This window comes from Apium graveolens, chromosome 11 (assembly GCF_009905375.1).
Source record: "Apium graveolens cultivar Ventura chromosome 11, ASM990537v1, whole genome shotgun sequence".
NCBI classification, from domain to species: Eukaryota; Viridiplantae; Streptophyta; class Magnoliopsida; order Apiales; family Apiaceae; genus Apium; species Apium graveolens.
In genome coordinates, this window is record NC_133657.1 from 159,561,952 (window position 1) to 159,634,040 (window position 72,089).

General features: G+C 34.9%; 2 protein-coding genes and 1 pseudogene across 2 annotated transcripts; all 3 read right to left on the reverse strand.

The window, feature by feature from the left end:
• Positions 1 to 12,087: 12,087 nt before the first annotated feature.
• On the reverse strand, positions 12,088 to 23,409 carry LOC141696053 (uncharacterized; annotated as a pseudogene).
• Positions 23,410 to 31,800: 8,391 nt separating this feature from the next.
• LOC141696054 (protein FAR1-RELATED SEQUENCE 5-like) lies at positions 31,801 to 32,547 on the reverse strand. Its single transcript, XM_074500245.1, has 2 exons — positions 32,195 to 32,547; positions 31,801 to 32,050 (listed from the first exon to the last, which is right to left on the reverse strand). The coding sequence occupies exons 1-2, from the start codon at positions 32,545 to 32,547 to the stop codon at positions 31,801 to 31,803; spliced, it is 603 nt and encodes a 200-aa protein (XP_074356346.1).
• Positions 32,548 to 32,583: 36 nt separating this feature from the next.
• LOC141696055 (protein FAR1-RELATED SEQUENCE 5-like) lies at positions 32,584 to 33,066 on the reverse strand. The gene has a single exon (XM_074500246.1). The coding sequence runs from the start codon at positions 33,064 to 33,066 to the stop codon at positions 32,584 to 32,586; it is 483 nt and encodes a 160-aa protein (XP_074356347.1).
• Positions 33,067 to 72,089: the final 39,023 nt, after the last annotated feature.

The following is a 72,089-nucleotide window of genomic DNA, read 5'->3' on the forward strand; positions in this document are numbered from 1 at the left end:
AAGGGTAAATATATATACCTTCGAATAGACATTAACAAGATATGCTAGCTTTTTCATCTTAGATTCAATGAACTTTGTCCCTGCGTTGCTCAATTTGGAGTTCAATTTGTTGTCGCCTCTAGAGAGGAGTAAACCCTAATTAACATGTGTCTCTAAACCCAGCCCGCTTTATGTCCTGTATTTATATTTTTTACTTTTAAAATTAGAATATGATTTATATAATAATTTGTAGTTTACAATATAAGATATATGTAGTAATTTACAATACATATCAATACATAATTGTCAGGTCACACACACTGTAGAGGGGGTGAATACAGTGTATAATACAATCAAATCGAACTTTAATATCTTGAGTAACAGAAAACAAACTTTATTGAAACAATAAACTCTGTTACAGTATGGAACTGTTACCTCTCAGTGATGAACAAATTTCACGAGAGCTGCTAGGGTTACAATGAATAATCTTCTCGAATATATTAACACTTATAGTATAAACCCTATGTCTGTGTTTATATACTACACAGTTACAAGATAATCGCTAATTGATATGGAATATAATTCTGCTTCCTAAAATATATCAATCAGATATCTTTTCTTCCAAGTATTCCATTCTTCACGGAACTCCTTCTTCATGCATATCTCTTCTTATGTTTATCTCAATCTTCTTTCCTTTAACCAGCTACTTTCCTTATCTAATCGTCCTTCAACACTTAAGTTCTGATATCCAACTTCTGATGATTATCTCCTGATAATATAAGTACTGATATCCTTAAGTCCTGACTTCCAGTATAAGTACTGATTCCCAGTTAAGTACTGATTTGTCATGTTAAGTAAGATCTGAAAACTAAACATAAATCATATTAGCCATGACATTATCAAATATATCTAACAATCTCCCCCAACTTGTAAATTAGCATAATATACAAGTTTAACAGATATTTGATGATGTCAAAAACATTAAGTACAAATGCATGAGAATTAGACTAGATAACTACAACTTACAGTCCTTAAAGCTTTACCAATATTTAACTTCTGATAACAACTTCAGTCTGTACAAATATCAGAATTTAAGTAGTTGTAGATCTTTGACTTGGCTTCATCTTCTGATCTCTCTGATGTCAGGAGTTGTTCTGAGATAGTTCTTCAACAAACATCTCTCAACATATTTAAGTTCATCAATCATTCTCCTATTGGCATCTTTAAGCTCTGCAGTATCTTCACCAATTTGAAAGATTGCAGCCCTGAGATCATTAATCTTTGCTTTTCTTATATCCTGATCCAGTCTGATCAAATAAGCTTTATCAGACTCAAGATTGAATTCCACAGCCCAGTACCCTAGAAAGGTAGTTATAATTTGAGCAGAATTGGGCTTCATTTCAACTATATCACCCTTGTGATCTCTGTACTTTGGAACATATGTGCTGTCAGATTTAACAGAATAAAGCCTTTTCTGTCTCTGAATCTGATCCTTCAAATAGTTTGCAGCAGTTCCTGTCAATCTGTCATCCACTTGAAGTAAGAATAGTACATGCTCCAGTTCTTCAAAATACTTCAATGGAATGGCATTTTGCCTTATATGATAAACCCTACCATCTGTCATGAAATACAACAAGATGTATTCTTTCAAGTAGGTATGGTAAACCATTTGTACAGATTCCAGTTGATTCAATCTCTCAGGAGTTGCTCCAATACCTGGTTCACTCAAGGAAGTTGGATCATTGGTAGTGTTCTGTATTCTCCTTTCATCAGCACTTCCCAATCCAGTTTTATCTCTTGCTTCCTTTCCAGTAACTACTCTAGCTTGAAAACCACTTGCAGTAGTCTTCAAAGGTTGAGTCTGTTTTGCTTTAGTGAATCCTGGTAGGAGTGTCTTTGGTCTATCTTCTGATATCAAGTTAACTTGAGCTATGTCAGAGGTTACTTGCTTCTTCTGAATATCAGAACTTACAGTTTCTTGACTCTGAACAACTTGAGCCATGTCAGAGGTTGTTTTAAGAACTTTTCTTGAAGTCAGAGCAAGATCATCCTTTTCATCAGTAATTTCTTCATCCTCAGGAGGCACATAAACCTTGATATGTTCACCAACCTTTTCTTTACCCTTGGATCTTGGATCTATCTGCGGTTGTGATTTAGCCAATGTTGCTTCAGTATGTGTCCTTTCTTTGATCACAATGCCTTTGAGTTTTGGAAGTGGCTTTTTACCAGAAGCTTCAGATTTAGATGTGACTTTCTCTGATTTAAGTCTGGCTTCTTCTTCCATTAAACTCTCCAAGTCCATTCCTGGATTTTCCTGAAGAAATAACTATCTTGACATTTCCTCATCAAGATCTAAAAGTTCATCAGAACTTATCCTTTTACTAGTAGCAGAACTTATTCTTTTCGCAGTATCAGAACTTGTCCTGTGACTTGTGATTGCAGCTTTTCTTGATGTGAAACCTCTACCTTGACTATGAAATCTACCCATTCCAGAGTTTCCTAGATCATCCTTTTCATCATCCTTCCCTTTCAGTGTCTTGTCAGTCTTGCATTTGGACTTAATTACTTTCTCCCCCTTTTTGGCATCAGCAGGTAGTAGAAGAGAGACAAGCAATTCCACTGAGGCTTGGATTTCATTAAGTTGTGATTGCTGAGAAGCTTGATTTTTCAGAATATCATCAATCTGAGCTTGTTGAGTATCTTGAGTCTTCTCAATATAAGCAATCCTGTCAAAGGTAGGTTGGAAGAACTTTTTCTTGTCAATCTTTTGAACTTGTTCCTGTTTGATAAATTCTTCCTGAATCTTGTGTAGCTCTGCATGAGTAGTTGAATGAAGACCTTGTAGATGTTTAGTACTCAATGCAGTGACTCTAAGCTGGGTTTTGAAATCATCAGAATTTAACATTTCATCAGCTTTAGTCAAGTGCTCAGCAAGATGCTTTTCATTTAGAACACAGGAAACTGAGTTCCATTCCTTAGTCCACTCCTGTCCTGCAGGAGTTTCACTCCAAGGCACTGGTGCTTCTCTGGTAACAAACTTCTTAACAAGTTCAGACTTAAGAATAGTTTGTTGAGAAGCACGTCCTGAAGGACCTGCTTTATCAGCATCTGCAGTTAGAGCAGCATCACCAGTATCTCCAGCATTTGCAGCATCAAAACTTACAGAATCAGTATCCTCTGATAAAACAACAGTGTGAGTAGCAATGGAGGCTTCAACATCCTCTAATTGCTGATCTGGTTCTAAGTTCTGATCAACAGCCATATCCTGATGCTCACCTAAAGTCTGATCATCAGCATCTAGATGCAGAGAAGGTGTTGTAGATAACTCTGGAGTTTGAACAACATCAGTAACAGGTGTTGTTGAAGGATTAGTTGCTGTTGGAGCTTCTAAGAGAATTACTTCAGGCACAACCAAGTTTTGAACATCAATATCAGCACTTATGCCGTTTTTCAAGGAAAAACCGTTCCACTTACCCAGATATTCCATTAATCAAGGTGAAACAGTTTTAATTCAAGATTGAAACCGTTCCCACTTATTTAATTATTTTTCACTGCATCATTAATATTCTGAAAATAAATCAAGTGAAAATGACCAAGATAAATCAGATGAGTAAGTACTGATAATGGAAAATCAGAACTTAAAGTAAAACAGAAGTTATATGGTCATCAGAATATGACTATGTATCAGGATTTATCAATGCATTACAAAAGAACTTAGAGACAAAATCTTAAAACAAAAACAAATTTCATTAATATATCAAGTGAATACATTCATGAAATTGAAATTACATCAGAATTTATACAAGATTACCCTAAGCTACTAAACCTAACATCAACAGCCTTAGTCCTAGCTCAAGAAGCAGGGCAAGGCTGACGATGAAGAAAAACAAGAAGAAGAAAATAAATCATTTCTTCTTCCTACTCTCGACAAACAGAATGGCGAGTCGAATGATTCGCTCTTGCTGGCGGAGAGCTTCCAGCCTTTCCTCCTCCAATCGCTCCAGATGGCGATGGTAATTCATATAGAAGAACAGGAGGTGGGTGAGTACCTCCTGTGGGACAGAGTCCTATATCTCATCAGGAATGGCAGTGACGTGCCATTCCTGCTGCCAATCGGTACAGCTTAGCTCCATATTGAATGTTTCGTAGTTCAAAAACATGTTGTATCTGACCATGATGTTTTTGAAAGAAAAAGGATGAAAGTAAGATGAGTTTGTGAGAAAGGATTTGATGGGAAGGCTGATGTGAAGTGGTTGCTTATATAGGCAAGAGAATGCCAGGAGACGCAAAGAAATTTAATGCTGACAGGTAGAATTAATTCTACCTCGTCTCCCCAGAATTGGAAAAAGAAAAACATTCATTGGAAAGAGAAAACATGGTTTAATGCGCACAAGAAGCAAGTAAAAGTTGACTGTTCAAGTACGAATACCATTAACCCTATCCATAGTGACTATTAATCTTCCACTTCAACATATTCTAGTTTGAACCGAGACTGTTATCAAATTTTATCCACAGATAAGTTAAGTAAAGAATTAGACTGTAATATCAGAACTTAGACTTATATCAGAACTTAACAGGCATCAGAACATAATTTCTTAACTCGAAAAAGGAATGCCTATCTTAGTAAGTCATCATACAAGTTCTGAGTTATATTCTTCAGAACTTAATCATCAGAACATGTAACCAGAATTTGTCCTCAGAATTTGTGCAAAGTGACACAATGACTGTTTATCTAAAACAACATAGACCACCACAGTAATTTTCATCATTCATATGGAGTGATTAGTGGGTGCATTAAGCTAAATGTCAGACAAAGAGTAAAGTCTAATTCACTTCAGTACATCTTAGAAATAAGGCATAACTAAAACTTTGCTAAAGAGCTGTCATTATTCTGAAACCTACTGTTAAATAAGTTCATGCTTGAGTCCACCTCAACTATTTTGTGCTAATTTTATGCATCTTTTTAAATTCAATTTCACAGTGGTTTCTCAGTGTAAGTGAGTCACAACTGCTTATCAGAATTTATGCTATTATCAGAGTATTTCTCCAGTAATCATAGAGTGTAAAAAGTCACCAAGAAAATATTTTGCTTTTCTAATGCATATTTACTTAATACCAGCAATGCACTTGGGTCTTCCCTTCCACATTTTTACTCTAGATCTCAAATGAGTACCTGATTTTATTCTTTGATCCTTTTGCTTTTTCTTTTGATTAGTGAGGTTTATCAGCACTTAGTGCATTCAGCAGATTTACTAGTATCAGAACTTAACAGTTGAGTAGCATTATTCTAATTTGTGACTTAGTAATAAGATAAACAAAGTAAACTCAACTAAGCTCAATTATCAGAATTTGCTTGTGTTAATAGATTTCCACAGAAATAATTACTTCTTACATGGGATCATTTGTTTATTGAAGACTACTAGGTCAGCATCTAGCACAGTTGTCCTCATAGGATTGAATAGTTACTTAAACAGACATATCACTTATCAGAGTTTAGAAACATATATCAGACAACAGTCAGTACTTAAACACAATTTTTTTCAATGAAGCACAGAATACACAAAGAGATTAAATTCTGTAAATACTGATCATAAAGTATGATGCAACAGAACAAAACTAAGCTGATTTAGAAAAAGAACCTGAAACCATTCCAAGTTCATTTACCAATCTTGTAAAGGTAGCTTCACACAATGGTTTTGTGAAGATATCTTCCAGTTGTTGATATGTTGGAACAAAGTACAACTCCACTGTACTTTCATCTACATGTTCCCTGATGAAGTGGTACCTGATGCTGATGTGCTTTGTCATAGAGTGTTAAACTGGATTACCTGTCATAGCAATAACACTTTGATTATCACAGTAAATAGGGATTTTGAAATATGTTAACCCATAATCCAGTAACTGATTCTTCATCCAAAGAATCTGTGCACAACAGCTTCCTGCAGCAATATACTCTGCTTCTGCAGTTGATGTGGAAATTGACTTTTGTTTCTTGCTGAACCAAGAAACCAATCTGCCTCCAAGAAATTGGCAGCTTCCACTTGTGCTTTTCCTGTCAATTTTGCAACCTGCAAAATCTGCATCTGAGTAACCTATTAGTTTAAAATCTGATTCTCTAGGATACCACAATCCCAGATCAGCTGTTCCTTTAAGATACTTAAAAATTCTTTTCACAGCTGTTAAGTGAGGTTCTCTTGGATCTGCTTGAAATCTTGCACAAAGACAGGTAGCATACATGATATCAGATCTACTTGCAGTTAGATAGAGTAGAGATCCAATCATACCTCTGTAATCAGTAATATCTACTGATTTACCAGTATCCTTATCCAGTTTTGTTGCAGTGGCCATGGGAGTGGATGCACTTGAACAATCTTGCATTCCAAATTTCTTCAGCAAATTTCTGGTGTACTTAGTTTGATAAATAAAAGTGCCTTCTTCATTCTGCTTGACTTGAAGGCCAAGAAAATAGCTAATTTCCCCCATCATACTCATCCGATACCTTGACTGCATCAGTTTGGCAAACTTCTTGCAAAGTCTGTCATTTGTAGACCCAAAAATGATATCATCAACATAAATCTGGACCAGAAGTAAGTCCTTTCCATGGTTAAGGTAGAACAGTGTTTTGTCTATTGTTCCTCTATTGAATCCACTTTCCAGAAGAAACTGAGCTAAAGTCTCATACCATGCTCTAGGAGCTTGCTTAAGTCCATAAAGTGCTTTATCAAGCCTGTAGACATAATCTGGATGTTTGGAGTCTACAAAGCCTGGAGGTTGTTCAACATATACTTCCTCCTCCAATTCTCCATTGAGAAAAGCACTTTTCACATCCATTTGAAAGACAGTTATCTTTTTGTGAGCAGCATAAGCCAAAAATATCCTTATGGCTTCTAACCTAGCAACTGGTGCAAATGTTTCATCATAATCAATTCCCTCATGTTGAGAATATCCTTTTGCAACCAGCCTTGCCTTATTCCTTGTAATTATGCCATCACTGTCAGTTTTGTTTCTGAATACCCACTTTGTACCAACAACAGATCTATTATTTGGTCTTGGCACTAGGGTCCAAACTTTGTTTCTTTCAAATTCATTTAACTCTTCCTGCATTGCTTGCACCCAATAAGCATCTTGAAGAGCTTCTTGCACTTTCTTTGGCTCAGTCTGAGAGAGAAAAGAATTGTAAAGACATTCGTTTGAAGTACATGTTCTAGTTCTGACACCTGCATCAGGATTTCCAATTATCAAATCAGGTGTATGTGATTTTGTCCACTTCTATGCAGATGGAAGGTTTTCTCTAGAACTGGATGCTCCCCCATGATCCATGTTGTCTTCATTTTCATTTTCTGATGCTCCCCCTGAAACTATGCTCTCTGAGTTGGATTCTTCAGAATTTAGATTTTCAGCACTGTCAGAACTTGGCTTATCAGAACTTGACGAATCAGAACTTGAAGATTCAGACGTATGCTCTGAAGTTTCTTGAGGTGTGGTAAGATCTTGAGTATGCTCCCCCTGCACAGGTGCATCTTCCTTTGGCGTAGTCACCACAGTTTCAATAACATCAGAGTTTAATCCATCAGAATTTATAGTATCAGGACTTAGACTGTCAGGATTTTCAGCATCAGAATTTGAGTCTTCATTTTCAAATCTCAGCTGATCATGGTCAATAAAATCTTCAAGACCAGTAATCTTCTTGTCATCAAAGGAGACATTGATAGATTCCATGACCACTTTTGTTCTCAAATTATAGACTCTGAAGGCTTTTGTGGAAAGTGGATATCCTACAAAGATTCCTTCATCAGCTTTTAGTTCAAACTTTGATAGCTGTTCAGGATGAGTCTTGAGAACAAAACACTTGCATCCAAATACATGAAAGTACTTCAGATTTGGCTTCTTTTTCTTCACCATCTCATATGGTGTTTTTCCTTGCTTGTTAATGAGTGTTGCATTTTGAGTAAAATAAGCAGTCTGCACAGCTTCAGCCCAGAAATAGGTTGGAAGCTTTGCTTCTTCAAGCATTGTACGTGCAGCTTCAATGAGAGTTCTATTCTTCCTTTCAACAACTCCATTTTGCTGTGGAGTTCCAGGAGCAGAAAATTCCTGCTTTATTCCATGGTTTTTGCAGAACTCTTCCATTATCAAATTCTTGAACTCAGTGCCATTATCACTCCTTAAGGTTTTCACAGAATTTTTGACCAATTTATCCAGATGTTTGACATGATCAATCAAGATAGATGCAGTTTCACTTTTTGTGTGCGGGAAATACACCCATGTGTATCTAGTGAACTCATCCACTATGACCAATGCATATTTCTTCTTTGCAATAGACATTACATTTACTGGACCAAATAGATCAACATGTAGTAGATGATAAGGCTCAAGAATTGATGATTCAGTCTTGCTCTTGAATGAAGATTTTCTTTGTTTGGCCTTCTGACAAGAATCACAAAGGCCATCAGGAGCAAATACTGACTTTGGCAGTCCTCTCACAAGATCTTTCTTGACCAGTTCATTTATATTGTTGAAATTTAAATGAGAGAGTTTCTTGTGCCAATTCCAGCTTTCTTCAATTGATGCTCTACTCATCAGACAGATTGCAGAACCATCAGTACTTGTTGAAAGCTTAGCTTCATAAATGTTACCACGCCTGTATCCTTTCAGAACAACTTTGCCTTTAGATTTACTCACAACTTCACAGTGTTCTTCAAAGAAATCAATATGATAACCTCTGTCACAGATTTGACTTATACTCAGCAGATTATGTTTAAGTCCTAAGACCAGAGCTACTTTTTTAATGATGACATTCCCAAGATTGATATTGCCATATCCCAATGTTTTTCCAATGTTGCCATCTCCATAAGAAACACTTAGGCCAGCTTTCTCCACAAAGTCTGATAGCAGGGCCTTATTTCCAGTCATATGTCCTGAACATCCACTGTCCAGAACTAGAATATTTTTCCTGTTGCCGTGCAATCACAAAGACCACTAATTATTAGTTTTAAGGACCCGGACTTGCTTGGATCCTTTGGCCTTATTAAGTTTGTTAACATTTGCAGTGGATTTAGCATCAGAGTTTATGTTAACATTTTTCTTATCAGAACTTACACTATCAGACTTTGAATCAGAATTTACACTAGAAGGAATAATGGAAACTTTCTTCAAAGAAGGTTTTAATTGATAATAATCATAGTATAAACTATGATATTCCTTACAAGTATAAATGGAATGCCATAAACTACCACAATGAAAACAAGGATTTTGTGGTTTATATCTAACAGACTGACTCTTAAATCCTGATTTTGAAGGTAATGAGTTAATGTTCTTATTCTTCCTGCAAAAAGAAGCCAGATGGTTAGAACTTCCATAGTTATGACATATTTTCCTAGGAGTATTAGGAACAGGTTTATAATCATTGCTTTTATTCACACCTTCCATTCCATTCCTATTTTTCCTAGGTGATTTTACCTTGTTTGCATTCTTAACATCTTTCAGCTTATACTTAAGCTGCTTCTTAGTCATTAAGCCTATGTTTACTTCAGCTGTCTTTTCCTGTTTTAGTTTGTCAGAAGTTAATCCCTCTCTAACTTCTGATTTATCATTATCAGACTTTTCAGTTACAAAATTAACAGGTTTTAACTTTGGCTTTTGCTTAACAACAGGCTTAATTTCTACAGTTCCTTTATCATTCTTATCCTCTCCATAACCTGAGCCCTCTTTCCAATTTTCACTACTTAGCAAATTTTGAGTTGTTCTGCCGGAGTTAGTCCAAGTCCTGATTATTTCTCTTTCCTTTTCTAACTCAGTTTTTAGAGATTCATTCATTTTTAGCACTTCATCCCTAACATAAAGAGTATCATCTCTATCCTTCTGAGTTTGATGGAACATAACTAACTCTTTTTCTAAGAAATCATTTCTTTTCTTAAAAGCAAGATTTTCAGAAGTTAATCTTTCACATGTTAAAGTTTGATCTCTATAACTAACAAACATGTTTTTAAGATATCTTCTCAACTCATTAATATCATCAGTATGAAAAGCATAAGTAGTCTGAGGTACCTTTGTTTCAGCAGTTTCAGAACTGCTCTCAGTACTTTCTTTATCAGCATTTGCCATCAATGCATAGTTCTCCTCACTTTCAGAGTCTGAGGTGTCTGTCCAGTTTTTCTGCTTTGTGACAAGAGCCTTGCCTTTGTCACCCTTTACCTTCTTGCAGTCAGGAGATATGTGGCCTTCCTCACCACAGTTATAGCATTTGACATTGGTATAATCTCCTCTATCAGACTTTCCTCCTCTGCCTTCAGATCTTCTGAAATTCTTCTTATCAGAACTTATGCCTTTCCTGGAAAACTTCTTTCCCTTCCTGAACTTCCTATATGCAATCTTTGTGATCCCTTTCACCATAAGAGCACACAACTTCATCATCTCCTCATCAGCATCAGTCTCAGGCAAGCTTTCAGAATCTGAGTCATCATCACTTTCAGAACTTGATGACTCAGTATCAGACTTTGTTAAAAGAGCTTTACCCTTGTCTTTCCTTGAGGTAGCTGCCTTGGGGGATTCTTCTTCAGCCTTAAGAGCAACTGTTCTTGACTTTCCTCCTTTTCTCTTGCTTCTTTGTTCCATCTCAAGTTCATGAGTCTTGAGCATTCCATAAATTTCATCAAGAGTTGTTTCATCAAGATTGTAATTGTTTCTTATTGTTGTTGCCTTCAAATCCCAACATTCAGGAAGAGCTAACAGGAATTTAAGGTTTGAATCTTCAAGATCATACTCCTTATTAACCAGTGACAGATCATTCAAGAGTTTGACAAATCTATCATATAAATCAGTCAATGATTCATTAGCCTTTGAATCAAAGTGTTCATACTCTTGAGTGAGTATTGTCTTCCTGTTCTTTTTAATCGTATCAGTTCCCTGACACCTTGTTTCCAGAGCATCCCATATCTCTTTAGCAGTCTTGCAGTTAATTACCCTGTTTGACATTACATTATCAATGGCACTATGCAGTAAGTGTCGTACCTTAGCATCCTTAGCAATTGATGCGATATCTTCAGCAATATAATCACTATTTTCCTTTGGTACGGTTTTTGCTGCTTCACCTGTAACTGCAACAGCGAGCTTGGTTGGTTTGTGAGGCCCTTGCTTGATTCTATCAAGATATTCTGGATCTGTAGCTTCCAGAAACATGGTCATCCTCACCTTCCATATGGCATATTCAGATGGTCTCAGTATGGGAACTCTGATGGTTTCATACCGACTTTGAATTTGTGTCTTTGGAGGTTCTTCAGTTTTGGTAGGCTTAGTTGGAGTTTCTGTGTCAGACATGATTGTGTTTGGATCTTTAACTGTATGTGTGTTAACAGATAGGCTCTGATACCACTTGTTAGGTCACACACACTGTAGAGGGGGTGAATACAGTGTATAATACAATCAAATCGAACTTTAATATCTTGAGTAACAGAAAACAAACTTTATTGAAACAATAAACTCTGTTACAGTATGGAACTGTTACCTCTCAGTGATGAACAAATATCACGAGAGCTGCTAGGGTTACAATGAATAATCTTCTCGAATATATTAACACTTATAGTGTAAACCCTATGTCTGTGTTTATATACTACACAGTTATAAGATAATCGCTAATTGATATGGAATATAATTCTGCTTCCTAAAATATATCAATCAGATATCTTTTCTTCCAAGTATTCCATTCTTCACGGAACTCCTTCTTCATGCATATCTCTTCTTATGTTTATCTCAATCTTCTTTCCTTTAACCAGCTACTTTCCTTATCTAATCGACCTTCAGCACTTAAGTTCTGATATTCAACTTCTGATGATTATCTCCTGATAATATAAGTACTGATATCCTTAAGTCCTGACTTCCAGTATAAGTACTGATTCCCAGTTAAGTACTGATTTGTCCTGTTAAGTAAGATCTGAAAACTAAACATAAATCATATTAGCCATGACATTATCAAATATATCTAACAATAATTTTAAAATATTTTGTAACTTAATATTTCAATATTGTAATATATATTAAAATGTCTTTTATAATATATATATATATATGATCAGATAAAATAAAATTTACATACATGATGGAGAAGAAAGACTACTCGGAGGAATCATCATTATCTTCACAATTATTACTATCATCGGTTTGTGAAGATCCATCTTCTTTCGATTCATATTCCATTTCTTCATCCGGAGTTCCGTCATCATCATCTAAATCTATTTCAACTCCATTTTCATCATTTAAATGTGTGGGAATATCATTTGTACTAATATCATTTAGATGTGTAGGAATATCATCTTGGAATGGCTCTTGATATGACATTGGGGTTTGAGGAAGATCAACAAGTGGACGAGCCTTTACTTTGCATACAACTAACCAATCAACCTTGTCTTTTTTAAGACTTGGATAATTACAAAAGTAAACTTGCATGGCTTGCATTTCTAGTACAAATGGTTCGTAGATGCTCAATCTCTTTCTTTTATTGACCTCAACAATGTTATAGCATGGATGCATTCTTGTTCCGGTATTAAGTGTAGGATCAAACCATTCACACTTAAACAAAACTGTTTTCTTGACTGGAAAACGGGGATACTCGATAATCAAAATCTCTTCAACTATTCCAAAGTAATCATTCGATGCCTCACTGAAATTCGATCCCTTGATACATACTCCACTATTGAATGTTGAACTATTAGCCCCATATACTCGCGTGTGAAATTTGTATCCATTCACATAGTAAACCGGTACAGACTTAACCGAACGAAAAGGTCCAAATGATATATCTCGAATGTATTCATTCGGAACTTGTGATGGATTTTGAGTCTGAAATTATTAGTGGTGACTATTAAAATACGAAATAAATGGTTAATTATTATCTACTATATTGATTAGTGAAGTATCAAGTAACTTACATAATGTTTAAACCACATGGCGAAATCACTTTCTAAGCACCTGTCAACTTCAACACTAGTTATGTATGGATTGTGCTCCCGAAGTTGATTTATAAAAATCCTGATTAACCAAAAAAAATAGATAATAAGAACAATATTCATTAACCAGGACAAATAAGTATGTATTGTGATAAGAAAAACATACTCGGTATATGGTGCAACCTCCGGACAGTTAAATAAGATATAATTGTGAGCTGCCATATATTCTCGATCATCAAGATAACGAGTAATGACACTCCCATGTGAACGTCCAGGATGAGAAAATATAGAAATGTTACCCCCAAAACTCTCTCCACCTCCACTAGAATCATTCCTCGGAACTTTTCTATGTTTCGTCTGAACATGTTGTTTAAAGTAGTGTGAGCAAAAAGTGGAAGCTTCTTCAACCAAAAAAGCATTGCATATTGATCCTTCAACCCAAGCTTTATTTTTCACATTATTCTTCAAATGACGTAAAAACCTTTCGAAGGGATACATCCATCGATACTGTACAGGACCTGCAATGCGTGCTTCATGCGGCAAGTGCACTAAAAGATGTTCCATGGAGCCGAACAATGATGGTGGAAATATGCGCTCTAACTTGCAAAGTATAACGGGAATTTGTTCTTCAAGTCTACGCATATCACTTATCCTCAAAGTAGTTGATGTGAGATCCCTGAAGAAAAGACTTAATTCTGTCACAGCCTCCCAAACATTATTCGGAAGAAATTCCCGAAAAGCAATTGGAAGAAGACGTTGCATAAACACGTGACAATCATGACTTTTCATTCCAAATAACTTGTATTTCTTCATGTTTATACACCTCCCCATATTGGACACATATCCATCTGGAAATTTTAGATCTTTTAGCCATTCACACACTTTTTGCTTTTGTTTTTTGTCCAAGCTATAACATGCTTTAGGATACTTCCATGTCAATTCATCAATTGCTAACTCGGGTCTCCGACAAATCATTGCAATATCATCTCTTGCCTTGGAATTATATTTTGTTTTTCCTTCAATGGCCATTATTGTGTTGAAGATATTTTCAAAGACATTTTTCTCAACATGCATAACGTCAAGATTGTGTCTAATTGATAATGTCCTCCAATATGGTAAATCCCAAAAGATGCTTCGTTTCTTCCATCCATAATTGTAAGCCTTGATGATTCTAGCATTGTGTTCATCGCTTCCTAATTCAGTAACTTTCATCAAACCAAGTGCCTCAATTTCTTGAAATGTATCTTCACCTGTTCGTACTGATGGGGCGATTTCAGTCACTGTCTTTCCCTTGGTAAACCAATTTTTATTTTTTCGAAATGGATGATTGGAAGGTAAAAAATTTCGATGATTATCAAACCATGTAGTCTTTTCACCATTTTTAAGATTATAAGCATCATGATCATGAGCACAATGAGGACAAGCTAAGTGACCAGCAGTTTTCCAGCCAGATAATATTGAATAAGCAGGGAAGTCACTAATAGTCCACATCAACGTAGCTCACATACGAAAATTTTGTTTCAAAGAACTATCCCAAGTCTCCACGCCATCTTCCCACAACATTTTTAACTCAGCAATCAGTGGTTGAAGGAAAACATCTATCTTCTGTTTTGGATTTTTTGGCCCAAGAACAAGTATAGACAGAAACAAATATTGTTCTTTTGAACACATCCACGGAGGCAAATTATATGGAGTCACTATAATTGGCCAAGAAGAATATTTTCTACCTGTTTCACCAAATGGTTGAAACCCATCAGCAGAAAGTCCAAATCTAACATTTCTCACCTCTGATGAAAATGAGGGATGTGCTTTATCAAATTGTTTCCACTCCTCTGAGTCTGAGCAATGGCGCATCACATCTTCTTCTTGATAATGTTTGGCATGCCATCGCATATGGGTTGCCGTTGTAGGTGAAGCATACAACCTTTGCAATTTCGGTGATAGTGAAAAATAGATCATCTTCGTAAAAGGCACTTTCTTTTTGTCCTTCTTGGATCTGTTAAGCTTGGTTTTGTATCTTGCATGTGAACAAAATTTACAGGACTCCATGTTGATGTCTTCACCCCAATATATCATGCATCCATTAACACAACAGTCAATATGCTCAGAAGGAAGCCCCAATTCTTCCATATATATTTTCGTACTGTAGAAACTATCAAGAAATGAATTATCTTGAGGCAAGATGTCTTTAAAGAATTGTGACGTCTGATCATAACATGCCTCTGACCAATGATGGTCATATTTCAAACTCAACATCTGAGCCATGGCAGACAACTGAGAAGTTTCACAACCTTCATATAACTCTCTCTCAGATGATTTTAGAATATCATACAACTTCTGTGCTTCTACATTTGGCATCTCTGGATCAAAACTTGGACCGGCAACATCCATCACCATGTTGGACATTTGGTTTTCCTCGTCTCTTCTGCCTTGAGTATTGGAGTAATGTGTAGAAGATTGTTCTCCACTTTGTCTAGCAACATATGGCTCTCCATGTCGATCCCACACATAATAATCTCTTACAAACCCTTTCTTCAATAAATGTAATTTTACTGTCTCCGCATTCCAGAATTTGCCATTCTCACACTTAAAACATGGACACTGAATATTTGTCCCATTCATGGACGATTCTTGAGATATAACATATTCCATAAATTTCTCTAACCCACTTAAAAAAGCCGAAGTTAAGAATCCTCTACTATCAATCCTTTGATACATCCAATCTCGACCATTATTCATATTGAATTTTTTGATTTCCTACAAAAAAATAAATATTCTCAACCCAACTAAAGTTAACAATTTTGCCATAACATAACATGAGTATGGTGTCAATTCATTGTTAACCATTTAGATACCAAAATCAAATGCTAATAAGAAAATTATAATTATACGAATCCAAACTAATCGAACTAGGTACTGTATGTGATTACTCGCATGGAATTTTAAAAATAGGAAACTAATTAATTAGTTTCATTTTATCATCATACTTAGACAAAGGTTAATATTGGCTAATTAATCATGCAATTAATTACCTAATTAATAATATGCGCATTAGCAACATATATAAACAATATATAGTATCATTAATCATATATACACACTAAACTAAAATATAGATCTCAGGTGATAAATGTAGAATGGAAACATACGTTTATCCGCCTCGATATTTAGAGAAATATTTGCAGTCTCCGGCGAAGGAGACAAGGGACCAGAGGGAGTTACAGGAGGAAAACCGAAAGTGATAAATGTATCAGCTGAAATTTGTGGATCGTCGTTGTGCTGAAATTTGGGGAAAAAAAATGGTGGTTTTATCGGATCTGCAGAGTAGAAAACTAGGAGAAGAGGTTGGATATAATTAAAGATGAGATTGAATATGTATCAGCTGAATGGTAACAGGTAGTTGGCATTAAATATACAGAGTTAATATACCAACGGAATAATAACAGAATAGTAACAAAACACTTAACATTTCAACGGAATGGTAACCGAATTCTTTTAACCGATCTAGTATAACAACGGATTATTAACGGAATATATGTGGAAAATAAGGTTGAATTTCTGTTGGCATGTCATTACCTTTCCATTGTTATGGGGTGGCGGGATTTTTTGGCGCCTTTTTTACCAACAGAAATATCCATTACTAAATATTCGTCAGTAATCTGTTACTAATCAATTAGTATACAGTTAGTTTTCAAGTTTTTAAGTTCCGTTGACAATCCGTTGGTAATTACCAACGGGTTTGTTTCCGTTACCATTTTCCCTTGGTATAAGTAGGAATTCTTGTAGTGATAGAATTCAATGGGACCAAGGGAGTACCTAGTTGTCGGCAGGTGGTCCCCCTCTCCTTTTGATTTAGAAATGCTTGTAATCCTTTTTTGGATAATATTGTTTCTGTTCAATTAAGTGTTAATGTATATCTTACTTTTTGGTACAGAGAAATGCTGATATATTTTATATGTGGGGATGACCTGTGATAGGTAAATGTAGAGGACCGGGCGGTGATTTGTGGTAGCTGTGTGCGGTCATTGAAAAGATGATTGTGTAGAGACGGATGTCCGACCGTAAGGTTCCAGTAAGCACCAACAAAATGCAAAATCCGTAGGAGACATTGAGAAGAGCAGAGTGTTTGTTTATCAAATAAAGGCGCACACTTATTTATAGGTACTGAGAGTGTGCGTAACCTCTCTAAACATCTGATTTTCACCACATAATTAATAAATAGTTAGCAAACATAATTTCCAATATAATCTGAACATTATATCAATCAGTCAATTATTAATATACTTATATAAAGGAGAAGATGAGGGCGTTTAGCTTGGCTCAGATCGTCTCATTCTATTTTTATAATTTTCTCAATTTTTGAATTAATAAATATCAAAAATTACCATTATCTTATATCGTCCAAAATATACTATCACCGTTCGTAATATTCTCCTAAAGTTTCCACTAAATCTTTAATTAAGATTTTTGAAATCAACTTAACGTCATATTATTTACAACTTCCAAAAATTACAATTATCTTATATTGTCCTAAATATACCATTACCGTTCATAATATTCTTCTAAATTTTCTACTAAATCTTTAATTAAGATTTTTGAAATCAACTTACCATTATAATATTCTCCTTAAACTTCTACTTATTATTTAAATCAACATACCATATTGATATTCTCCTAAATCTCCTTTAATACCAATTTTTCTCTTTCTCCTTACAACAACTTACAATATTTTATTTTTCTACATCAAAAATTACAGTTACCTTATACTCAATAATAGACTACCACTGTTTCTAATATTATTATAAAGTTTTTAAAAAATCTGTAATTAAGATTTTTGAAATCAATTTACCATCATAAAATTCTCCTAAAATTTCTCCTTTCTATTTAAATAAACTTACCATCTTGATACTGTAACACCCCATTTTTATTAATAAAATCCATAAACCTGCAAACAGAGCACTAATATATTTCTAACAATAATTTAACAATCTAAAATTTCTAAAATAATATTAAATCTCCAAAATGTCTAAACCAATAATATCGATTCTGAATTCTCCAAATTAATAATTAAATCTAAATACTGATAAAGTCCGAAATCCTAATCAATAAAAGGGGTAGCTCTCTATCACACAGTCCCAGATCCCCCTAAGCACCTGCCAGAAAAAGAATACGGCATGAGCCAAACGCCCAGTACGGATTTGGAATACAATTTATAAAACAAGAGATCAGAAATAAATAATCTGCAAATTATAATTAAACAACAATTTTAAAAATAAGTAAGGCTGGAGCAACGAGGGGTTAGGATATTTCATACCGAGATCAGAACAGATACAAATACACACATCATAGGGTACCTAATGCGTGCAACAGAATGGATAACGTGTACGGCATATACAACGTCACCATAAATCAAATCACAAATCAAACTCTGGGTGCACCCATGTATCCTGAACAAATATCAAATGCGCAAAAGCTCCTCCCAAGAGCTAACAGAAGGATACGCCGTGACCAATCACACTGTCACGGAAGTGTCATGTCACTGGTGCCGCAATGACATGGATGTAATACCCCTACAGCTGGTTAACTCGGTATACCCTATATCGCTCTAAGGGTCAAATAAAAATATTCTCGCAAAATTTAAAATCACCTGAAACAATTAATTTAGATTTCCAAAACAGAGGGTGTCATAGATAAGTTTTTTGAAAATCGCATAAACGGATATTTAAAATTTCTAAATCAATTTTAAAATAATTTTCAGAAGTCAGAAAAAGTCAAATCAAATATTGAATGAGCAGGATATAGAAAAACTGAACGAATCAAATATTTCTAAATGTTAAGAGGAGTAACGCTGAATAAAAAGGGGACAAAATCCGTTCCTCAATAGCGATTACGAGCACTAAAATATTCTCAACCCAGCTCCCGATCTAATAAAACAAATACAAATATTAACTATGATTAATGCTCTATTATTTATATAAACAAACTTACGCTATTAGTGTCTCTGATTATCAATGGTTAGTTAATACTACTAGTATTTATATGCATAATAATTAGTCCAGACCCTGTGTGAATTAGTTGGTTAACTAGCTTATTACTACACTGCCACACGAGTAGTTTACACAAACTAATCAGCACGCAAAAACCGACAAAAATAATAATATAATAACATTAAAGAATTGGATCAGGACTTCATATGGTTTAATCAAATCACAACTGATATTTCAAAACATCAATATAGTAGACATAATTTTCGATGAACCAGTTAAATATAAATTACGAAATACTTATACAAGATTATTTATACTACAAACAAATATATCTTTGAAACACTACTGATAGTTTAATTCTTGAATTACCTAGTAAGTAGTAACAATGGATTTATAATACATGATCGATAAAATTACAACACATCAAAAATTGGATTAAAAAAATAATAATAATCAAAACCTCGTAAATAATGATGGGTGTTCGAGGAAATTTTATATAAGTTTATCTCGATGATAAATTTTTACTCTATACAATAAACACTCCTTATTTAAATAGCTAATTACTCAAAAAAAGAACTATGTATTTGTACATGATCTTGATGAGTTGTTGAAAGCAGAGAAAGACAAAAGTGAACCAAGCCTCAATCCGAAACCAGTGCACGTTTCAATACTACTAGGGTTTTGTCGTTGAGCCCACAATACAATATAATATATTCGAAGTATATATAGCCCTCGATATGCGTACTGTGATTAGGATTCTGAGAACTTAAATTAAAATAAAAATAATAATATATTATTCTAGTTCTAATTCTCTTCAAAATGTAACACATAATATATATTTTACTTTAATGTTTATTATTATAATTATTATTATTATTTTATTATTATTATTAAAATTCAAATATATTACATATATACCCCATTAAAAAGGATTCCGTCCCCGGAATCAAATGAAACTAAATACTCGTACCTGAATCGAATAAATGCGGATATTTCTCTCTGGTAGATTCTTCTAATTCCCAAGTAGTCTCTCTCTCAGAATGATTTTTCCACAAAACCTTCACAAACGAAATGGTGTTTTTCCTCAAAACTCGCTCCTCTCGAGCTAAGATAGCCTCAGCTTCTTCCTCACAAGAAAGATCCTCTCTAATCTTATGTAATGGATACTGAACTACGTGTAATGGATGATATTTATAGCCCCTCAAAACAGACACATGGAACACATTATGCACATGAGATAGTTGTGGTGGCAACGCAACTCTATAAGATACTTCCCCTAATTTCTCCATAACATCGAAAGGGCCAACATATCTTGGACTAAGTTTTCCCTTCATACCAAAACGCTTCACACCCTTACAAGGTGACACCTTCAAGAACACATGATCACCTAGCTTAAATCCACCAAACTTCCGATGTTGATCCGCATAACTCTTTTGACGCGATCGAGCTTCCTTTAAACTTTCTTTAACTTTCTCCACCTTCTCATTAGTGATTCTAACTAGCTCTGGTCCTTCAATGACTCTCTCTCCAACCTCATCCCAACAAGATGGTGCTCTACACCTCCTACCATCTAAAGCCTCAAATGGTGGCATACCAATACTCGCGTGCCAGCTATTATTGTACGCAAACTCGACAAGATACAGATATTTATCCCAATTACCTGTCCACTCCAAAGCACAAGCCCTCAACATATCTTCCAATGTCTGAATCGTCCTCTCCGATTGTCCATCGGTCTGTGGATAATAAGCTGTACTAAAATTAAGCCTTGTACCCCAAGCTTGTTGGAAACCCTTCCAAAACCGCGATGTAAATCTCGTATCCCTATCAGAAACTATCGACACAGGCACACCATAAAGTTTAACAATATCACGCTGAAAAATCTCTGCCAACTCATGAACAGGAGTAGTCTCTCTAATAGGCAAGAAGTGAGCGGACTTAGTAAGTCTATCAACCACCACCCATATGACATCATTCTTCCTGAAGGTTCTCGGCAAATGAGTCACGAAATCTATAGTAATGTTTTCCCACTTTCAAACTGGAATATCTAACTGCTGCAACAGTCCACTAGGCCTCTGATGGTCTATCTTCACTTGTTGACATGTAAGACATTTCCCCACAAATTATGCTATATCTCCCTTCATTCCACTCCACCAAAAGTGCTTCTTCAAATCCCCATACATCTTAGTGGAACCAGGATGAATAGAAAATGAAGAACTATGAGACTCCTTCAAAATTTCTTCACGAATTGTCATGTCTGCAGGAACACACAATTTACTACCCAACCATATCATGCCCGCATCATCAACACGAAAGTGTTTTTGCTTGCCACCTGCCACCTAAGATCTAATATCTTTCAAACCTGTATCATCCTTCTGAGCTTCCTTAACCCTTGAAATAAGATTCAGTTCCACTTTCAAATTTGCAATGCTACCACTTGATCCTCTAACATACAACTCAACACCCAAGCACTCCAAATCTGAAATAAGGTGCGGCTGAGTAATGAGAGATGCAACACTCCCCAAGTTCTTCCTACTAAGAGCGTCTGCCACTATATTCGCCTTCCCCGGATGGTACTGAATATTTGCATCATAATCCTTAAGAAGTTCAAGCCACCTCCACTGCCTCATATTAAGCTCTTTCTGAGTAAAGATGTATTTGAGACTCTTGTGATCAGTAAAGATGTCACAAGTCTCTCCTTAAAGATAATGTCTCCAGATCTTTAAAGCAAATACCACAGCCGCTAACTCCAAGTCATGGGTAGGATAGTTCACCTCATAAGGTTTAAGTTGCTTAGAGGCGTAAGAAATCACTTTCCCATACTGCATAAGCACACACCCCAATCATCTCTTAGAAGCATCACTATAAACCTGAAAACCTCCACTCCCTGATGGCAACACAAGTATTGGAGCAGACACCAACCTCTTCTTCAACTCTTGAAAGCTCTTCTCACGATCAACATTCCACTCGAACTTAATTCCCTTCCTCATTAGCTGAGTCAATGGCAAAGCTATGGAAGAGAAACCTTCCACAAAACGCCTGTAGTAACCTGCCAAACCCAAGAAACTCCTCACCTCCGTCACATTGCTAGGTCTGGGCCAATTTGTAATAGCCTCGACTTTCGCAGGATCCAACTCAATGCCCCTACCAGACACAATATGCCCCAAGAATGCCACTTCCTCCAACCAGAATTCACACTTGGAAAATTTTGCAAGCAACTTCTTATCCCTCAAAATTTCAAGTACAGTGCGTAAATGCTCTTTATGCTCCTCTCTGCTCCTAGAGTATATCAAGATATCATCGATAAAGACCACCACGAATTTATCCAGATAATCATGAAAGACCCGATTCATCAAATCCATAAATACCGCTGGTGCATTCGTCAACCCAAAGGACATCACGAGAAACTCATAATGACCATAACGAGTGCGAAATGCAGTCTTCGGAATATCCCCCTCTCTAACTCGTAACTGATGGTAACCAGATCTTAAATCTATCTTCGAAAAGTACTTCGCCCCTTGTAATTGATCAAACAAGTCATCAATGCATGGCAAAGGATACCTGTTTCTGACAGTCACCTTATTCAACTCCCTGTAGTCAATGCACAACCTCATGGAACCATCCTTCTTCTTCATAAACAGCACATGAGCGCCCCAAGGAGACACACTTGGCCTAATAAATCCTCTATCCAATAACTCTTGCAACTGCTCCTTCAATTCTTGCAACTCAAGTGGTGCCATTCGATAAGGCGCCTTAGAAATAGGCTCGGCACCTGGAACAAGTTCAATAGTAAACTCCTCCTCCCTATGTGGTGGCAAACCTGGTAGCTCATCGGGGAACACATCTTCATACTCCCTCACAATTGGATAATCCTCGATGCGAGGTTCATCCTTCGATGTATCCTTCACGAAAGCAAGGTAGCCATCACAACCCTTAGATAAAAGTTTGCTCACCTTTATAGCGGAAATTAATTTAACCTCCCCTTTCGGCTGAGACCCTTGGTATACAAATTCTGGTTTATCTGCATCCCCAAAGATCACCCTTTTTCCTTGTCAATCAATTGTGACACGATGTTCACTCAACCAATCCATGCCCAAAATAATGTCAAAGTCATGCATCTCCATCGGAAGCAAGTTAACCTTACAATTTCTATCTCCAACAGCTATCGGACACTCTCGATACACATCAGAAATAACAACAGAATTTCCCATCAGGGTAGAAATAGACATATGAGGATATAATAATGAAGGTGCAACGCCAAGATGACGAACAAATGATAAAGACACAACAGAATGGGTCGAACCAGTATCAAATAACACATAAGCATCACGTCTACCAACAAGAAGTGTTCCTGAAACGGTACCTGAATTAGCTGCTGCCTGATTTGCCGTCAATGCAAACACTCTGGCTGTAGGATTCTGCTGACTTCCACTACCACTACCACCGCCAGCTCCTCCTCCACCAGGGTTGCGTGATACTGTACAATCCTTTGCTCTATGGGACATGCTACCACATAAGAAACAAGCCCCAGTCTATCTGTAACAAGCTCTACCTGGATGATGTCCACCACATGTAGCACAAGGAGCCACGGGAATCATATTGGGGTTTCCCCCATACACTGAGTAACGGCTCTGCCCCTGTTGACGATTCTGCCACTGCCTAGGCTGCTTCTGTCGCTGAAACTGCTGATTCTGATTCTGACCAACATACTGATTCCGGCCATGAAATGACTGACCACCCCTATTCTGATTCTGTCCGCGCCACTATCCCTGCTGACCACTCTGGCCTCCATACCACTGTCTACCTTGTGCAAAACCCTGATCATCCCTAGTCCTCTTACTACCACTGTTAGACCTGGAAGTCCTGAAATTTATGCGCTCCTTCTCAACATCCTTTGCTGCATCAGCCGCCTCTGCCACATTATCAAATTTAAAAGAAATTACGGATCCCCTCAGATGAGACTTCAACCCCCATTTAAATTTATCAGCCTGCTGCGCAGCAGTCCCTGCAGCTGTCCCAGCAAATCCAGCCAACCTTATATATCTCGCCATATAATCAGTAATGCTCTCATCATGGTGTTGCGCAATCGAATGAAACTCCCTCAAATAAGCCTCCCTATCAGCATTAGAGAAGTACTACTCATAGAATACCTCCTTGAATCCCTGCCATTCTAAAACCTCTGCATATTGTTCCCCTTTAGTAGCTTTCACTCCTCTCCACCACCTCTGAGCATCACCCTCCAACTTATACACAGCTAACCTGACCTTCTGAATCTCATCACAACCCAGTGCATCAAAAATCTTCTCGAGATGAACAATCTAATTTTCAGCATCAATGGGAGTCGGTGCTGCACTAAAAGAGTCTGGTTTTTGCTTCACAAACCTCTCCAACCATACAAACGGCTCCAACTGATGGCCCTGACCGTTCTGATTCTGATTCTCATTGCCATTTTGATTTCCTTGTCCATTCTGGTTTCCATCGCCATTCTGATTTCCTTCTCCATTCTAATTTCTCTCTCCATTATGATTTCCTTGGTTTGCCAAAGCCTGCTGTACAGCCTGAGCCACTGCTTGCCCTATCATCTCAGTAAGCTGAGCGGGGTCAATATGAAAAGGATCACGTCTAGGAAGCATCTACAATATAAGATAGCGAACAAATGAAGATTACGAGAATAATATGATGAAGCAGTTACAAACATATCTCAAATGATGAAGCAGAATGTAACGAAATTAAATGGAACACCCATCCTATCATCCACCCAAACTCACAGGTCAACCTGAGTAGGTTTTCTACAAGAAAGAACCTAAGCTCTGATGTCATCTCTGTAACACCCCATTTTTATTAATAAAAGGACATATTACTTAAAATCCATAAACATGCAAACAGAGCACTAATATATTTCTAACAATAATTTAACAATCTAAAATTTCTAAAATAATATTAAATCTCCAAAATGTCTAAACCAATAATATCGATTCTGAATTCTCCAAATAAATAATTTAATCTAAATACTGATAAAGTCCGAAATCCTAATCAATAAAAGAGGTAGCTCTCCATCACACAGTCCCAGATCCCCCTAAGCACCTGCCAGAAAAAGAATACGGTATGAGCCAAACGCCCAGTACGAATTTGGAATACAATTTATAAAACAAGAGATCAGAAATAAATAATCTACAAATTATAATAAAAAAATAATTTTAAAAATAAGTAAGGCTGAAGCAATGAGGGGTTAGGATATTTCATACCGAGATCAGAACAGATACAAATACACACATTATAGGGTACCTAATGCGTGCAACAGAATGGATAACGTGTACGGCATATACAACGTCACCATAAATCAAATCACAAATCAAACTCTGGGTGCACCCACGTATCCTGAACAAATATCAAATGTGCAAAAGCTCCTCACAAGAGCTAACAGAAGGATACTCCGTGACCAATCACACTGTCACGGAAGTGTCATATCACTGGTGCCGCAATGACATGGCTGTAGTACCCCTACAGCTGGTTAACTCGGTATACCCTATATCGCTCTAAGGGTCAAATAAAAATATTCTTGCAAAATTTAAAATCACCTGAAACAATTAATTTAGATTTCCAAAACAGAGGGTGTCATAGATAATTTTTTTCAAAATCGCATAAACGGATATTTAAAATTTCCAAATCAATTTTAAAATAATTTTCAGAAGTCAGAAAAAGTCAAATTAAATATTGGATGAGCAGGATACAGAAGAACTGAACGAATCAAATATTTATAAATGCTAAGAGGAGTAACGCTGAATAAAAAGAGGACAAAATCCGTACCTCAATAGCGATTACGAGCACTAAAAATATTCTCAGCCCAGCTCCCGGTCTAATAAAACAAATACAAATATTAACTATGATTAATGCTCTATTATTTATATAAACAAACCTACGCTATTAGTGTCTCTGATTATCAATGGTTAGTTAATACTACTAGTACTTATATGCATAATAATTAGTCCAGACCCTGTGTGAATTAGTTGGTTAACTAGCTTATTACTACACTGCCACACGAGTAGTTTACACAAACTAATCAACACGCGAAAACCAACCAAAAATAATAATATAATAACATTAAAGAATTGGATCAGGACTTTATATGGTTTAATCAAATCACAATTGATATTCCAAAATATCAATATAGTAGACATAATTTTCGATGAACCAGTTAAATATAAATTACAAAATACCTATACAAGATTATTTATACTACAAACAAATATATCTTTGAAACACTACCGATAGTTTAATTCTTGAATTACCTAGTAAGTAGTAACAATGGATTTATAATACATGATCGATAAAATTACAACACATCAAAAATTACATTAAAAAAAATAATAATAATCAAAACCTCGTAAATAATGATGGGTGTTCGAGGAAATTTTATATAAGTTTATCTCGATGATAAATTTTTACTCTATACAATAAACACTCCTTATTTAAATAGCTAATTACTCAAAAAAAAGAAGAACTATGTATTTGTACCTGATCTTGATGAGTTGTTGAAAGCAGAGAAAGACAAAAGTGAACCAAGCCTCAATCCCAAACCAGTGCACATTTCAATACTACTAGGGTTTTGTCGTTGAGCCCACAATACAATATAATATATTCATAGTATATATAGCCCTCGATATCGTACTGTGATTAGGATTATGAGAATTTAAATTAAAACAAAAATAATAATATACTATTCTAGTTCTAATTTTCTTCAAAACGTAACACATAATATATATTTTACTTTAATGTTTATTATTATAATTATTATTATTTTTTATTATTATTAAAATTCACATATATTACTTTAATATTTAAATTCTTTTTAAATATTGTTTCTTCTCTTTCTCCTAATATCAACTTACTATATTACATTTTTCTTAAAGTTTTTTTTTTAATTTTTAGCCTATAAAATATTACAAAGGTAGGTATTTACAAAATAAGTTTTCTCAATATTTTTTAAAATCGTTATATCATTATATTATTCTATGTTAATGTAAAGGAAAAGACGAAAGCGGTTAGGTGGCGGCTCTTAAATTGTTTCAATCTATTTTTGTAATTTTCCAAAAAATATATATTATTAAATAAAAAATTATTACATTAATTATTGACTAATACATAATATAATTTTTATGATAATTTGTGAATAATGAGAGAGAGGCTCATTGCAATATTTTTTTTAAGAGAAAACGATTTTTCAAACTTTTTAATTTATTATATTTATTTATTATTCATAATTTCTAAATGATCATAATTAGATAAGAAATACAAAAAAAAACGAAAAATTATTTTAGAAGGCCGTTGTGAAGCACGGCTTAGTAAACTAGTATACTTATATAAAGGAGAAGACGATGGCGCCTATCAGATTGTCTCATTCTATTTTTCTAATTTTCTCAATTTTTTGAGTTAATAAATATGAAAAACTATAATTACCATTTATTCTCCTAAATATATTATCAATATTCGTAATATTCTCCTAAAGTTTCTACAAAATCTTCTATTAAAAATTTTGAAATCAACTTATCATCATAATATTTATCCTAAAACTTCCTCTTTCTATTTAAAACAACTTATTATCTTGATATTCTCCTAAATTTCTTTTTAAATACCATTTCTCCTCTTTTTTCTTAAATCAACTTAATATATTATATTTTCCTAAAATTTTCCTTCTAATTTTTTACCCTACAAAATATTATAAGGAAGTATCTATAAATATATAGTTTCTCAAAAAAATTTAAAATCGTTATGTCATCATATTATTATATACTTACGTAAATGAGAAGACGAAGGCGGTGAGGTTGTGACACTCATATCGTTTCAATCTATTTTTGTAATTTTCTCAAAATTTTAAATTATTAAAGAGAAAAAATATTACATTGATTAATGACAAATGCATAATATAATTTTGTGATGATTTTTTTGAATAATGAGAGAGCGGCTTATCGGACTAAGAGTGATTAACGAGACAACGACTTTTTAAATTTTTTGATCTATTGTATGTATTTATTATTCATAATTTCGGAATGACCAAGATCAGATTAGAAATATATATATATATATATATATATATATATATATAAGACATAACGTTATAATAGAAGGCCGCTGCGAAGCGCGGCTTAATAAACTAGTTGTTTATAATTTAATTTAAAAAATATAAATTAAAAGTTATAATAAGAAAATAATAATAAATATTTTAAAATAATAAAAAAAAATTAAAAATATATGTATAATGGTCAATTTGCATAATTATAACCTATTTTGATGTTCAAAATCTAAAAAATATTAGAGAGAATTATATTTTGCATCCTTTAATTTTGGGCCTTTTGGCCCAAAATATATATTGCTATTTTTTGATATTGTTGCAATTTTGTTTTATATTTGATAGTTCGTTGTAATATTATTACGACAAATATGCATATATTGAGAGATACGGATGTGAAATTGAATTACAGTTACTTATAGGAGAATATCTTATCATCTGTAATCAAATTCTATCTCAATATTTTTTTCTTTTTTGATTGATTTAACATTGTTGCAACATATATGTATATATTGAGAGATATACAGACATGAAATTGAATTACCGTTATATATATAATAGAATATCAAATCATCTCTAATTATATTCAACTTCTTATTGTATTGAAAAATTGTATCGTAATTGGTCTTCGAACAATAGTTGAACAATATAATCTTTTTTTTATTTATAATTCTATCAAGAATATAATCTAAATCGTTTATTTTTAATTATGTCAGATCAACTAATGAGATTTTATTTACTCTATATGATCGAAAATTTTGGATAATAAGTACATGTGGTCACGCAGTTCTTTATACAGGAGTTTTTGTCATTTTGATCATATAACTCTGTAGGTTTATTTATAGTGAATCTTGTATGTTTGCAGAGTTTTTAGTTCGGGTTAAGTTTCAAAATGGTCACTGAACCCATGGGCAGATATCATAATCTTCATCAATCTTTTTGGCGACTCATTTATACCTGAAAGGATATCTTCGATATATTATTTATTTTGGTATTTGTACGATTAAACATAAAATTTAAGTACACTTAGATCCTCTCCATTAGGACTTGATTTTAATTGATCCAGATCAAAGTCAAATAGTCAAACTAGCTAAATTATTTTCAAGACTATTTATAAAAGAGATATTTCATTATTTTAAACACATCAAAATTATATTTTATGGAATATATCTCTAAGGCGATTTGATCAAATAAGAAATATCAAGTTATGATATTTTTTAGATCACAGTTGCAACATCAACAAGGCAACAAACTCGAATAAGGAATATATCAGAAATATTCTTTAGAGATCTCGTGCTAAATCAAAAATGTTTTACTCTTCCCTCCTAAATATATTTTACATCCTTCAAAAGAGTTTTTATTCAAAGTTTATTAATATTCATGATTGAAGTATTAATATCCATTTTTACTCCCATCTGTGTGGTCGTAAAGTAATTTTCTCCAATTTCATAAAATCAGTATTTTTCGGAGAAAATTATTCAAAAATACTCAAAAATATTTCCCATCACTCAAATACATTTTATATATTAGGAAATATATTTTAAGTATCTATACAAGTCAAAACTTTGGTCAAAATATTCATCTCTTTCATTCCAAGACCAATAGTATTTTTAGTCGGAAGTAAAGGCTAGAATGACTTGAAATTTGGTATGGATCACTTAAATGGTATTTTATATGCATGGTAAAAATTTCGTAGCGTTTCGAGAATTTTTGACCGGGCACGAATTTCGAGGCAGATGGTCCCACAGTTGACCACGTTTAACCTAGCTACCATTGACCATTATTGACCAAACTTTTCAGGACATCATTTTATAATATTTAGGTAATTATCATATTTTTATGATATTTATTTAAGAGTTTTTGGGTGGTCATAATTAATGGTGCTTAATCCTTAATTAAAGTAATTAAAGAATGATTAAAAAAAAAGGAAAATATATATTTAATGGGTCCCCTTCCACAGCCAAGGTTGGCTAGGATTCACTCCTGAGCCAACCAATCAAGACCATGCATTTCAAATATTAAACGTCTGGGATTAGTTCCTTCCGCAATGAATCATTGCGGAAGTAAACAAAATGACCCTTGTACCCTTTCTTCCGCATTGATTCATTGCGTAAGGTGTTAAATTACCGTTTTACCCTTAATACTTCCGCAATGATTCATTGCGGAAGTCGTGAACAGATAAACCCCTGCTAACCAACTATTAGCAATTTTATCGATTAAAAACTGTTCTTGAGCGTTTTTTGGGCGATTACGTGCGATCCTAGGGCGATTTCGAGCTTTTCTAAGGAAATTGCAACTGATTCTTTTGTGTTCTTCTTCCTTGATTCAAAGGTTCATTATTCTTCTTCCATTTTTTTCTCTTGTATACGCACAAACACACACGAGATGTATGTATATATACACACATAAACAGTATACACAAGATGTTCTTGATTATACACACATGATAATCTTGATTATTTGTGTTAATTTTATTCTTTTTTAATCGAATTGTATGATAATTTTATTCTTTTTTAGTTCGAATTGTAGCATGATTTGATACTTTTTAGATCGAATTATATGTTCTTGATTCTTTCTGATTAATTAGTTCGATTTAGGGTTAATATTAATTAGGAATTTTTAATTTTTTATTTTGAATTAATTAATTTTTATTTCGAATTATATGTTAAAATTTGGCATAATTAACAATTAGGGTTAGGATTAATTAGGTCATTTTAATTTTTTAATTTGAAATAAATTAGTTAAGGAATGAAATAAGGTTTAATTTTGAGTTGTGAATTTCATTCGAATAACTAGGTTAATTATATACATATTAATTGAATTATTAGATTAAATTTAGGATTAATGATAGATGATTTGGGATAATTATGGGTGATTAGACATGTTTTTAGTATTTAAATATATAAGTTAGGCATACTTGTTTAATTGAGGCTAATTAGAATGACTAAATATGATTAGAATAATTAATTTGAATTTAAAGTAATAATTTGAAATAAGGATTAGGTCATTTTAATTTTTTAATTTGAAATAAATTAGTTAAGAAATGAATTTAGGTTTAATTTTGAGTTGTGAATTTTATTCGAATAATTAGGTTGATATTTAAAATTAATGATAAATGGTTTGGAATAGTTATGAATAATTATTAGGTTAATTTGAATTAATAATTTCAATTAAAGATATTTCTTAGTATTTAAATATATATTTGTTTAAATACTTGTTTAATTAGGGCTAATGAAAATGACTTAATATGATTAGAATAATTAATTTGAATTTGAAATAAGGATATATTTAAATATATCCTTGTTTACACTTATTTAATTGCAAATTACTTGTTGAATTGTTAATTAATTGTTCATAATTAAAAGTGGGCCCTTGGACCAGGTTCTAGCAGTTTACTTTCTGCTGCTCCCCTGTTTTTTCCCTATTTTTTCCAGCTTCGAATTTTTTAAAATTTGTACTTATAAAAAAAGTAAATAATAGCTCAAATACATACCAAATAATATTTAAAAGCCAAATTCAAATATTACATTCTAAATTCAAATATTACATTCCAAATTTAAATTTCTACATTATTTATAAATTGCGAATTAAATCATTTAAAATTTCTATTTGGGTTTTTTAGACAACGCCTCCTATCATGTCCGGCCACACCACAAAAACCGCAATAACGGATTTTTTCAGTTGACGTCTCAATACCACTTTTAGACCTTCCCGAATTCTTCTTTGTTGTTGACGTCTCAATGCCACTTTTATACCTTGCCGAATCCTTCTTTATTCCCTTTGTTTGTGACATTGGAGGATTGAATATTGGATCATGTTCATCGTAAGCTTAGAACTCCTCCTCCATTTTTGAATTATTTTCTTCTTCACGAAACTTTTCAATCACGTAATACTTTCCTTTCTCTATCAAATCCATCACGTAATTGTATCGTGGTTTTGAACAACTTCCAAGAGCACCCAAACCTTGGAAAGATTTACACAAAGCACTATACCTTGCCGTTGTTGAATCACCAACATCAACAAGAACGGGAGGATTATAAGGCGAAAAACCATCAATTTTATTTGCACTCGCCGTCCATCTTGATTTGATAAAAATTGTTGGTATCATAATTTTTTGTTTCTTGTCAAGATAGCGTAGGATATGTTTGCAAAACATCCCTGAATGTTCAAATTTTTTACATTCTTAATCAATATTTCCTTCCAAAGAAACCATTACCCGATACCTTCTTCTAAGATTCTCCGACACATTATACTTCTCAAATAAATACAACTTCCACATATAATTGGAACCATCTTTGCAACTATTTACCACATAAGATGTGCTTTTTCTAAGCTCATTTTGAAATTGCCTAAACATTTCTTTTGTGTAAATAGAAGACGCATGATTTTTCAAGGCAAAATTGAATATCAATCTCCTTTCCTTATACTCGGTCTCGTAGTCGACTTTAACCTCATTAAGAATTTGTGTTTCCAAAGCCTTTTGTGAATTCTCAATGAATTCTTTCAACCCGGTTGAAGCTTTCACATACTTGTCAAAAAATGAATTCATGGACTCGCTTCTTGAGGTGGTGGTCATACCGGCGGAGAAATGTTGTTTTGTGTAAGCACGAACCTATTTATCTTTTATGGCATATATATCGTTTAGCCAAACATGATCCTCGAGTCCATACTTATCAACCAAAACCTCCCACTTACCAACAAATTTCGTGGGTGACAACGACTTGTACAAACAATCATTAAAATCCCCTTTAAATTCCGGATCTTGTGTGTACAAAGCCGACAATTTTTCGGGAAATTTATTACTTATGTGCCACGAACATAATATGTGCTTGGTATCCGGAAAAATCTCGGCAATAGCATTTCCCAATGTTATATCTTGATCCGTAATAATAGTGAGGGGAGGTTTGTTTCCGATAGCTTCTAACCATGTCTTCAAAACCCATTTATATGAAATCTCCGTCTCATCCCGCATGAGTGCAAACCCGAACAAGATATTTTGGTAATGGTGATTGACCCCGGTTATTGGTATAAACGGCATACAATACCTATTGGTCCTATATGTGGATTCAAATGAAACAACATCTCTAAAATTCATGTATGCGTTTAATGATCGATGATCAACCCAAACCAAACCTCTAACTCTTTTGTTCCGTCATATTCCTAATAACTTATCCAATTACAACGTATTAACCGCTAATGCACTCTATTTTCTTCATCCAAATCAACTCGATAGAAAAAGTTTCCAAAACTTTTTTCTTTCAATTGTCGTAGCAATGCCATACCACTCTCCGCATCACCGGAATCGAACACCCGTCGTCGAATATCACGAATTACGTTATGAACATCTTGATTAGAAAATCCAAGTTTTTCCACACCACCCCATGTTTCACCAAGAAATCTCATCGCTTTAGCGGTTTCAATGCCCGATTTATCAAATAACTCAAGCAATGCTCGGGTAACCGGATCTATATTTTTTGACCTTTGCATGAATTGTACTTTATCCGAGGTTACCATCATGATCATGCTCTAATTTAACCAAAGTTACTTCCCATTTATTATTTTTAACTCTATGAGTGACACACATTCGAGCACTACAATTTATTCTCGAAATTACATCTTTAATCCTTCTTTTTTCCTTTCTTTCATCATCAACATCCAACTTCATACTAGAACCTAGTCTTCCACCCTTACGATAAATATAAAAATGAGAGGAGATACCATTACCCCGTGAATGTCTATGAGTACTCCTAATAATAATCTCAAATCCAACACTTCTACCATAATCTCTATAAAAATTTTCGGCTTCATCCAAAGTGTTAAAAAACATACCAACGCAAGGCACAACACTATTCATATTTGATTTTGAAAAACCGTAACCTTTTTTTGTCAAAACTCATATCATCATCTCCATCATCATCATCAACATCATCATCACTTATATTCATTTTCTCTTCTCTACAAAAATCATCATCATTCATTTTTCCTTTTCCCTTACAATCTCCCTCTTCTTTTTTATAATATTTCTCTTTTTCCATATACTCAATATCATCATCATCCATATTCTTTTTTTCCATATACTCAATATCATCATCATCCATATCCAATTTTTTCTTACATTTATAATTATCAACATGTATCAATTCATTAACATCATCTACAATAAGCTTACGATAAACCGGATTTTTCCCAATGGGTGTAAAATAATCAAAATCGTCATGCTCACTAGATGAACTTGAATAATTAAATAAATGAGATGCCATTAAAAAAAAGTAAAGAAAAACTAACCTCTTTTTGGCTCCAAATTGAAAAATGATAGAGAAAAATGGTGAAATTGGGTTTACAGAGCAAAAAAACGAAGCTGGTAAGGCAAAATTAATGCACACTTGCGCAATGAATTATTGCGGAAGGTGTATTTAATGCTTCAACCAACCCACGCGCTAAAACGCGCAGAAACTGTCAAAACATTAATTCCTCCCGCAATGAATCATTGCGGAAGGAATAACTTACGCTATGGTTTATTGCGGAAGCAGTTTGGATAATTGTTTATTTTTTGATTTTTTTTGGTGAAGAAAATAATTAGTAAAAAAAATTTAAAATTCATAATAACATGCATGTTACTTGTCAATATTACATAAATTTTTTATATCAAAATTTTAATTTTTTTGTAATTATTATTGTATATTTTGCCTTTTTTTAATGAAAAAAAATACATTAAATATTTAAAAAAATGTCTAAACATATAATACTTAATTTTAATTTATTTTTTATAATATATAGGTATGTGAAAAAATAATTAAATATTATTTTGTTGAGAAAATATATTAAGCACTTGATAAGTATGAATGGAGTACAATGTCTATGAGTAAGTTATATCATTTCATTTGAAATTTCTAATATTGAATGTTTAATGTTATCTTCAACACTTAAATCTTCATTATTAAATTTGATGATAAATTTATAGTCTTATGTTTGATTTTTATTTTTTTTAAATAAAGTACTTAATAAAATTTAAGATAGAGATTTATATTGAATTAAACATTGAATAAAATTTAAAAAAAAAGAACCACTTCCCTTACTTACCATCATATTAGTTCGAGGGACGTATCCGGGTATACGTCCTTTGAACTAATATGATGGTAAGTAAGGGAAGTGGTTCTTTTTTTTTTTAAATTTTATTCAATATTTAATTCAATATAAATCTCTTTCTTAAATTTTATTAAGTACTTTATTTTAAAAAAATAACTTAATTGTTTTAAATTATAAATATTATATTTATTTTAAATTATAAATATATTTAAATCAGAAACACATTTAAAGCACATATTATTTAAATAAAAAAACATGTCTTCCGCAATGATCCATATCGGATGTCTTCCGCATTGTTTCATTGCGGACGCCTTTAACGGCTGTGATTTGTTGGCTCCTAGCCACGTGGAGCCAACCGTGGCTGTAGAACTTTTTCCATATTTAATATATATATATATATATATCAGCTGAGATTTGAATGGATACTAGCTTGTGCTTCCTTCCCACTTTCAAAGAAACACAATCTACTTGCCATGTCATCAATCCATGTGATACACTCCATCCACCATCCATTATTTCTCAAATCTCAACCATTCATTCCACCCAACTTCTTCTATAAATAAACCCCCACCCCAACCCATTTTAAACAAGCTAAAGAGCCAAATACTTGCTGGGAATTTTTCAAGAAGTGCCTCTCTTCATCTCTTTTAAATTCTATACACACACTTCTTCTCAAAAACCTTCTCTCTCTTAAATATATACACATATACTTAAGGTTTTTGATATCCAAGCTTAGCTTCACCCAACCAAGCTTGTTCCCACCAAGTGAGCTCATCCACCACCACTTTCCGGCATCCCGAAGGGCTGCCCAAGTTCGTTCATAGTGCCAAAATCCGGCCGAACCTCCGACGAATTCTTCCGGCGAACTTTTCCGACCGTTTTCCAAAAGTGGTGAGTTTTTAGCTTCTTCTTTGGTTTTCTTTATTTTGAGCTTTGTACTTAATTTCTCTACTTCATCTCAAGCTCTAATACAAGATCTCCTATAAAGAAGGTTCTCTAAGAAAAGAGAACGAAGATTCGAACTCGGAATTCGAATAAGTACTTGATCTTCAAACCGAAGCTCTAAACGAAGAAGATCTATAAAATACAAGTACTTAAATCTCTAAATAACTCCTCACGAGTGAGATTTCATAAATCTCTAAATAAGTCCTCACGAGTGAGATTTCATATTTGACATCGCGAGTTGGTCAATTACTTGCACTTTATTTATCTCGACCTTGACCAACATATTTTGTGAATATAGTATAATTACGAAAGGTGTCGTTTTATAATCTCGCTAACATCTCTAGTGTTCCGAGAGATTATAAATCGATCAATAGTGATCTTCGTAATTTTGTCAAATATAAGAAACAGATTAAATCACACGAGTTGGCCAATTACTCGCACTTCTATTATTTGGATCTTGGCCAACGCATAGTTCGTGTATATAGTCCAATTACGAAAGATATCGTATAATCCCCTTCTAACACCTTAGTGTTCAGTGGGGTTTTTATTCGATATATATAAACTTCGTAATCATCCGTCTAAGCTTCAAAGGTGGATTTAATCACACGAGTTGACCAATTACTTTGCATTTCATTTATCTCGATCTTGGCCAACGCATAGTTCGTGTATATAGTATCATTACGAAAGGTATCACTTATAACCCCTTCTAGCATCTTCAGTGTTCCGGGGGATTATAAGTCGATCAATAGTAAACTTCGTAATCAATTACCTAAACTTCAAAAGCACAAATTCAAAGCCAATTACTTGCACTTCTATTATTTGGACCTTGGCTAAGAATCATAGAACCTATAAAGTTACTTGAAGTTAAAAGTATACTTTGACCACATAATCGTCAAATCATAAGTATACTAAATCCATAAGCCTAAGAGCTTAAAAGGATAGGTACAATTCCTAGATTGTAACCAAAGTATTCTTCGATCCATAAATACATAATCGAAAGAAGAAGAATACAAAAGAAGTCATAAGTGTAATATCTGAGATATATCGTGTAATTATTTTTGCTAATAAATAATTATTATATGTGTTCAGTATTTATTCTGTGAATTATTTGTTATGTGTTATATAAGTTTGGATGTTTAAAAATAATATTAATTGAGTATTTTAATTTTTATATGTCCAAAATAAAATATAGATAATTGTCATATCTTCCTAATTATTTTTATGTTGATTTATGATTTTATAGGAAATAAATGGATTTCATAAAATCTTTTTCCGAGTATTTAAAAACTATTTTATACAATCGGGAACCAACTGATGTCATCAGTTGTTACGTTTTTATAACCCGAAACTCTTCCGAAAACTCCTTTCTAACCTAATTGCAATATTCCGAGCATTTTCCATGTTTCGACTTTTTCGATCCGGCGTACGGTTTGTCCTGCGCGGGTCCCGGCGCAACATTTTCGATACGTTATTTGTTTCGGTAAATCGATAAAACTCGTATTTTCGATAAACGACATCTTTTTATTAAACTATCACAATTATCACCTTGTAATACGTGTAATCAGGCGCTGAGACCAAGACCGCAGTATAAATTATACTGGTTTGGATAATTATCCTGAAAACCGGTACCGTTTGGATCAGTTTTTATAAATAAACGTACCATTTTGTATCTGGAATGATCCAACGGGATACTAATTTTCCGTAAATATAAATAGCCTTTTACCGTATTTTATTCCGTATCAAAATCATTTGCAGTTAGTAATTATATAATTTTCCAGAGAAAATACTTATATTCATATAATCTTCTGAAAATCAAACCACAAATTGAAGGTGTTAGTGAAATCCGATTGGAACGCTCGAGTAACCAAAACAAAGGTTTTGAGGTGTTCTTTCAGTTTCTTCAAGTTTCAGAACTGCAGAAATCAGGGTTTATTTTCTATATTTTTATTTATTTTCGAATTATTTTAATTAAAAATATGAATTTTTGTCCGGATGATTGTTTAAATGATTTGATGATTGCATGTTGTAGAGCTTGTTTTCCTGATGATTTTCATATGTCATATGTCTGATTTGGAGTTCAATAACATGCTCAAAATTGAGTTTAATTTTCGAATTTTAAAATTAGAGTTTATAACCCGTATGAATATTTTTAATTGAAATTTGGGGCTTTTTGATTTAGGGGTTATTAGCGGTTGTATTATAGTGGGTTGTGTTCCTTATGAAATTTGCAATCGATTGGTATATAGCTCGTTAACAGAGGATGTCTGAATCGAAGGGAGTTGTGTTTTGAAGTTTTCGTCGGTTCGCCGGAAACCGGCGATGTTCTTGGCCATTTTCCAGCCAGGACAAGGATTATTGATGTGATTTGATTGCATGGTTGTGTTCCTGGTTGTCTGTAGATTATATCTGGAGCAGATGGTGGGTTGAGGATGCCGGAATAGCATTCTCCGGCTACCCGTATTTTCCGGCGACAGGACTGCAAAATTGCAGTTTAGTCCCTGTACTTTTGTAGGTGATGAAGTTTAGTCCCCCAGGTTTCCAGAGTTTGCAAAAATAGGATTCCTGTTTCAAAAATATTCAAAAATCATATTTTCAATTTATTTTAATTATAAAAATTCATTTTTAATTTCTGAAAATTCCAAAAATTATTATTTTAATTCCAAAAATTAATTTTAATTCAAAAATAAATCTGAATTAATTAGTTAATTAATTTCAGTTAATATTTAATTGATTAATTGGTCAATTAATTCGAAAATTAATTGATTAATTTATTTAATTAATTTTAATTATTTATTTAATTAGATTTAATTATTTAAAAATGATTTAAAAATTCCGAAAAATAGTTTCGAGCTTTAAAATATTATTTTAAATTGTTTTCAAGGCTCGATAATTATTATAAAATTGTTTTGAAGCCAGATTTGGCCAACCGAACCCTGTTTATTACTCCGAAATTGAATCAACGACCCGTTTTAATTCCGAAAAATGTTTTAAAAATTATTTTAAATACCCGAAAGCCTGTTTACGACCTGAGACTCCATTATAAATGATATATCATTGATTGTTTAACGTGTTATGTGTTATATGTGACTTGTTGGTTGACTTTCGGTATATATATTCGATATTTATTTGTTTATAGTATAATTTTTAATCCGTTAATCGGATTTGGGTAAAACGAAGGGTAGATAGAAGTATATGTCGAATAGAATCGTATGAGTTGAATATTGATAGACGCTTATAATATGTGAGCAAAAGAGGCAAGGCGTAGGAAAGGGAAACAGATAGTCGAGGAGTAAGACAGTTGTGATTGGAAGTTAGTGCAGTATAGTAAGCTAGTACCAGGCAAGTGTTCTGAACTTTCTCGAGATATATTGTAGTGGATTGATAGTCCTGTTTTATATTTCAAGTGCTTTGAAGCACTGAACCCAAAACCCTGATTCCAGTTATTGATCTTGAGCCGTAAACCTTATTCTTTCTAAACTATTGATTGTTGTACACCCGAATACGAACCACAGATATACGATACTACTCCACAAATACATACAAACTAAATACCAAACACTGAATCGAATTACTAACATACTCAAACCATTGTACCTTATGATTTGAAAGACCAATTCCTGGTAACCCTGAAACATTGATTCCTTTGCTATTCAATTCTTTCATTACCCAAAAGCCAAGCTTTGAAATTGCCATATTGACCCCTTGTGAAGGTTGAAACCATTTCATTATCAAACATCCAATGTTGTGTATGATTCTGTTTATTGCTTTACATTGTTTATTCTGTTATTATGTTAGAATTGGATTGTTTTTATAAAATTGTGGACCAGATTCGTGGTCAGACCATATAAATGGTTAGGCCAATGTGTGCCTTGGATCCAGTAGTTAGGGCAGTGTTGTGTGCTTTGCTCGGGGTTAGTGCGTGACTGATCAGCAGCTTAACCTTGGTTTTTAAAATGAAAATATAATATCCAATTCTAAATCATAATTCATTGTTCACTCGATATCATAACCCTTTTTATTTAATGATCATTATTCTCAGTTTTGTCATTGTGACTTGCTGAGCTAGTTAGCTCATTTGTGCGATATTGTTTATGTTCTTTTCCAGTTAAGAAGGAACCAGTTGGTAACGAGGATCCCCAGTCCAACACGAGAGCTAGGGGTTCAGGTTGATCGAGTTAAGCTAGTAGGCATCTTTTGAGATAATTTAAGTTTGTAAAAGTTTATAATAATGTTTAATATAGTTGGGATTTGAACGGTTTGTAATATAAGTGTGTGTTTGGCTTGTGTGCATACTTTAACCTGTTGCGGTCTGTGGTAGTTGGTAAGTAGGGTCACTGCATATTATTATTATTATCTTTATTATTGTTAAGCAGGTTATATATAAGGTGTGTGTGTGTGGATCCCAAACTTCTGACCCGAATTTGGAGGGCGCCACAAGTTTGGTATCAGAGCTACAGGTTATAAGTCACTGACTTAAGCCTAGGTTGACGGGAATGGGTAGAGGGTTAGGATTAGAAGTAAGGAATAGAACGATAGAACGTCGAGAGGTTGAGTGTTACGGTATGACAGGTATTAGTATTGTAATATCCGGGATATATCGTGTAATTATGTTGTTAATAAATGATTAATATACGTGTTCAGTATCCATTATGTGAATCAATTGTTAAGTGTTATCTGTGTTTGGATATTTAAAAATAATATTAATTGAGTATTTTAATTTTTATATGTCCAAAATAAAATATAGATAATTGTCATATCTTCCTAATTATTTTTATGTTGATTTATGGATTTATAAGGATCATATGAAATTTATAAAATCTTTTTCCGAGTATTTAAAATCTATTTTATAAAAACGGGAACCAACCGACGTCATCCGTTGTTACGTTTTGGAACCCGAAACTCTTCCGAGAACTCCTTCCTAACCTAATTGTAATATTCCGAGCACATTCCATGTTTCGACTTTTTCGATCCGGCGTACGGTTTGTTCTGCGCGGATCCCGACGCAACATTTTCGATACAATATTTATTTCATTAAACCAATAAAACCCGTATTTTCGATAAACAGGAGCTTTTTATTAAACTATCCCAATTATCACCTCGTAGTACGTGTAACCAGGCGCTGAGACCAAGACCGTAGTACAAATTGTACTTATTTAGATAATTATCCCGAAAACCGATACCGTTTGGATCAGTTTTTATAAATAAACGTACCGTTTTATATTCGAAATGATCCAACGGGATACTAATTTTCCGTAATTATAAATAGCCTTTTTCCCGTATTTTATTTCGTATCCAAATCATTTGCAGATAGTAATTATAAAATTTTCCAGAGAAAAACCCTAATTACATAAACTATTTTAAGAATCAAACCGCAAAACGAAGGCGTTACTGATCTCTGTTTTCAAAGCTTGAGTACTCAATCCAAAGGTTTTGAAGTGTTCTACCAGATTCTGAGCTTCGTTTTACTGCAGAAATCAAGGATCTTTTTCTATATTTTTATTTATTTTCGAATTAATTTTATTAAAAATATGAATTTTTGTTCAGATGATTGGTTGTATGATTTGATGATTGCATGTTGTAGAGCTTGTTTTCCTGATGATTTTGATATATTATACATCTGATTTGGAGTTCAATAACATGTTCAAATTTGAGTTTGATTTTCGAATTTTAAAATTAGGGTTCATAACCCGTATGAATGTTCTTAATTGAAATTTGGGGGTTTCTTATTTTGGAATAGATTGATGTTGGGGTATAGTGGGTTGTGTTCTCTGTGAAATTTGTAATCCAGTCGTACAAGTTTCATGAATCAACGAGGTCTGTAGAGAAGGGAGTTGTGTTTTGAAGTTTACGTCGAGCTCGTCGGAAACCGGCGAACTTCTCGGCCAAATTCCGGCCAACTCAGGGATTGTTAGGTTGATTTGATGGTATGGTTAGATTCCTGGTGAATTGTAGATTAAATCTGGAGTTTGTGGTGGTGGAAGGATGCCGGAGTTGAGTTCTCCGGCGAACCCGACTGTTTTCCGGCGAAGGGCTGGAAAATTGCAGTTTAGTACCCCAACTTTTGAAAACGAAGAAGTTCAGTCCCTGAACTTTCCAGAGTTTGCAAAAGTTGGATTCCTGTTTTAAAAATATTTAAAAATCACATTTCCTATTTATTTTTATTATAAAAATTCGATTTTAATTTCTGAAAATTCTAAAAATTATTATTTTAATTCCGAAAATTATTTTTAATTCAAAATAAATCTGAATTAATTAGTTAATTAATTTCAGTTAATTTTTAATTGATTAATTAGTCAATTAATTTGAAAATTAATTGATTAATTGATTTAATTAATTATTAATTAATTTTAATTAATTATTTAATTATATTTAATTATTTAAAAATGATTTAAAAATTCCGAAAAATAGTTTCGAGGTTTAAAATATTATTCTAAATTATTTCCAAGGCTCGATAATTATTATAAAATTGTTTCGGAGCCAGAATTGGCCAACCGAACCCTGTTTATTACCCCGAAATTAATCCAACGACCCGTTTTAATTCTGAAAAATGTTTTAAAAATCATTTTAAATACCTGAAAGCCTGTTTATGACCCGAGACTTATTTATAAATGATATATCATTGATTATGTGATGTGTTATGTGTTATATGTGACTTGTTGGTTGACTGTCGGTGTGTATATTCGATGTTTACTGGTTTATTGCGTAATTTTCAATCCGTTAATCGGATTTGGGTGAAACGAAGGGTAGATAGATTTATGTGTTGAATAGAATCCTATGAGTTAAATATTGATAGATGCGTATGATATGTGAGCAGAAGAGGCAAGGCGTAGGAAAGGGAAACAGGTAGTTGAGGAGTAAGACGGTTGAGATTGGAAACAAGTGCAGTGTAGTAAGCTAATACCAGGCAAGCGTTCTAAACTTTCTCGAGATATTATCGTGATTGATATTCCTGTTCTATATTGTAAGTGCTTTGAAGCACTGAACCCTAAACCTTGATTCCAGTTATTGATCTTGAGCCGTAATCTGATTCTTTCTAGACCATTGATTGTTGTATACCCAAGCACGAACCTCAAATATACGATACTACTCCACAAATACATACAAACTAAATATTAAACACTGAACCAGATTGCTTACACATTCAAACCTTTGTATTTTACGCTTTGAAAGACCAAATCCTTGAAACCCTGAAACATTGATTCATTGTTAGCCAATTCTTTAATTACCTAGCATCCAAACTTTGAAAATGCTCTTTTGATCCTTATGCAGATTAAAACCATTTCATTATGGAACATCAAATGTTGTTAATGATTATAGTTATTGTTTATTCTGTTATTATGTTAGAATTGGATTGTTTTTATAAAATTGTGGACCAGATTCATGGTCAGACCATATAATGGTCAAGTTAGGCCAATGTGTGCCTTGGATCCAGTAGTTAGAGCAGTGCTGTGTGCTTTGCTCGGGGTTAGTGCGTGACTGATCAGCAGCCTAACCTTGGTTTTTAAAATGAAAATATAATATCCCATTCTAAATCATAATCCATTGTTCACTTGATGTCATAACCATGTTCACCTGATGATCATTATTCTCAGTTTTATCATTGTAACTTGTTGAGCTAGTTAGCTCATTTATGCGATATTGTTTCTGTTCTTTTCCAGTTAAAAAGGAACCGGTTGGTACCTAGGATCCCCAGTCCAGCGCGGGAGCTAGGGGTTCAGGTTGATTGAGCTGAGCTAGTAGGCTTCTTTTGGGATAATTTAAGTCTGTAAAAGTTTGTAATAATGTTTAATACTCAGTTTTGAGTTTGGAATAGTTGGGATTTGAATGTTTGTAATATAATAGTGTGTTTGGCTTGTGTGCATACTTTAACCTGTTGCGGTCCGTGGTGGTTGGTAAGTAGGGTCATCGCATATTATTATTATCTTTATTATTGTTATAAGCAGGTTATAAATAAGGTGTGTGTGTGGACCCCAAACTTCTGACCCGAGTTTGGAGGGCGCCACAGGTTTGGTATCAGAGCTATAGGTTATAAGTCACTGACACAAGCCTAGGTTGACGGGAATGGGTAGAGGGTTAGGATTAGAAGTAAGGAATAGAATGATAAGACGTCGAGAGGTTGAGTGTTACGGTATAACAGGTATTAGTGTAATTCGCCTTATGGTTCGAGATTCTTATATTGCGATATGCTTTCAGATAGCAGAGATGGCCGACTCTTTAATCCTCGTATCAGCAGATCACTCAGAGCCATTAGTTGGAGCACCATCATCAGATCCACGTCCTGTTATTCCACCAGCATTGGTTATTCTACCTCCACCTGTGTTGCAGCCCGTACCACTGCAGGCTATTCCACCTCCAGGCATGAGGCCACCTGTCAGAGGACCCCCACCTGCTGATTCAGGCTTTACTGGTCATTCAGTCACAGGAGTACCTTTCCAGTTCTCTTCCTACCCTGTCCCATATCATCAGTTTGAGGCTTGCCTTATGGAGCAACGATTTCTTCAGGGTCAGATTCAGGAGTTACTACATATTATGCGTACCAGAGAGGTTGGGAGTGGTGAGAGGCGACTCAGAGAGAGGCTACAGGCGTTTCGTAGGACAGCTGCAGTTAGGATTGCTAAGGCTACACATGAGGACATCACCCCTGATTTCTTAGTAGAGTGGGCTAACTGGGTTCTAGAAGAGCTTGAGGAGATTGGAGGTCCAGACTTGCCATGAGTCAGAGATTCAGAGATGGAGATGCTGAGCAGTGTTGTTATGGTTGTATAGTATGTACAGTAGTGTGTAGTGTGTATCAGTAGAATTTTGAGTTGTATTTATAGACTAGCTATGCTGACTAGTGAGTAGGTTGTTGTACCCTTTTGCTTTTACTTCTGAAGCGTCTTTACGCTTGTACTACCCAAAACTTTTGATATATATATATCAGTACCTTTTCATTTCTATTACTGTCATTTACTTTATTGCACCTGTTTTACTTTACCTTATTTATGGCACCAGCTATACCCTGCGATACCATGTACCCTATTTTCCATAACTGTTTATATTCTGTAAAGAAGCATGCAATTTACTTAGTTACAACTATTTTCAAAAAGAGATATTTCTGTTTTACAAAACTGTTCTTTTATGCAAAAGATTTGATTCAAAAGATGAATAAGTTGTTTGATTCTTTACAGAAAAATGCCTCCTAGAAGAAATACCCGTACCAACACCCATAATGAAGAAACCAACAACAACAACAAAGGCAGACCAATCCCCAGGTAACTTTCAAAACTTTTCAGGCAGTAAACCCACCAGAATTCAAGGGTTCCTTAGAGCCGATTGAAGCAAATGTTTGGTTAAAGGAAATAGAGAAGGCGTTTGCCTTAGTGAAAGTAAAGGAAGAACAGAAGGTTGAGTTTGCGAGTTACTATCTGAAGAATGAGGCCACCTATTGGTGGGAGATGGTGAAGACATTAGAAGGTACAGATGTTATTACTTGGGAGAGGTTTAAGGAATTCTTTTTAGAAAAATATTTTCCTCAGTTTGTCCAAGATCAAATGGAGCTGAAGTTTTTAGAATTAAAGCAAGGGAACATGTCGGTAACCGATTATGAGGGTAAGTTTGAGGAATTGTCAAGGTATGTGCCGTCATATGTGGATACTGACAGGAAGAAGGCTAAAAGATTCCAGCAAGGTTTGAAGCCATGGATCAGAGGGAAGGTAGCCATTTTTGAATTGGATACCTATGCAGGAGTGGTACAAAAGGCTATGATCGCAGAGACAGAGAGTGAGATGTTCCAGAAGGAAAAGGATAGCAAGAAAAGGAAATTTGAAGGGAATGAAGGTCATTCATAACCAGGGAAGTTTCCAAATTTTAAGAAGGGCAAATTTCAGCCAAGAAGAAATTTTAATTTCAGGAGACAAAGTGCAAGCGGCGGAGGCCAGGGCAACCGTCCAGTTAATGCGAATCAGCCGAATCAGTTGAGATTAACTTTTCCAGATTGTCAAGTATGTGGAAAGAAGCATGAAGGAGTCTGTAATAAGTTAAATGTGGTATGTTTCAAATGCAACCAGAAAGGGCACTATTCGAGGGAGTGCCGAAATCAGCCGGCAAGAGAGCCAACAAATAAGGATCAGCCTATCCGGAATCAAGCAGTAAAGGTTCCAGCCATTGGATTTACGTGCTTTAAATGTAGAAAGCCAGGACATATGGCCAGGGATTGTAAGACAGCAGCCCCAGTCAGTAATGCATTGAGGATTATGGGATCTACCCCAACAGTGAATGAGACTCCAAGGGCTAGAGTTTTTGACATGTCTGTGAAGGATGCTATCCAGGATACGAATGTCGTGGCAGGTACACTTAATGTGAATTCTTTATGTGCCAAAGTGTTAATAGATTCGGGAGCAACTCGATCGTTTGTTTCACAAGATTTTGTTAGTAAGTTAAATTGTCCAGTTGAGTATTTACATGAAATAATGACTGTGGAATTAGCAAATCAAGAACGTATATATGTTAACCAAGTTTGTGGGAATTGTGAGATTGAGATCTCTGGTAGTAAGTTTTGTGTAGATTTGATACCATTTAAGTTAGGAGAATTTGACGTTATATTAGGGATGGATTGGTTATCTAAGCATGATGCCCAGATAGATTGTCAAAATAAAAAGGTAAGGGTGAAAACGCCGGACGAAAGGATAGTGACGTTCAAGGGCCAGAAGCAAGTAAAGAAGTTCTTAACAATGATTCAAGCTAAGAAGTTATTACGGCAAGGATGCGAGCATTTTGTAGCATATGTGATCGACAGAAGTCAGGAACCAGCAAAACTTGAAGATATTCCAGTAGTGAATGAATTTCCAGACGTGTTTCCCGACGAGTTACCAGGACTTCCTCCAGATAGAGAAATTGAATTTGCGATCGACTTAGCACCTGGAACAGAACCAGTATCCAAGGCCCCGTATAGAATGGCGCCCGTTGAGATGAAAGAGTTAGCGAAGCAATTGCAAGAGTTGTTAGAGAAAGGAGTAATCAGACTCAGTGTGTCCCCGTGGGGAGCACCGGTATTATTTGTCAAGAACAAAGATGGAAGCATGAGACTGTGCATCGACTATAAATAACTCAATAAGCTTACAATCAAGAACAAGTATCCGTTACCTAGAATTGACGATTTGTTTGACCAATTGAAGGGAGCCAAATACTTCTCCAAAATTGATTTAAGATCAGGATATCATCAACTGAAGATCAAGCCAGAAGATATACCAGAGATAGCTTTCAGAACGAGGTATGGACATTATGAATTTCTAGTAATATCTTTTGGATTGACTAATGCCCCGGCAGCGTTTATGGATTTAATGAACAGAATTTTCAAGGAGTATTTGGACAAGTTCGTTATTGTGTTTATAGACGATATTTTAATTTATTCAAAGACGGAAGAGGATCATGCGAACATTTAAGGACAGCTTTGGAGATTTTAAGGAAAAAGAAGTTATATGCTAAATTCTCGAAGTGTAAGTTTTGGCTACAGGAAGTTCAGTTCTTAGGATACATAGTCAGTAACGAAGGGATCAAAGTAGAACCGACAAAGATCGAAGCAACTACGAATTGGGAGAGACCGAGAACACCCACCGAGGTAAGAAGTTTCTTGGGATTGACGGGATATTATCGACGATTCATCCAGAATTTCTCAAGGATTGCAACACCACTGACAAAGCTTACACGAAAGAATGAAAAGTTTATATGGAATGACAAGTGCGAAGGAAGTTTTCAGGAATTGAAGCAAAGATTAATCACGGAACATGTTTTGTCACTTCTAGACGATCAAGGGAATTTCATAATTTATAGCGATGCTTCTCACAAAGGACTGGGATGTGTTTTAATGCAGTACGAAAAGGTGATTGCGTATGCGTCAAGGCAATTGAAACCACACAAACAAAAGTATCCTACTCATGATTTGGAGCTAGCAGCCATAGTTTTCGCTTTGAAGATTTGGAGACATTATCTGTACGGAGAAAAGTACGAGATTTTCACGGATCACAAAAGCTTAAAGTACATATTCATACAGAAGGAACTTAATATGAGGCAAATGAGATTGTTAAAATTGATCAAGGATTACAACTGCTCGATTAATTATCATCCCGGTAAAGCGAATGTTGTAGCAGAAAGCGTTAAGTCGGAAGGAAAGGTTAAATGAGTTATCAGTACCTAAAGAGGTATATAAGGAATTTCAGAAATTGGAATTGGAGATTAGAGTTTGCAAGCCTGAGAAAGCGAAAGTGTACAGTATGACTTTCCAATCGGAGTTATTGGAGAAAATAAAGAAATGTCAGAAAGATGTAATGGATCAAGATATAAATCGTTTGGTAGGTGAAGAATTATGCACGCCAAAGGATGATCAAGGTATTCGGAGGTTTTCATCTAGAATTTGGATTCCACCAGTGACGGAATTAAAGAATGAAATTTTACAAGAGGCACATAGTTCAAGATATTCCATCAATCCAGGGAATACCAAAATGTACAGGGATTTAAAGGAGAATTATTGGTGGCCAGATATAAAGAGGGAAATTGCGGAATGGGTTAGCAAATGTTATACCTGTCAGAGAGTTAAAGCAGAGCATCAGAGACCAAGTGGATTGTTATAGCCATTGGAGATTCCAGAGTGGAAGTGGGAACATATTACCATGGATTTCATAGTTGGATTACCGAGGACAAGGGCTAATCATGATGCCATTTGGGTTATAGTGGATAGACTTACCAAGTCAGCTCATTTTCTGCCTATAAATGAAAGATTTTCGCTCGACAAGTTAGTCCATATGTACCTGAAGGAAATCGTACTTCGTCATGGAGTTCCAGTGTCTATTGTATCTGATCGAGATCCAAGGTTTAATTCAAGATTTTGGAAGAGTTTTCAAGAATGTTTGGGAATAAGACTGAATATTAGTACGGCCTATCACCCCCAGACGGATGGCCAAAGTGAAAGAACGATCCAGACAATCGAGGACATGTTGCGTGTTTGTGCTATTGATTTTAAAGGAAGTTGGGATGAGCATTTACCTCTGGTAGAGTTTGCTTATAATAACAGTTATCATGACAGTACTGGGATGCCACCCTATGAAGCCCTTTATGGACGCAAATGTAGATCTCCTGTATATTGGGACGAAGTAGGAGAACGCAAAATACTTGGACCTGAATTGGTGCAGCAAACAAAGGAAGTTGTTGAAGTAATTCAGAAAAGATTGATAGCAGCACAAGACCGTCAAAGGAAATATGCAGACCAGTCAAGGAAGGACATGGAATTTGAAGAAGGAAGCTTGGTATTACTGAAAGTATCACCATGGAAAGGACTAACAAGGTTTGGAAAGAAAGGGAAGCTAAGCCCAAGATATGTCGGACCTTTTGAAATCCTAAAGCGCGTTGGCAAAGTAGCTTCCGAGTTGGCGTTACCACCGCACATGGAGCACATTCACAATGTTTTTCACGTATCGATGCTCAAGAAATATAATCCAGACTCCAGGCATGTAATAGAATATGAGCCAATAGAGCTTCAGGAAGATTTGTCATATATAGAGAGTCCGATAGAAATTCTAGAGGAAAGAGAGAAAATATTGAGAAATAAAGTGGTAAAGCTAGTAAGAGTATTGTGGAGAAACCCAAAGGTTGAAGAGTCAACCTGGGAGTTAGAAAGTGATATGAGAAAAAAGTATCTTCATTTGTTTTCTTAGGAGATTCTGAGGACAGAATCCTTTTAAGGGGGAAGGATGTAATATCCGGGATATATCGTGTAATTATGTTGTTAATAAATGATTAATATATGTGTTCAGTATCCATTATGTGAATTAATTGTTAAGTGTTATCTGTGTTTGGATATTTAAAAATAATATTAATTGAGTATTTTAATTTTTATATGTCCAAAATAAAATATAGATAATTGTCATATCTTCCTAATTATTTTTATGTTGATTTATGGATTTATAAGGATCATATGAAATTTATAAAATCTTTTTTCGAGTATTTAAAATCTATTTTATAAAAACGGGAACCAACCGACGTCATCCGTTGTTACGTTTTTGGAACCCGAAACTCTTCCGAGAACTCCTTCCTAACCTAATTGTAATATTCCGAGCATATTCCATGTTTCGACTTTTTCGATCCGGCGTACGGTTTGTTCTGCGCGGGTCCCAGCGCAACATTTTCGATACAATAATCGTTACAGTAAATCAATAAAACCCGTATTTTCGATAAACGGGAGCTTTTTATTAAACTATCCAAATTATCACCTCGTAGTACGTGTAACCAGGCGCTGAGACCAAGACCGCAATACAAATTGTACTGATTTGGATAATTATCCCGAAAACTGATACCGTTTGGATCAGTTTTTATAAATAAACGTACCGTTTTATATCCGGAATGATCCAACGGGATACTAATTTTCCGTAATTATAAATAGCCTTTTTCCCGTATTTTATTTCGTATCCAAATCATTTGCAGATAGTAATTATAAAATTTTCCAGAGAAAAACCCTAATTACATAAACTGTTTTAAGAATCAAACCGCAAAACGAAGGCGTTACCGATCTCTGTTTTCAAAGCTTGAGTACTCAATCCAAAGGTTTTGAAGTGTTCTACCAGATTCTGAGCTTCGTTTTACTGCAGAAATCAAGGGTATTTTTCTATATTTTTATTTATTTTCGAATTAATTTTATTAAAAATATGAATTTTTGTTCGGATGATTATTTGTATGATTTGATGATTGCATGTTGTAGAGATTGTTTTCCTGATAATTTTGATATATTATACGTCTAATTTGGAGTTCAATAACATGTTCAAATTTGAGTTTGATTTTCGAATTTTAAAATTAGGGTTTATAACCCGTATGAATGTTCTTAATTGAAATTTGGGGGTTTCTTATTTTGGAATAGATTGGTGTTGTGGTATAGTGGGTTGTGTTCTCTGTAAAATTTTCAATCCAGTCGTACAAGTTTCATGAATCAACGAGGTCTGTAGATAAGGGAGTTGTGTTTTGAAGTTTACGTCGAGCTCGCCGGAAACCGGCGAACTTCTCGGCCAAATTCCGGCAAACTCAGGGATTGTTAGGTTGATTTGATGGTATGGTTAGATTCCTGGTGAATTGTAGATTAAATCTGGAGTTTGTGGTGGTGGAAGGATGCCGGAGTTGAGTTCTCTGGCAAACCCGACTGTTTTCCGGCGAAGGGCTGGAAAATTGCAGTTTAGTACCCCAACTTTTGAAAACGAAGAAGTTCAGTCCCTGAACTTTCCAGAGTTTGCAAAAGTTGGATTCCTGTTTTAAAAATATTTAAAAATCATATTTCCTATTTATTTTTATTATAAAAATTCGATTTTAATTTCTGAAAATTCTAAAAATTATTATTTTAATTCCGAAAATTATTTTTAATTCAAAATAAATCTGAATTAATTAGTTAATTAATTTTAGTTAATTTTTAATTGATTAGTTGGTCAACTAATTCAAAAATTAATTTATTAATTGATTTAATTAATTATTAATTGATTTTAATTAATTATTTAATTAGATTTAATTATTTAAAAATGATTTAAATATTCCGAAAAATAGTTTCGAGCTTTAAAATATTATTCTAAATTATTTCCAAGGCTCGATAATTATTATAAAATTATTTCGGAGCCGGAATTGGCCAACCGAACCCTGTTTATTACCTCGAAATTAATCCAACGACCTGTTTTAATTCCGAAAATATTTTAAAAATCATTTTAAATACCTGAAAGCCTGTTTATGACCCGAGACTTATTTATAAATGATATATCATTGATTATGTGACGTGTTATGTGTTATATGTGACTTGTTGGTTGACTGTCGGTCTGTATATTCGATGTTACTGGTTTATTGCGTAACTTTCCATCCGTTAATCGAATTTGGGTGAAACGAAGGGTAGATAGAAGTATGTGTTGAATAGAATCCTATGAGTTAAATATTGATAGATGCTTATGATATGTGAGCAGAAGAGGCAAGGCGTAGGAAAGGGAAACAGGTAGTTGAGGAGTAAGACGGTTGAGATTGGAAACGAGTGCAGTGTAGTAAGCTAATACCAGGCAAGTGTTTTGAACTTTCTCGAGATATTATCGTGATTGATATTCCTGTTTTATATTGTAAGTGCTTTGAAGCACTGAACCCTAAACCTTGATTCCAGTTATTGATCTTGAGCCGTAACCTGATTCTTTCTAGACCATTGATTGTTGTATACCCAAGCACGAACCTCAAATATACGATACTACTCCACAAATACATACAAACTAAATATTAAACACTGAACCAGATTGCTTACACATTCAAACCTTTGTATCGCTTTGAAAGACCAAATCCTTGAAACCCTGAAACATTGATTCATTGTTAGCCAATTCTTTCATTACCTAGCATCCAAACTTTGAAAATGCTCTTTTGATCCTTATGCAGATTAAAACCATTTCATTATGGAACATCAAATAAGGTGTGTGTGTGGACCCCAAACTTCTGACCCGGGTTTGGAGGGCGCCACAAGTATAATTCGCGTCGTGGTTTGAGATTTCTATACTGCGATATGATTTCAGATAGCTGCGATGGCCGACTTTTTCATCCCCGTATCAGCTGATCACTCAGAGCCCTCAGTTGGAGGACCATCTTCAAATCCACGTCCTGTTGTTCCACCAGTGTTGGCTATTCTACTTCCACCTGTGTTGCAGCCAGTACCATTGCAGGCTATTCCACCACCAGGGATGAGGCCACCTATCAGAGGACCCCCGCCAGCTGATTCAGATTCCCTTGGGCATTCAGTTGCGAGTGCCCCATTCCAGTCTACATTGCCCCAAGTTCCTTATTACCGGTATGAGGCTCTTCTATTGGAGCGTGATTCCTTGTTGGCCCAGATCCGAGAGCTGTAGCATATCATCAGGACTACATATGTTGATCGTGGTGTGAGGGAGCTTCGAGAGGAGATCCATGTGACACGCAGGATTCTTGAGGCTAGGCTACATGGAGCTACACTACCTGATGTACTTATGGGATGGGCTACTGAGGTGATGGAGGACTTTGAGAGGCTGGGAGGACCAGATTTGCTTGGAGTTGAGTCAGAGATCCAGAGATAGAGATGCAGATCAGAGCTGTTACGGTTGTGTAGAATGTACAGTAGTGTGTAGTATGTATCAGTAAACTTTTGGGTTGTATTTATAGACTAGATCTACTGACTAGTGAGTAGGATGTTGTACCCTTTTGCTTTTACTTCCGAAGCAACTTTACGCTTATACTACCCAAAACTTTTGATATATATATTAGTACCTTTTCCTTACCAGCATTGTCATTTACTTTACTGCACCTGTTTTACTTACCTTATTTATTGCTCTAGTTATACCCCTGTGATACCATGTACCCTATTCCCTTAACTGTTTATATTCTGTAAAGAAGCATACAATTTACTTAGTTCAACTGTTATAACTGTTTTCAAAAAGAGATATTCTGTTTTACAAAACTTTTCTTTTATGCAAAGGATTTGATTCAAAGATAAATAAGTTGTTTGATTCTTTACAGAAAATGCCTCCCAGAAGATATATCCGCACCAACACCTAGAATGAAGAAACCAACAACAACAACAACAATAACAACCAAGATGATACAAACTAGAATGCAAACCCAGGACCTATAGACCCAGCAATATCCCAGATTCTTCAAATCTTGGCCCAACAAATAGTTCACCTGGCACAACAACAGCAAAGACAGACCAATCCCCATGTAACTTTCAAAACTTTTCAGGCGGTGAACCCACCAGAATTCAAGGGTTCCTTAGAACCGATTGAAGCAAATATTTGGTTAAAGGAAATAGAGAAGGCATTTGCCTTAGTGAAAGTAAAGGAAGAACAGAAGGTTGAGTTTGCAAGTTATTACTTGAAGAATGAGGCCACCTATTGGTGGGAGATGGTGAAAATATTGGAAGGTACAGATGTTATTACTTGGGAGAGGTTTAAGGAATTGTTTTTAGAAAAGTATTTTACCCAGTTTGTCCAGGATCAAATGGAGTTGAAGTTTTTAGAATTAAAGCAAGGAAATATGTTAGTGGCAGATTATGAAAGTAAGTTCGAAGAGTTGTCAAGGCATGTGCCGTCATATGTGGATCCTGACAGGAAGAAGGCTAAGAGATTCCAGCAAGGTCTGAAGCCATGGATCAGAGGGAAGGTAGCCATTTTTGAGTTTGATACCTATGCAGGAGTTGTACATAAGACCATGATCGCAGAGACAGAGAGCGAGATGTCACAGAAGGAGAAAGAAAGCAAGAAAAGGAAATTTGAAGGGAATGAAGGTCAGTCACAACCAGGGAAGTTTCCAAATTTTAAGAAGGGCAAGTTTCAGCCAGGGAGAAATTTTAATTTCAAAAGACAAAATGCAGGCGACGGAGGCCAGGGAAACCGTCCAACCAATGTGAATCAGCCGAATCAGTTGAGGTTAACTTTTCCAGATTGTCAAGTATGTGGGAGAAACATGGAGGAGTTTGTAATAAGCTGAATGTCGTTTGTTTTAAGTATAATCAGAAAGGGCACTATTCGAGGGAGTGCCGAAGTTAGCCAGCAAGAGAGCCAGCAAACAAGGATCAACCTATCCGGAATCCAGCTGTTAAGGTTCCAGCTATTGGATTTACGCGCTTCAAATATGGAAAGCCAGGACATATAGCCAGGGATTGCAAGACACCAGTCCCAGTCAATAATGCATTGAGGATTATGGGATCTACCTCAGCAGTGAATGAGACTCCAAGGGCTAGAGTTTTTGATATGTCTGTGAAGGACGCTATCCAGGATACTGACGTCATGGCAGGTACGCTTAATGTGAATTCTTTATGTGCCAAAGTGTTAATAGATTCGGGAGCAACTCGATCGTCTGTTTCACAAGATTTTGTTAGTAAGTTAAATTGTAAAGTTGAGTATTTAAATGAGATAATGACTGTGGAATTAGCAAATCAAGAACGTGTATCTGTTAATCAAGTTTGTGGGAATTGTGAGATTGAGATTTCCGGTAGTAAGTTTTCTGTAGATTTGATACCATTCAAGTTAGGAGAATTTGATGTTATCTTAGGAATGGATTGGTTATCTAAGCACAATGCCCAGATAGATTGTCGAAATAAGAAGGTAATAGTGAAGACGCCAGATGAGAGGATAGTAACATTTAAAGGCCAGAAGCAGGTAAAGAAATTCTTAACGATGATTTAAGCCAAGAAGTTACTACGGCAAGGATGCGAGCATTTTGTTGCATATGTAATTGACAAAAGCCAGGAGCCAGCAAAACTTGAAGATATCCCAGTCGTTAATGAATTTCCAGACGTGTTTCCCGATGAGTTACCAGGACTTCTTCTAGACAGAGAAATTGAATTTGCGATTGACTTAGCACCTGGAAAGAACTAGTATCCAAGGTCCCGTACAGAATGGCGCCCGTTGAGATGAAGGAGCTAGCAAAGCAATTACAAGAGTTATTAGAGAAAGGAGTAATCAAACCCAGTGTATCCCCGTGGGATGCACCGGTACTATTTGTTAAAAAGAAGGATGGAAGCATGAGACTGTGCATCGACTATAGGGAGCTCAACAAGCTTACAATCAAGAACAAGTATCCGTTACCCAGAATTGATGATTTGTTTGACCAGTTGAAGGGAGCCAAGTACTTCTCCAAGATTGACTTAAGATCGGGATATCATCAACTAAAGATCAAGCCAGAAGATATACCAAAGACAGCTTTCAGAACAAGGTATGGACATTATGAATTTTTAGTGATGTCTTTTGGATTGACCGATACCCCGGCAGCATTTATGGACCTGATGAACATAATTTTCAAGTAATACTTTGACAAGTTCATTATTGTGTTTATAGACGACATTTTAATTTATTCAAAGACGGAAGAGGATCATGCGGAACATTTGAGATTTAATTATTTATTGATTTTAATTAATTATTTAATTATATTTAATTATTTAAAAATGATTTAATTATTTATCGAATTACTGACATACTCAAACCATTGTACCTTATGATTTGAAAGACCAATTCTTGGTAACCCTGAAACATTGATTCCTTTGCTATTCAATTCTTTCATTACCCAACAGCCAAGCTTTGAAATTTCCATATTGACCCCTTGTGAAGGTTGAAACCATTTCATTATCAAACATCCAATGTTGTTTATGATTCTGTTTATTACTTTACATTGTTTATTCTGTTATTATGTTAGAATTGGATTGTTTTTATAAAATTGTGGACCAGATTCGTGGTTAGACCATATAAATGGTCAAGTTAGGCCAATGTGTGCCTTGGATCCAATAGTTAGAGCAGTGATGTGTGCTTTGCTCAGGGTTAGTGCGTGACTGATCAGCAGCCAAACCTTGATTTTTAAAATTAAAATATAATATCCAATTCTAAATCATAATTCATTGTTCACTCGATATCATAACCCTTTTTCATTTAATGATCATTATTCTCAGTTTTGTCATTTGACTTGCTGAGCTAGTTAGCTCATTTGTGCGATATTGTTTATGTTCTTTTCCAGTTAAGAAGGAACCAGTTGGTAATGAGGATCCCCAGTCCAGCGCGAGAGCTAGGGGTTCAGGTTGATCGAGTTAAGCTAGTATGCATCTTTTGAGATAATTTAAGTTTGTAAAAGTTTGTAATAATGTTTAATACTCAGTTCTGAGTTTGGATAGTTGGGATTTGAACGGTTTGTAATATAAGTGTGTGTTTGGCTTGTGTGCATACTTTGACCTGTTACGGTCCGTGGTAGTTGGTAAGTAGGGTCACTGCATATTATTATTATCTTTATTATTGTTAAGCAGGTTATATATAAGATGTGTGTGTGTGTGGACCCCAAACTTCTGACCCGGGTTTGGAGGGCGCCACAATAAGCCATAGTGCTTATACATATATACAAGACTTCTTATTACTCTGATAAACATATATTCTACAAAGACAGAGTAATCATAAGTATACTTGGCACATAAATATATATTCCGAGTTAAGAATACGTATTGAGCTTGAAGATCAAAGAAGTCATAATCCATATTGATTATACATATAAAGGACTTCTTATATTACTCCGATTAACATATAATCCATAGAGATGGAGTAATCAAAAGTATACTTGATATAACATTTTATATCTCAAGTCAAGTATACATATATGTAACACCCCCAAATCCGGGGTCGGGGATCCGGGTTGTCACAAGTTCCATTTCCTTTAATAACACCCAATCTTAATAATCAACCAACTACTGCGTACTGTGACCCCACAATAAACATACACACCACAAGTTATAGTCTCAGAGATGAATACCAAAATAACACAAGTCATTTTATTCCACAATTATAAGTCATTATACCTCAAAAAGGGTTTCTGAATCAATTTACATTTCTTTGTCATTATTACAATTCATATAGATACATAAGTCTGATACAACAGAAGTTAAAAGCCTAGCCTATTGGTAATTCCTACCTCAGCTACACGGCATCAACGCCTACAGGAAACTGTGGAACGTTTCCTATCTGCTCGCGAATTGGGAGCTTGATCCTGTTCATCTTGTCTATCGATTGTTGTGTGATGAAAGAAGAAAGCAAGGGTGAGCAACAAGCCCACCAAAATAATATGTATAATAATTAATAATATATGAGCATTCTCATAGTACTCATGAAAGTCTTGGTCAAGAATAAATGAACCAAGTTGATATCTTAACGCGACCAAGTCGCAAAATATTCAGTATATATATACCTATATACTTTTCACAATCCTTGAAATCCTCTGACATAGATAATGTACACAGAGTTCCAGTTTATAATTGTATAAAAATATCGTTGCAAGGTGATCTCATATATCTAACCTTGTCTCAACGTTTTTCTGAAAACCTTTGTTATTCATAAGATAATCATTAACTAGATATAAGTTGAAAAGATGAAGTTACAAGATACTCCAATATACTTATATCTTTTCCGAATACTGCTTGAACTACCACCGTTCAATGTATAAATAGTTCATCCCATAGATTAAGCTACAAGACAAAACTTGTATAGAATTAATCTTTAAAATATCATCAAAATAAAATGAAGTTACGAGATACTTCATTTGATGTAAACATCATTTTGAAAACTCGACCCTGCCAACGCTCAACAATCGCCCAACCGTAGCCTTTCTATCGAAGTGCTCTGGGTAGTGTTGCAGAAATATCCAATTGGATGATGAACTCATTACGGGAGTTTGCCGTGCCAGGAAGACCACTTACGATGATCATTCGTAGTAGTGCAACCCCACCATTTTCTACATGTAGAGGAGAACCTGTCGGATTTACTTCTCAACCGAACACTGGACTCCTGAGGAATGAACCGTCTTAGCGGAACTTCCAGGCCATTTGGGCCAATATAATAAGGCTGGGCCGGCGCCACTCGGCCACTTACGCCACTCCTAGTTCAGATGAAATCCATGACCCTGAAACGTAAAGCTTGTTCTCCCTTTCCCCAAGTAGAAACTTGTTGATACGGCTCCACTAAGAAGTCGTATCTAGTTGGAAAGGAAAACTCACCGATATTTCCCAGGCGATGCATGTTAATGGATTAACTTGTTCCCAGAATTTTACTTCCCGAGTGTTGGGTAAGTAATCAAAAACTCTTTTATCAACATAGCAACCTTGTTGCGAATATAAAACACGCCACAGAGCCGGATCCCTCAGGTTTTGAACGAGTATTTAAATCCCCTTCGAAAGGAAGATCTTAAATATAAAAATGGGTTTTGGGATCCGCCCTAACTTTTAAAAATCATTTTTGAAGACTCGAAAACATTTTTAAGAATGTTTGGAGTAATGCTGATTTAATGAAATAAATCAGTCCCGATATATTAGAAAATATCCGAATATTATTAATTAAATAATATTCCCATAAGGATGATCTTTTTAAATATAATTGAAGTAGAAGTTTTAAAACTTATACTTGAAATGAATATTAAATAACCAAAGATAAACTTATACGAAAGTACTATCTTTATTTGAATAATCAAAAGTAAGTTTGATTATCAACACATTATTCTTTAATAAAATAAAGAATATTAATTAGTAAATAATCGGAGTCATAAGTCCTCGAATGAATATTCAAATAATATTCATTAAATATAATAAACGGAGTCATAAGTCCTCGAATGAATATTCAAATAGTATTCATTAATAAAAATAAAGTTATCGAATAAACCTTATTCGATTAATAGTTTTGAAAACTATATATATATATATATTAATATATATATATATAATATACTCGGGAACATCGACTCCCGGTTTTAGAAAATGTTCACCTTTGGGTCCCCTATACTAAGGGTATACGCAACTACTGTTTATCTCTAGCATAGGTATTATGCAACTATAAGCATTGAAATCAACAGATAGATAACCAGATTACGAAACAGACATGCATATATATACCATATTAGCATGCTTCAATATATCACAAAACTTGCTAACCAACATGCATCAATCACAAGATAATACATATACATATATACATCACAACAACAGTATAACGGGTAGAAAACTTGCCTGAGCGACTGGGGGTGGTAAAAGTCCTGGAATGAGTCTGGTAACCTATAAACCACATATAAGTTGGAATTAAACCAAAGTCGCTTATGAATCTATACTTTAACCAATTAGACTCTAACGCTCGCTTTGCGCTCAACGATTCTCTTAAGTCGCTCGAGTACCCTCGGCTCCACCATTTTTAATAAATTAACCATTAAGAGTTTTAAGGCGATTCTTTCGCGAGCACCTTACCAATTGCCTAATCCACTTTAAATAATTGTTTCATACCCCAATTAGTCATTTAAGGTCCTTAACCAAGGTTCCATAGTAAGGCGAGGGGTAATGGTTCGGTCGCGAAGCGCCGTTACTTAAAACGGTCGTTTCTCCGAAACCGTACATCGGATTCAAACGAACCATATATCAAAACGAAGCTCGTAACATGAACTATCTAATAATGGCAATGGTCAAAACCTAACAGTGAGTTCACGGGTCCTGATGTTAAGAACAAAAACAGTCTAAAGTAAATCGGGCATTATGACGGCTATATTTACGCGATTACCAAATTTTATACTACTCCAATTCAATCCACAATCAACCCACAATCATTGTTACAACCAAACTTCATCCATATATTACTACAACAGCCCCAACATCTCAAGGTTTCCACTTTATACTACTTCTCAATCATGAACTAAAAGCTTACTTAAGTTCATTAACTAATTACCAAGATTTACCATTCCAAAAAATCACAAAACCAACCAATCTCTAAATACACAACAACCATGCCTCTCATGAACCATAACAAACAAAACCAAACCTAATGCTCAAAGTAAAGTTAGGGTTTGGAGGGGTTATACCTTCCTTGGAGTGATTAGAGTAGCTAGGAAGCCTTCAGAAGCCTTGATATAACCTCCTACAAGCTTGATCTTTCAAAGAAATCAAGAACACAAAAATTAATTTCAAGAAAGTACTATTCACCATCTTCTTGAATGATTTATAGGAAATTCTAGGAAAGGATTTTGAAGCTAAGATTCCTAGGAAGTATGTAACTTAACTAGGAGAAGCTAGGATAATTACCTTGTAAATTAGCAAGTGGAGGAGCTTTGACTTCCCATTTCTTAGGAAAGGAGCCGAGAGCTTCTTGAAGAAAATGGGAGTCAAATTGTGTTTTTGGTGTTTTTGATTTGTTTGGCTTGGTTGATCCACTTTTGTTTTGATTTATTACCTTTTAACCATGGTGAATTTTTGTGTGGTTTATAATCAACCAACCTTCCTTCCTTTTTGGTCATGCTTATGTCATCCTCCCATGTCATCCACCCACACTTGTCCTCTTCTTGTTCGTGTGGTGACATCATCATCACTAACCTCTTTGATTAGTTCCTAATTACTTGGCTAATGACCGCTGATCTGTTATACGGTTCGCTTAACTTTCGTTTTCATTTATCGTTTGAGGGATCATACCCAGGATCTTATTACTTGGGTCTCCTTAACCTTTCTCAATACATTATATTCCTTTTATGATCCTCTCTTATAATCTTTGAATTTAAATCCTTTTTATCCTATTACCTTATACTCAATTCTTTCGGTATCTGGTGGATTTTCGGGAAAAATCAAAGTATTCGAATTTGGATTCTGACGATCTTTACATACACTTATATACCATATAGAGTACTAATAAGATCTCAGAATAACAATAAAAGAACCCCTACATAGTGTGGTATGAAAAGTTTTCTTATTCAGCATAATCAGCAAAATCACTATTCATAAGGGTTTCAAAAATTCCAAAAATTGGGGTTATTACAATATAGAATATTAATAAGAAATTATACTATCTTTTGGGCTAGTACCGTAACATACTAGTTCAACACATATTTTCTCTATACTTTGTGTTTTGTGGATTGTCTTATTAGTTTCGCAGTGAGGTGAGGTGACGTGAGTTGATCTTCGTTCTAAAACCCAAGTCTCATATGCACTAGCAGAGAGTTAGTCGTATTTGCACCGTGAAGAAGAGGAATGACCCAAGACCGGATACTAAAATCTGAGTCCGGTGAAAGCTAAGAAAGCCAAGTCCACAAAAGGGATCTACATCAACTTTAAAGAGATAGCGGGGAGTTATTGTCTAAGATAAGTTGTGTAGGAATTACATTTATTTTGAGGTGGTGACCCTTGTGTTACGCACCAAGATAAATATTTGTAACGGTGTAAAGGCTTCTCCGCCTACTAAAGGAGCAAGTTTATATTAAGGGAAAATCCCGAGTCCGGGAGAGGAGCTCGGGGACTGGAGTAGGAGTGAGCGGATATATTAGAGATTGCGCCATCGCGAACCAGGATAAAATCGTCGTGTGGTATTTTCTTTCCTTGCACTTTATTTTCCGCACATATAAACTGCATAACCACTCGGTAAAGTTTTAAAAAGGGATAAAATTATTTTAAAACGCCATAATAAATTTTGAATTGGTAATTAAGCTATTCAACCCCCCCTTCTAGCTTAACATAGTCCTCATATGGGACCTAACAGTACCAGTTAAGTTGACAGTAATGACATGACTGTTAACCCGTTTACATTGACCAGACGGAAAAAGGTTTGACTCTTACGTGTTTTAACGGCAACAGAGTTGGCATCCAACTATCAGACGTGACTATACACGTAGACATAACACGTGATATAATGTCTCGTATTTTTAGAATTATTATAATTATTATTTGAATATATATTTTATGATTTAGAAGGAATAAAATGGTGGATATTTGATTCATGTTTGACGAGTTTGTGTTATTAAATGGTATTGTGCTAATTGTTAAGCGTTATATCGATCCTTGTTAATTTCTGAAAATATTTACTTAAATGTATTATTTTCAAAATTTATTTGAAAGCCGATCTTATTGATATCGGTAAATTGAGTTTATTTTATAATATCCAAGGTATATCGTATAATTGTTTTTTTTATCAATAAATATTCATTATGTGAATTTTTGGTGAATTATCTGGTAATTGGAATTGATGTTTGGAGGTTTATATGGGATAAAATTTGAGTATTTTAATTTTTATATGTCCAGAATAAAGTATAGATAATTGTGATATTTTTCTGGTAATTTATAGGTTGTTATATGATTTTATAAAGAATTTTATAGATTTAATAAATTATTTTCTGAGTAATTATAAATTATTTTATAAAGCCGGGAATCGTTCAACTTCAACCGTTTTTACATTTTTACAACCCAAAACTCTTCCGAAAACACCTTCGTAACCTAATGTGGTAATTCCGGATATTTTCCATGTTTTGATTTTTTCGATCTGGATTACGGTTTGACTAGTGCGCATCCCGGCGCAAAATTTTCGATAGATAATCATTTTGATAAATCAACAAAAACCGTATTCTCGAAAGATAGGATAATATTACATTATTTTCGTATAAAGTGTTTTATATGAAGCCCGGTTTGGATAACTATCCAATAAGGGTATTAAATCGGATCGTTTTTGCAGTTGCTTAGCGGCTAAGTAATTAATTTATCGATTCAATACGATCCAACACGAACCAATAATCCATAAATATAAATAGCCCTTTTATTATTTCATTTTACTCGTATATTCATAATCGAACAGTAGAAATATAAAATTTACAGAGAAAAACCCGTTAAATCATCGTGTTCTTCATAATCAAACTCAAAAACGAAGGTGTTATCGAATTCGGAATCGAGCGTGCAATATCAAATCGAAGCTCTCGAAAAGTATTTTCTGAATCAATCAACCATTTTAGTGCAGAAATCAAGGTGATTTTCTTATTTATTTACTTTAATTCGAATTATTTGATAATTAAAATATGAATTTTTGTTCTTGATGTTGTGGATATGATTTGATGCTAGAATCATATAGATCTTTTCTTCTTGGTTATTTTGGTATATTATATGTCATATTCAGAGTTCAATAACATGTAGAAAATGATGTTTGATTCTCAGATTTAAAAATTAGGGTTTATAGAGTGTAAAGTATAATGTAATGTAACATGTAATCGAGGATTTATAACTCAACATGAAAACAGAAACAGATAAACAATATTAAACTGTGAAGCACAGGATCCCTTCAGATGAAGACAGGATAAACGCAAAGAACTAAATGATGTGATTGATTCATTAAGTCCTCTAACAGATCATGGGAAGAAGTTCATTGTTATGTTCAAGTAGCCATGAAGAATAAGACATCAAAGGGCTTTAGACATTAGTTGCATGTATTGATCTCAAGTGTTAACAGATTAAGGGTTCAGTGAAAGAAGCAATGGATAAACATCAGTCTGTATCGACTCAGGAACACAAGACAAATTGAATTAGGATCCTCACAATGCTAGTTGTTTGTGAACCAGACCAGTGCACCAAACATCAGCATTCAAGAAAGTATTTTGATTCAATCAACAGAAGAAAAATGATTGATATATTGAGGAATGGTTTAACATAGAGCCAAAATATTTTAAGTCATGACAGCTCTCTCTACCTGTCGCCACAGAAGCTGTAACCACGGAAAAATTACTCTAAGGCAACTCTGTCGCCATAGAGTTGTCGCCACAGAAGCTGTAATCACATAGAAATTGCTCTAAGGTAACTCTGTCGCCACAGAAGCTGTAACCACAGAGAAATTACTCTAAGGCAACTCTGTCACCACAGAGTTGTCACCACAGAGTTGTCGCCACAGAATCTGTAACCACAGAGAATTGTTCAAGGCAACTCTGTCGCCATAGATTTGTCGCCACAGAAGCTGTAACCACAGAGGAAACACAGGGGAAAGCTTGTCGCCACAGAGCTGTCGCCATGGATGAGTTATTCATAGAATTGCATGCAGCAAAATTAATGAATTGTGTGGAAAAATTGGCCACCTGTCCATTGAATTTTGAAAGAATACAAAGCAGCAATTGAATGTAATTCATTCAGTTAGTTATCTTCTTCAGCAAACACAGAAAGTTTACGAGAGCTCCATTAATGCTTTACATTTATTATCCTTGTAAACATATTGTTATGCTGCTGAATTTATTATAGCTAAACAATACTTTGATTAGATTGTAGCAACCTCAAGGTTTATATTAATAAAACAATATATACCTCGAATTGTTTTGTGTTGTTTTTGATTCCATACTTTTAACGAAGAACTTGAAACGAATCGAAAAAGATTGTAGGTATCGTATTCAACCCCCCCCCCCCTTATACGATACTTTGGGACCAATAATTGGTATCAGAGCTTGTTGATTGACATACAAATCAAGATCCGGAGAAAGAAACAAGTTCTTGAAAAATTCTTGAATTTTTTAACTTTCAATAAATTCTCATTTCTTGAAATTTTTTAATTTTAAATAATTTAATTCCGCCAAGATAATGAATAACCAAAGAATTGGAAGTATAAAGGTTCCCCCATTTGACAGAGACAATTACAACCTATGGAAGAAAAAGATGATGATGTTTATGAAAGCTTCAAATCCACTTTACATTGGGATATTACTGAATGGACCTTATGTTCCGATGGAAGTAATTGTTGAATCCACAATCACAACTGGTGTGAGAATTTCTTCCTCATCCACTCCCAGGGATCCGTCTAAATATACGGAAACTGATAAGGAGTTGATAAATCTGGACACAAGCCTTCAACTCATAATTGTGGAATCGACCGATAATGATATGAGCCATCAACTTCTAGGAAGTAATAGTGCAAAAGATATGTGGGACACCATTGAGCTTTTGATGGAAGGAACAGAGGAAGTCAAAGAAAACAGGATGGATATTCTGACGACTCAGTATGAGGCATTCAAACTTCAACCCGGAAAAGCACTGTCTTCACTCTTTGAGAGATATACAAGACTTTTAAGTGAATTAAAGCTGCAAGGGAAAGTCTATCCCATACGAGAGTCTAACAGAAAGTTTATGCTGACGCTCCCAGTTCACCTGGAACAAAAGAACACATCAATAAGGGAAATAGCAGATTTTATCACTATGTCCCTGGATGTGATCTATGGTATGTTAAGAACACATGAGCTAGAGCAAGAGCAAAGAGCCATTATCTATGGACCCGGTTCTATTGACAGTATGAGTACGACACTTGCAAAAACCACTGCACTTGTAGTTCGTGAACCAGAATCTCAAGAAAATAAGGTTGCACCCTCCTCAACAATTAAAGAAATTGTCGTAGCTGAAATTACTAATGGTGAGCCAGAGGATGAAAGTGAGTTCTATACTCAAGAGGAACTTGAATAGTTGGAGGACAAATCTATGGCATACATGCCTGCAAAATTTAGTCATTTAGATTCAGAAGAAAGCCCAACTACAAACCAAGGGGTTCATCAGGTAGATTTCAGAAAGGAAGCTACTCGTCAGGGTCAAGCTCCAGAGGAGGCTACAAGTCAAGTTGGATTGACAAGAGCATAACTAGATGCTACAACTGTAATGAGTTAAGGCACTTTGCATCCGATTGTAGAAAGCCCAAGGCAGTTAAATCAAATGACTCTTATGAAAAGAAGGAAACTTATGAAGATCTGAAAAGGAAGAATGAGAAGCTGAAACAGAAGCTGAATGCTTATGTGGTAAAGGAAAAAGAAAGAGCGTACATTGCTGAAGGAAAAAGCTGGGATGATACTGATTCGGATGAAGAGGAAGAGTATGTAAATCTGGCCCTTATGGCAGACTCTGCAGAGGAATCACCACAATCATCTCAGGTTCCTGAACTTACCACTATAGATATGTCTATATCTGAATACAAATCTACTGTGTATGAAATTACTTTAGAATTGTATAATGTTCATACAAGTATGCTTGCATATAAAATGAAAAATGATAAGTTAGTTCTAAAATCTGAGAGTTTAACATCTAGGAATGAAGAACTAGAATTGCTTGTAGTTGGACTAGAAGACCTTAAGGAAAAGAATGAGTATGTAGAGAATAAGGTTAAGTGCAATGCAGACATAGAAGCTATTCTTAGAACCCACATTACTGACTTAGAAAAGAAGTTACAGGCGTTTAAGAATGCAGCTCTGACTCAGAAGGAGATAATAGATAGTCAAAGATTTAAATCTAAGACTTCAATAGGACTTGACTATTCTAAGCTGAACAGTAAGAAACATAGTGGTACATCAGAGATAAACATGTTTGTCTCAGAAAAGGTTCCATATGTTACTAAGGATGTTGTATCTCCTCTATTCATTGAGTTTATTTCAGAACCTTTGGATGAAGTAAGTTTGCTAATCAATGGGGAATTGATTATTGAAGATAGAGAGAAGGAAGAGGAATCTCATAAGACTCCTAAGTCTCCAGCTACGAAAGCCAAATCTATAGCTGACCTAGGTACTAAGGTGGATAGAAAGGAACCTGAAACACTTAAGAAACCAGACCCAATAGTCAACCCTAAGACTGGTGAGAGTGCTAAGGTTAAGTCTAAGAAGAACAGGGAATGGCAAGGTAGGTGTTAATAAGAAATCTGATTTTGTATCTTCCTCATCTGCATCTAGGAAGCTTTGTAATAATTGCAATTCTGCTGCACATCTTACACATGCATGCACTAAAAGTAAAGTAGAATCTATTGCAACTTCCAGATTGCCTGCCATGCCTAACATGCCTAGTTTTCATGAACCTTGTGGTATAGTTGGATGTATGCCATGTGCATTTGTTACCATGTCTGAATATTTTAAAGCTTTTCATGCAACTGTTAGCACTTACATCAACACTAAGACAAGCATGAGTAATAAGCACACACAAGACAAGACTGTTACTCCTATTTCTAAGTCTAACAACACTGTTGAGACTAACACTGAGAAGGAGCCAGTCAAAGTGAAAGCTAAGCCTGTTAAGGTTTCAATTATTGATTCTGTTTCTACTCCTAAACCTTCAGGACCCAAGAAAGCTTGGGTACCAAAGTCTTCTTAATCATTCTATGTTTGTAGGGTAAGGTAAGAAAAGAAAAGATCATGTGGATTCTGGACAGTGGGTATTCTAGGCATATGACAGGAGAAAAGTCCCTGCTCACAGGTGTGGTTGAGAAATCTGGCCCTATAGTTACCTTTAGAGATGACAGCAAAGGATTTACTAAGGGATATGGCAATTTGAAAATTGGCAATGTCATCATTGAAAACATCTCTCTTGTCAAAGGATTAAAGCATAATCTTCTTAGCATAAGTCAGTTTTGTGACAGAGGATACAATGTTGATTTCAGAAAAGAAAGATGTTTGATCTCTCACAGGAAAGATTAGAAGCTTGCTTTACAGGGAGTAAGGAAAGGTAATCTGTACGTAGCTGACTTGAAGTCTACCTGTGATGGAGTAAGCAGATATTTCTACAGCAAAGTTGTTGTGAATATGTTATGAACTTGATGATTTCATTAACAAAACACCTTAGTAGATTTTACTTAGTGAAAAATGTAGCACTCGACGGATAAGGAATATAGTCTGACGGATGACTCAATATAGTCCCGATGGATGATGATTAATTATCCATCAAGTGAGTAGCTTGTGTAATAATGAGTTTGTAGCACATTTCTGCATACACCTTGTTTAGTTTTTGTAGTAGCACTCAAGTCATGTTGACTTTAATTAGATATGCAGAATAGGTTGATTAATTTTACATAGATGATGTCTTGTAATTCTACACAAATGAAATGAAGTCAAGTGCCAGATAGCTACCCGACGGATAAACAACAATGCCACTGGACGGATGATCAACAAGGCAACCTGACGGATGATCATGTACCCGACAGATAATCAATTCAAACATCAGTTGACAGTGACAACACAGTCACATGTGTCGAGTGTATGCAAAAGGAATGTGGAAGCCTATTCAACTGGGTTTTAGAGAACAAAGAAGCATTGCCATTTTCATGCTATTATGAAGATATTCAAAGTTGCTGGAACAGAGTAATGAAGCAGCATAGTATTAGACTTGATAGGTTTTGTTTTATTATCTTGTCTTATTACTTTGTAATCTTGGTGATATATAAACCAAGAAGTAGCAAATAGAACAACAAGAACACTAAGTAAGAAAATTCTCAAAGAAACATTTGTAAGCTGTATTCTTAGCATTTCTCTGTAAACTTAGTTGTTCATATTTGTAAGCAGCTGTGAGCTAATCTTGCTACACAGAGTTCTCTTGATATAATATATATCTCTGGTGGATACATTCAAATCCACCAGAAAGTTTTTAAAAACTTATGTTTTTAATTAATTGTGTTTTGATTTCACTAACTTCTCATTCCGCACTTTGCAAATCAAACACTTATATATTATTAAGATAGAACATTTTATAATTTGTGAAAAAGGTTCAAGAATTCCATTCAACCCCCCTTCTGTAATTCTTGTTGCATTGTTAGGGACTAACAATTGGTATCAGAGCAAGCTCTTGATAAACAGAGAGTTTAAAGATCACAACAAAACAGCAAGATGAACAAGAAGGATGTTGGAGTCAAGATTCCTTTTGTGGATAAAGATAATTACCATCATTGGAAGGTAAAAATGCATCTCCATTTACTTTCTCAAGATGAGGCCTCTGTAGATTGCATAGAGAGAGGCCCCCATGTACCAATGAGAGCTGCAACTGGAATTGAGGCATCAGTCCCCAAGCCAAGGCATGAATGGTCTGATCCTGATATTGAACAAGTCAGGAAAGATAAGAAGGCCATGAATATCCTGTTCAATGGAGTTGATGGTGACATGTTTGACAACATCATCAATTGCAAAACTGCCAAGGAAGTTTGGGATACTATACAGATTATCTGTGGTGGCACTGAGCAAGTAAGGGGAAATAAGATGCAGCTACTCATTCAGCAATATGAGCATTTTTATAGTGAAGAAAGTGAGTCTATCACTGACATCTTTAGTAGGTTTCAAAAACTACTAAATGCTCTAAAATTGCATGGAAGGGTCTATCAGACAAAAGACTCCAATCTTAAGTTCCTTAAATCTCTTCCAAAGGAATGGAAACCTATGACAGTCTCATTGAGAAACTCTCAAGATTACAAGGAGTTTACTTTGGAGAGACTGTATGGCATCCTGAAAACTTATGAGCTTGAAATAGAGCAAGATGAGAGGATGGAGAGAGGAAAGAAGAAAGGAAGATCCATTGCACTAGTTGCCGAGTTAGAGAAAGAGAAGGAGATGAATATGGAAGCTGTTGAATCAACTTCAAAGGTCTGTGAAAACAAAGGCAAGGGGCTGGTAGCAGAAAATGAAGATTCTTTGAGCCAAGATGACATGGAAGATATTGATGAACATCTAGCATTTCTTTCCAGAAGATTTGCCAAGCTCAAGTTCAAGAAGAACTTTGGAGCAGCCAAGCCAAATAGAAACATGGTGGATAAATCTAAATTCAAATGTTTCAAATGTGGCTTAGCAGGGCACTTTGCCAGTGAGTGTAGAAAGTTAGATTCCAGCAAAAAGAAGTTTGAGCCTGTGGATTATAAACAAACATACTTTGAGTTGCTCAAACAAAAGGAAAGGGCTTTCATTACACAAGAAAATGACTGGGTAGCAGATGGTCTGGATGAGGATGAGGTGTCAGCTATGTCAATCTAGCCCTAATGGCCAATTCTGATGAAACAGAGACAAGTTCTTTAAGTAATCAGGTAATCACCACTAACCTTGCACATGTATCTAAAGCTGAGTGTAATGATGCAATAAATGACATGTCTACAGAATTATATCATTTGCGTGTTACACTTAAGTCTCTTACTAAGGAAAATACTAAAATCAAAGAAAACAATGTGTTTTTAAGTGAGAGGAATAATGTGCTAGAGTCTCAGTTCATTGAATTTGAAAAATTAAGAATTGAGTGTAAAATTGTCAAGGATGAATTAAATGAGTCCTTGAAGAAAGAAGAGATCTTGAAGAAGCGGCTTGAACGAGAACAGGAGGTGATTAAGGCATGGAAAACATCTAGAGATTTTCATGCTCAAATCACCAAAGTTCAAGGTATTGAGTCCTTTTGTGATGCACCCTGGAAGAAGAATAAGGAGAAGCTAGAATCCAATTTGGTTGAAGGATTGCTAACAGATGTAGACTCGACGGATGATGAGGGTCAATTGTCGGATAACAAAAAGGGTTATCCGTCGAGTGATATAAACCCTCATCCGTCGACTGTGAGCAAACCTGTGAGTAAAGCCAAACTTGCCAAGTTAAATGAGAAATATGGATCAGTTTCCAAGAATTTTGTTCCAGGAGAATCTAGTCAAGTGAAGAAGAAAAAGGCTAATATTGGTCATATGACTTTCAAGCAATTGAGTGACAGACTGGAAAAGATTGAGGTTAAAATATAGGCTAAAAAGAAAAATAATAGAAATGGTAAAGTAGGATTTAACAATCATAACAACTACACACCTGATAAATATGCTCCTAGAAAAATTTGTTTCAAGTGTGGTAGTGTAAATCATTTGTCTGTTAATTGCAAAACTGTCATGCCTACTTCCATATATGTGCCACCTCATTTTCCCAACATAAATGCCATGTCTTCTATGCCTATGAATGCTATGTCTACACAGAATATGAATGTACGGTTTGCTAATATGTCATTTGCACCTAATCCTTATTATGCTGCATTTAGTATGCCACAAATGCCATTTAGCATGCCTTACTGGAATAACATGTTTACTAACAGCATGTCATTTCCTGTTAATCAAAATATGCATTATAATTCTGTTATAATGAATAGTTTCAAAGGTTCAACTCAAATGACTAAGGATGAATCTGATATCCCCAAGTCAAATGAGATAAAGCCTAAGAAACAGAAAAATAAAGCTAACAAGGTAGTACCCAAGGAAACTTGGGTACCAAAATCAACTTAATTTGATTTTAATGTGTGCAGGGAAACAAAAAGAATCTATGGTAATTGTATAGTGGTTGTTCAAGATACATGAATGGTGATTTTACCCTGCTCACAGAGTTCAAGGAGAGAGCTGGCCCAAGTATTACTTTTGGAGATGACAGTAAGGGTTATACTGTGGGATATGGCTTGATTTCAAAGACAATGTCATCATTGAGAAGGTTGCCTTAGTGGATGGTCTCAAGCATAATTTGTTGAGTATCAGCCAGCTTTGTGATAAAGGCAATTCAGTAACCTTCAACTCAGAAGCCTGTGTTGTGACAAACAAGAGAAGCAACAAAGTGGTTCTCACTGGTGTGAGAAAAGGAAATGTGTACCTAGCTGACTTCAACTCATCAAATACAGAATTTGTTACTTGTCTTCTCAGCAAAGCAAGTCAAGATGAAAGTTGGTTATGGCACAAGAAGCTATCCCATCTAAACTTCAAGTAAAGAAAGAACTAGTTAGAGGTATTCCTCAAGTGGAGTTTTCTAAGGATGGATTGTGTGATGCCTGCCAAAAAGGAAAGCAGATCAAAGCATCATTCAGAAAGAAGCTTGATTCAACAATTGAAGAACCTTTGCAACTGCTGCACATGGATTTGTTTGGACCAGTCAATGTATTGTCCATCTCAAGGAAAAGATTTTGCCTAGTAATTGTAGATGATTTCTCAAAGTTCTCTTGGACATATTTCCTAAATTCTAAAGATGAGGCTAGTGAAATCATCATCAATCACATAAGGCAAGTCAATAATCATCCTGATTTCAAAGTTA

Bases quoted from the DNA above. Each gene is read 5' to 3' on its own strand.
- LOC141696054 (XM_074500245.1), bottom strand. From the start codon at position 32,547: ATGACCACCACCTCAAGAAGCGAGTCCATGAATTCATTTTTTGACAAG. The intron at 32,051-32,194 runs GTATCGGGTAAT...TATCAAATCAAG, and splicing joins TCGGAGAATCTTAGAAGAAG to ATGGACGGCGAGTGCAAATA.
- LOC141696055 (XM_074500246.1), bottom strand. From the start codon at position 33,066: ATGAATTTTAGAGATGTTGTTTCATTTGAATCCACATATAGGACCAAT.